The 72,089-nt window shown below is 36.4% G+C and overlaps 3 protein-coding genes and 1 long non-coding RNA gene across 4 annotated transcripts; 2 read left to right on the top strand and 2 right to left on the bottom strand.

The window, feature by feature from the left end:
- Positions 1-31,034: 31,034 nt before the first annotated feature.
- On the top strand, positions 31,035-35,063 carry LOC141667442 (serine/threonine-protein kinase SRK2E). Its single transcript, XM_074473941.1, has 9 exons — positions 31,035-31,545; positions 32,235-32,309; positions 32,408-32,509; positions 32,593-32,646; positions 32,736-32,828; positions 33,143-33,235; positions 33,716-33,820; positions 33,894-33,992; positions 34,400-35,063. Exons 1-9 carry the CDS (start codon positions 31,369-31,371, stop codon positions 34,688-34,690), a joined length of 1,089 nt encoding a protein of 362 aa, XP_074330042.1. The 5' UTR covers positions 31,035-31,368; the 3' UTR covers positions 34,691-35,063.
- Positions 35,064-36,068: 1,005 nt separating this feature from the next.
- LOC141667444 (uncharacterized) lies at positions 36,069-38,145 on the top strand. The gene is made up of 2 exons (XR_012552625.1): positions 36,069-36,523; positions 37,111-38,145. It is a non-coding gene; the product is annotated as an uncharacterized LOC141667444 (long non-coding RNA).
- Positions 36,624-37,926, bottom strand: LOC141667443 (protein LATERAL BRANCHING OXIDOREDUCTASE 1-like). Its single transcript, XM_074473942.1, has 3 exons — positions 37,484-37,926; positions 37,067-37,394; positions 36,624-36,926 (listed from the first exon to the last, which is right to left on the bottom strand). Exons 1-3 carry the CDS (start codon positions 37,924-37,926, stop codon positions 36,666-36,668), a joined length of 1,032 nt encoding a protein of 343 aa, XP_074330043.1. The 3' UTR covers positions 36,624-36,665.
- Positions 38,146-65,688: 27,543 nt separating the features above from the next.
- On the bottom strand, positions 65,689-67,539 carry LOC141663626 (protein DMR6-LIKE OXYGENASE 2-like). The gene is made up of 3 exons (XM_074469414.1): positions 66,997-67,539; positions 66,245-66,572; positions 65,689-66,132 (listed from the first exon to the last, which is right to left on the bottom strand). The coding sequence occupies exons 1-3, from the start codon at positions 67,437-67,439 to the stop codon at positions 65,863-65,865; spliced, it is 1,041 nt and encodes a 346-aa protein (XP_074325515.1). The 5' UTR covers positions 67,440-67,539; the 3' UTR covers positions 65,689-65,862.
- Between the last annotated feature and the right edge of the window lie 4,550 nt (positions 67,540-72,089).

Genomic DNA, 72,089 nt, shown 5'->3' with positions numbered 1-72,089 from the left:
AAATCACTTCACAAGAGGTACTGTTGACAAAACTTTATTCTTTAGAAATATTAATGGCTGTAGTATACTTGTTCAAATTTATGAATATGATATTATATTTGGCTCTACAGATGAAAAACTTTGCGAAAAGTTTGCCAAACTGATGTAAAGTAAGTATGAAATGAGCATGATTGAAGAACTAACTTACTTTCTTGGTTTACAAGTTAAGCGAGATAGTGATGGAATATTCATTAGTCAAACAAAATATATTTATGATCTTTTAAGAAGTTTGATCTAATGGATTGCACATCTGCAAAAACTCCCATGACCACTGCAACTAAGCTTGAATTAGACACTACTGAAAAGTCTGTGGATATTTCAAGCTATAGAGGCATGGTTGGCTCACTTTTGTACCTAACAGCTAGTAGGCCAGATATAATGTTTGCTACTTGTCTTTGTGCTAGATTTCAGGCTGATCCTAGAGAATCTCACTTAGCAGCTATTAAGAGAATTTTCAGATATCTCAAGGGAACACCAAAACTTGGCATTTGGTACCCTAGAGATTCTGGTTTTGATCTAACTGGTTATTCAGATGCAGATTATGCAGGTTGTAAAATGGATAGAAAAAGTACAACAGGAACCTGTCAATTTCTAGGAAACAAGCTTGTATTCTGGTTCAGTAAAAAGCAAAATTCAGTTTCTACTTCTACAGCTGGAGCTGAATATATTGCAGCTGGTAGTTGTTGTGCACATATTTTATGGACGAAAAACCAAGTATTGGACTATGGTCTACAAGTGGACAAAATTCCTATTTTTTGTGATAACACAAGTGCAATTGTCATCACTGAAAATCCAGTACAGCATTCAAGAACAAAGCACATAGACATCAAGTAACACTTTATTAGGGAACATGTGATGAATGTTACTGTGGAACTTCATTTTGTTCCAAATGAAAAGCAGCTTGCAGATATCTTTACCAAGCCACTTGATGAATCCACCTTCTCTAGGTTGGTAAGTGAGTTAGGTATGCTTAATTATTCTTAAATCTTTTCAGATATTTTTGCAAGTTAAAATACAACCAGAAACTTAATTGATTTTTCTGTTTTAGATGAAATTTTGGCTAATAATTTACATCTCGACGGATGATCATTATCCATTGTGTTTGATCATCCGTCGAAGTAGAATTTCTTAGTAAAAATCAATTGCTTTTCTGGATTATTTTATACCCGATGGATAAATGTTTTATCCTCATCCGTCGAATTGCCTTCATCCTAGCCTTTAAAAATACTGAACATTATCCATCGGATATACTTATAGTCTATAAGTATGTCACGACGGATAATTGACAGAATTTTGACAATTTATTTTATTTTAAACGGCTATTTTAGGCAATTTTGATTGGTTACTTTATTTTACTTTATAACTTTTGACAGTTTATTTATGAGATAATATAAATCTAAATTCATTTTCATTCTTTTCTTTTATCTTTCTCTACTGCAATTAACTACTCTCTTCTTCTTCAAAGCAAAACCCTCTCTCTTTCTGCAATATATCTTACTCTAACAATGGCACCGGTAGTAAAATCATGTCTCAGTTAGGATTTATCTATGGGAAGAACAATTTTGTGGCACTTGTGAACAAAGGGATTCCAGCATATGGAGATTATCACAAAATGATGGATTTTGTGAAGGGATGCAAGCTTAATTATGTTATGCTAGAATCACCCACAATCTACTACGAAGTTGTGGAGGAGATGTGGACAACTGCTGTCTATCAGGCCAATGACAAAACCATCACTCTCACCATCAAAGGTAAGGAACACTGCATTAATTGTGACATTGTTAAAGAATGCTTTAAAATTCCAGATAACACCACTACTAATCCACACACATATGCTGATATAGTTAATTTGCTTAGCTCCACGGGCTATGAACTTTCTACTACTAAATTAAGTGAGATTAAGAGGCTAGGTCTTAGGAAAAAATGGAGTTTCTTGTGTGATGTAGTTACCAAAGTATTTTCTGGTAAGATAAGTAACTTTGATTATGTCAATACTACTATGCTTAACATGCTTTACATGCTTCTTACTGATAAGTACTTCAATTTCAGTGATGCTGTTATGTTTGAGTTAAGATATAAGTTAGGAGAGGTTAATAAGAGATCTAAACATATTTATTATGCTAGATTCCTTATGATTATTTCTAACCATATCTGTGAAGATCTTGTAATTGAGAACCCAATCAACAAATTAGATTGTTGGGTTCAAGAAAGAAGGATAATTGCAGACTTGAATAGAGCTGATCACCACAAGGAGGTGCCCTTGGTTTATTTTCCAATCATAGAGGGCCCTCAGGTAAGTGAGGTAAGCATCACTGTCTCTACTATTCCAACCTCACAAATTTCTTTGCCTTTGAGTGTAGCTATGATATCTGTGTCAATGACCCAACAGATGCCTACCCAAGCTACCGAAACAAAAACTTTAAAATCCAAAATAAAGAAAACCCCCTCTGGTTTCTCTCAAAAGAAACCAGTTGTAAAGTCTACCAAAACTAAAGAGGGGAGTGTGAAAGGTAGTGAGATAGGTGAGGGATGGGGTGAACATCAAATAAACCCCAAGGATAAGGATGAAGAGACAAGTGTACCTAAACCTAGCCACACCACAGTTTCTCAACAAACTGTGGTAATTAATAAGGAAATCAGCTCACTTCAAGTTTCATCCTCCCAAAAGGATGTCACTATTGAAACAAGCTCCCAACCAGGAGCACATGCCAAGAGGGTAAGAGACACAAGCTCACCCTAAACTTATGCCAGAAAAAAGAGATCTAAAACCATTGGGGATGCATAGGGAACACACAAAGTGCAAACTGAAGCTAAAAACTCAGTCACTACACCATCTCAAAGTCAATTTGATGTGGCTCCAATAAATGTGGAGTCACAGCCAAAATCTTTAGTAATAGAAGCACCATAAACACCAAACTCTCCCATAAATTCTCTGGATGTGGATATGATCAACACATCAATTCCTGATGCCCCTTCTTTCACTCTGTTGGGGAAGCCAAAATCTAGTGCAAGTGAGCATCATCTTTTGGATGATTTGTTGGCTCACTTGCCAATTCTTTCAGGAACTATTGAGACATCTGTGCCCAAATTTTCATCAATCTGCACAGAGTCTACAATAGTATCCACTCCAAACTCATTCATTTCTTCTATTCTGATGGATATTATTCATCCGTCAGTTAGTGATTGTATCCCGACGGATATGCCTAACAGTAGTCATCCGTCAGCTAGCCTAACTACTACCCCGATGGATGTTTCTCATCTGTCGGTACTCTCTACACACACTAAAATTTCGACAATTGTTACAAGTGTAGATAAGTTAGTAGTTGTACAATCACTCTTATGACTGAGGGAAGGGAGTGAAATGAGTGAGAGGTTGGGTTGCTCCCAGGAAAAAGGAGAGGAAATGAGTGAACTCATGCAGGCTATTTCTTCCAGCCTGGCAAAAGAGAGTGAGAGGAGTTCCACCTTAGAAGGTGAAGGTGAGGGTGTGAGGGTGGTGAGCCAAGGGGAGCCCTTGATGCAAGAACATAGAGAAAATGAGAGAAATGCAGGTATAGGAGAAATAAGGATGGACATCATTGTTAGTGAGTCAATGAATGTCAATGATGCAGACAAAGAGAAACTATTTTAGCATGATCAAGCTGTCATAGATTCTATCTCTTTGGATGCTGAGACATTTACTCATCCTGTTCCAGCATATTAACTTTTAGCTGGACAAGACAATGAAAATGCAGAAAAGATGCTTAACTTGGTGCATACAACTGAATCAATTCAAAGAGCAAAGGATGCCATCACAGCCATGCCACATAAAGCAGGTGATGATGTTGACTATGGTACTGGTGAGTCTGAACACTTTTTTGGAGATGAGGATGGTGATGGAGAATAGTTCATGGACATAAGGGGAGAAGCAGGCCCCAGCTCTAGATCAAACATTCCTCCTTGGGTGTTTTCTAAAGAGTGTGATGAGCAGCATTTCAAAACAACTCTTTTCCACATCATTCAACAGACACACAATGCTCTTCAAGCCACTACGAATGCTAGCAACAAATAGCTTCTACATGCACACCTCAATTCTCTGCAACTACATCAAATCCAAGCCCTTCAAGATAACCAAGATATCACTTCAATCAAAACTAAGATTGACCAAGTCAAGAAGGATGTCTCTGATAGATTGGATGCTAAATTTCCAGATACAACAGTGCTTGACATCAACAGACAGTTGAGGAATAATTATAATCTTGAAACTAAAGTGGACTCATTGGACACAAAACTGAGAGCAGTAGAAGCCTCTCTAACAGCTATTCATCTTCATCAAGCACAACAAACTCAGTTGCTACAAAAGCTGGTGGATGCACAAACTTCCACCTCCACTCTACTTGATGATAACAAAAAGGGGGAGAAAGATCCAAACATTCCAGTTAATCAAGGAGAGCCAACCAGTGAGGATGAACATGTGATAAATGTTCAAATCAGTCAAGTAATAGTTCCAGGAATTACTTTCCCAAAGCCACCAGTATTGGACAACATTGATCTGATTCAAATAGGAGCTGCTAAACTTGATTCAAAGACAAATCCCAAGATGCTTGATGTTGCAGCTGTTGAGAAGGAACTAGATGAAAAATGGAAGAAGATTGATGCAGATATTTAGAAGAAATTTGGTCAGCTACAGAAACCAGACAAGACTTTTCATCGCCATTCTCAAGTCAAACAAATCTCAGTGAATGAAATGAGTCTAGGTAGCTTGGAAAAAGGGCAAACTTCATGCATCAAATCTCCAAAGGCCAATCTGATTTTGAAGCCAAAAAGGAACTATCCAAAGTCATCAAATAAGAATCCCTTGGATCTCATGTTTAAGACTCCAAAACCAGAAGAAAAGAAGCTGTTGACAAGGTCCATAACATTTGACAAAGATCCATCTGATTAAGTGCAAAAGAAACGAATTTCCAAGATTTACAGGAATGGTAAGGAAATCTGTGTGGTGGATGGACACCTTCAGTTTGTAGAAGCTAAGAAGGAAGAAAAAGAAAGGATAAAGCAAGAAAAGAAGAAGGCTGCTTTAGATGCTAAAAAGCTCAAACAAAAGAAGAATCAAGCTTCTATCTTGTCCAAACTTCAAGCTGTCAAATCTACAACTGAAATCTGTGAAAAACCACCTGTGATTACTGAAGCTCGGGATCAGAAAATACAAAATGAACCTCCATAAAAAAGAAAATTTCTTCATTCTAAAAGGAAATTGAACTTCAGTGATGAGGAAATGGAAGACTACATTCCCAAACAGTCTACAACTTCAACTCAAACATCCAAGCCCTTAGTGGTACATGAGGAATTCAAGTTAGATCCAACAAAGAATTTTCATGGTGAACCTATAATTCCTAAGGATGAGCCATTAGACTGGGAAAGTTTGCCAATTCCTGAGTTCAATTTACCTATCTTCAACAAGCCAAAGAAAACAAAGATAAGAGCAACCAAGAAGGTCAAGCCTGTGACTCTCAGAACCAAGACTGTAATATCCGGGATATATCGTGTAATTATTTTGCTATTAAATAATTATTATGTGAGTTCAGTATCTATTCTGTGAGTTAATTGTTAAATGTTATCTGTACTTGGATATTCAAAAATAATATTAATTGAGTATTTTAATTTTTATATGTCCAAAATAAAATATAGATAATTGTCATATCTTCCTAATTATTTTTATGTTGATTTATGGATTTATAAGGATCATATAAAATTTATAAAATCTTTTTCCGAGTATTTAAAATCTATTTTATAAAAACGGGAACCAACCGACGTCAACCTTTGTTACGTTTTTCGAACCCGAAACTCTTCCGAGAACTCCTCCCTAACCTAATTGTAATATTCCGAGCATATTCCATGTTTCGACTTTTTCGATCCGGCGTACGGTTTGTCCTGCGCGGGTCCCGGCGCAACATTTTCGATACAATATTCATTTCGGTAAATCAATAAAACCAGTATTTTCGATAAACGGGAGCTTTTTATTAAACTATCACAATTATCACTTCGTAATACGTGTAACCAGGCGCTGAGACCAAGACCGCAGTACAAATTGTACCGATATTGGATAATTATCCCGAAAATGAATACCGTTTGGATCAATTTTTACAAATAAACGTACTGTTTTATATCCGGAATGATCCAACGGGATACTAATATTCCGTAAATATAAATAGCCTTTTTCCGTATTTTATTTCGTATCAAAATCATTTGCAGATAGTTAATTCTATAATTTTCAGAGAAAAACCCTAATTACATAAACTGTTCTAAGAATCAAACAGCAAAACGAAGGCGTTACCGATCTATGTTTTCAAAGCTTGAGTAACTAAAACGAAGGATTTGAAGTGTTCTATCAGATTCTGAGCTTTGTTTTACTGCAGAATCAAAGGTTTATTTTCTGGAAATTTATTTATTTTCGAATTAAATTTATTAAAAATATGAATTTTTGTTCGGATGATTGTTTTTATGATTTGATGATTGCATGTTGTAGAGCTTGTTTTCCTGATGATTTTGATATATTATACGTCTGATTTGGAGTTCAATAACATGTTCAAATTTGAGTTTAATTTTCGAATTTTAAAATTAGGGTTTATAACCCGTATGAATGTTCTTAATTGAAATTTGGGGGTTTCTTATTCTGAAATAGATTGATGTTGTGGTATAGTGTATTGTATTCTCTGTGAAATTTGCAATCTAGTCGTACAAGTTTCATGAATCAACGAGGTCTGTAGAGAAGGGAGTTGTGTTTTGAAGTTTACGTCGAACCCGCCGGAAACCGGCGAGTTTCTTTATCAAATTCCGGCCAAGTCTGGAGTTATTGATGAATTTTGATTGCAGATATAGGTTCCTGGTGTTGTGTAGTTTAATTCTGGAGGTGATGGTGGTGGGAGGATGCCGGAGGTGAGTTCTCCGGCCACCCCCGATTTTCCGGCGACTGAAACTGCAAAATTGCAGTTTAGTCCCTGTATTTTTGAAGATGGTGAATTTAATCCATGTAGTTTGCAAAGTTTTCAAAAATAGGATTCCTATTTATAAAATATTTAAAAATTATATTTTCTATTTATTTTTATTATAAAAATTCATTTTTAATTTCTGAAAATTCTGAAAATTATTATTTTAATTCCGAAAATTATTTTTAATTCAAAAATAAATCTAAATTAATTAGTTAATTAATTTCAGTTAATTTTTAATTAATTAATTGGTCAATTAATTCGAAAATTAATTGATTAATTGATTTAATTAATTATTAATTGATTTTAATCATTTATTTAATTAGATTTAATTATTTAAAAATGATTTAAAAATTCCGAAAAATAGTTTCGAGCTTTAAAATATTATTCTAAATTATTTTCAAAGCTCGATAATTAGTATAAAATTGTTTCGGAGCCAGAATTGGCCTACCGAACCCTGTTTATTAACCCGAAATTGATCCAACGACCCGTTTTAATTCCGAAAATTATTTTAAATATCAGAAAGCCTATTTATGACCCGAGTCTTCTTTATAAATAATATATCATTGATTACGTGATGTATTATGTGCTATATGTGACTTGTTGATTGACTATCAGTCTATATATTCGGTGTTTACTTGATTATTGCATAACTTACAATCCATTAATCGGATTTGGGTAAAACGAAGGGTAGATAGAAGTATGTGTTGAATAGAACTCTATGAGTCGATTATTGATAGATGTTTATGATATGTGAGTAGAAGAGGCAAGGCGTAGGAAAGGGAAACAGGTAGTTGAGGAGTAAGACGATTGTGATTGGAAGCGAGTGCAGTGTAGTAAGCTAATGTCAGGCAAGTGTTCTGAACTTTCTCGAGATATTGTAGTACTTGATAGTCTTGTTGATATTGCAAGTGCTTTGAAGCACTGTACCCTAAACCTTGATTCCAGTTATTGATCTTGAGCCGTAACCTGATTCTTTCTAGACCATTGATTGTTGTATACCCAAACACGAACCTCAAGTATACGATCCTACTCCACAAATACATACAAACTAAATATTAAACACTGAACCAGATTGCTTACACAATCAAATCTTTGTATTTTATGCTTTGAAAGACTAAATCCTTGAAACCCTGAAACATTGATTCCTTTGTTATCCAATTCTTTCATTACCCAGCATCCAAGCTTTGAAATTACCTTATTGATCCTTACAATGATTGAAACCCTTTCATTGTTAAACACTCATTATTGTTAATGATTTTGGTTATTAATTATTATTGCTTATTCTGTTATTATGTTATAATTGGATTGTTTTTATAAAATTGTGGATCAGATTCGTGGTCAGACCATATAATGGTCAAGTTAGGCCAATGTGTGCCTTGGATCCAGTAGTTAGAGCAGTGATGTGTGCTTTGCTCGGGGTTAGTGCATGACTGATCAGCAGCCTAACCTTGGTTTTTAACCTGAAAATATAATATCCAATTCTAAATCATAATCCATTGTTCACTTGATATCATAAACATATTCACTTGATGATCATTATTCTCTGTTTTGTCATTATGACTTGCTGAGCTAGTTAGCTCATTTGTGCGATATTGTTTCTCTTCTTTTCCATTTAAGAAGGAACCAGTTGGTACCGCGGATCCCCAGTCTAGCGCGAGAGCTAGGGGTTCAGGTTGATCGAGCTAAGCTAGTAGGTTTCTTTTGGGATAATTTAAGTCTGTAAAAGTTTGTAATAATGTTTAATATTCAGTTTTGAGTTTGGAATAGTTAGGATTTGAACAGTATGTAATATAAGTAGATGTGTGGCTTGTGTGCATACTTTAACCTGTTGCGGTCCATGGTAGTTGGTAAATAGGGTCACTGCATATATTATTGTTATCTTTATTATTGCTATAAGCAGATTATAAATAAGGCGTATGTGTGTATGGACCCCAAACTTCTGACCCGGGTTTGGAGGGCGCCACAGGTTTGGTATCAGAGTTACAGGTTATAAGTCATTGACACAAGCCTAGGTTGACGGGAATGGGTAGAGGGTTAGGATCAGAAGTAAGGAATAGAAAGATAGAACGTCGAGAGGTTGAGTGCTTCGGTATATCAGGTATTAGTGTAATTCGCGTTATGGTTCGAGATTCTTATATTGCGATATGATTTCTGATTGCAGCGATGGCCGACTCTTTTATTCCCGTATCAGCTGATCACTCAGAGCCTTCAGTTGGAGTGCCGTCTTCAGATCCACGTCCTGTTGTTCCACCAGTGTTGGCTATACTACCTCCACCTGTGTTGTAGCCCGTACCATTGCAGGCTATTCCACCTCCAGGCATGAGGCCACTTGTCAGAGGACCCCCACCTGCTGATTCAGGCTTTACTAGTCATTCAGTCACAGGAGTAGCTTTCCAGTTCTCTTCCTATCCTATCCCATATCATCAGTTTGAGGCTTGCCTTATGGAGCAGCGATTCCTACAGGGTCAGATCCAGGAGTTATTGCATATCATGCGTACCAGAGAGATGGGGAGTGGTGAGAGGCGACTTAGGGAGAGGCTCCAGGCATTTCGTAGAGCAACTGCTGAGGCTACACATGAGGACATCACACCTGATTTCCTAGTGGAGTGGGCTAAGTGGGTTCTAGAGGAGCTTGAGGAGATAGGAGGTCCAGATTTGCCATGAGCCAGAGATTCAGAGATGGAGACGTTGAGCAGTGTTGTTATGGTTATGTAGTATGTACAGTAGTGCATAGTGTGTATCAGTAGACTTTTGAGTTGTATTTATAGACTAGCTATGCTGACTAGTGAGTAGGTTGTTGTACCCTTTTGCTTTTACTTCCGAAGCATCCTTACGCTTGTACTACCTAAAACTTTTGATCTATATATATCAGTACCTTTTTCCTTTCCAGCACTGTCATTTATTTTATTGCACCTGTTTTACCTTACCTTATCCATTGCACCAGTTATACCCCTGTGATACCATGTACCCTGTTTTCCATAACTGTTTATATATTCTGTAAAGAAGCATGCAATTTACTTAGTTACAACTATTTTCAAAAAGAGATATTTTTGTTTTGCAAAACTGTTCTTTTATGCAAAAGATTGATTCAAAAGCTAAATAAGTTGATTGATTCTTTACAGAAAATGCCTCCCAGAAGAAATACCCGCACCAACACCCAGAATGAAGAAACCAACAACAACAACCAAGATGATACAAACCCAAATGTGAACCCAGGACCCATAGACCCAACAATAGCCCAGATTCTTCAAATCTTGGCCCAACAAACTGTGCACCTGGGACAACAACAAAAAAGACAGACCAACCCCCAGGTAACTTTTAAAACTTTTCAAGCAGTAAACCCACCAGAATTCAAGGGTTCCTTAGAGCCAATTGAAGCAAATGTTTGGTTAAAGGAAATAGAGAAGGCATTTGCCTTAGTGAAAGTAAAGGAGGAACAGAAGGTTGAGTTTGCAAGTTATTATCTGAAGAATGAAGCCACCTATTGGTGGGAGATGGTGAAGACATTGAAAGGTACAGATGTTATTACTTGGGAAAGGTTTAAGGAATTGTTTTTAGAAAAGTATTTTCCTCAGTTTGTTCAGGATCAAATGGAGCTGAAGTTTTTAGAATTTAAGCAAGGGAACATGTCGGTAACAGATTATGAGGATAAGTTTGAGGAATGTCAAGGTATGTACCGTCGTATGTGGATATTGACAGGAAGAAGGCTAAAAGATTCCAGCAAGGTTTGAAACCCTGGATCAGAGGGAAGGTAGCCATTTTTGAATTAGATACCTATGCAGGAGTAGTACAAAAGGCTATGATCGCAGAGACAGAGAGTGAGATGTTCCAGAAGGAGAAAGAAAGCAAGAAAAGGAAAGTTGAGGAAAGTGAGGGTCAGTCACAACCAGGGAAGTTTCCAAATTTTAAGAAGGGAAAGTTTCAGCCAGGGAGAAATTTTAATTTCAGGAAACCATTTGCAGGAGACGGAGGCCAGAGCAACCGTCCAGTTAATACAAATCAGCCAAATCAATTGAGACTAACTTTTCCAGATTGTCAAGTATGTGGAAAGAAGCATGGAGGAGTTTGTAATAAGTTGAATGTGGTATGTTTCAAATGCATCCGGAATCCAGTAGTAAAGGTTCCAGCCATTGGATTTATGTGCTTTAAATATGGAAAGCCAGGACATATGGCCAGGGATTGCAAGACATCAGCCCCAGTCAGTAATGCATTAAGGATTATGGGATCTACCCCAGCAGTGAATGAGACTCCAAGGGCTAGAGTTTTTGACATGTCGGTAAAGAATGCGATCCAAGATACGGATGTTGTGGCAGGTACACTTAATGTGAATTCTTTATGTGCCACAGTGTTAATAGATTCGGGAGCAACTCGATCGTTTATTTCACAAGATTTTGTTAGTAAGTTAAATTGTCCAGTTGAGTGTTTAAATGAAATAATGACTGTGGAATTAGAAAATCAAGAACGCGTATCTGTTAATCAAGTTTGTGAGAATTGTGAGATTGAGATTTCTGGTAGTAAGTTTTGTGTAGATTTGATACCATTTAAGTTAAGAGAATTTGACGTTATATTAGAGATGGATTGGTTATCTAGGCACGATGCCCAGATAGATTGTCGAAATAAGAAGGTAATGGTGAAAACGCCAGACGAAAGGATAGTAACGTTCAAGGGCCAAAAACAAATAAAGAAGTTCTTAACGATGATTCAAGCCAAGAAGTTACTATGACAAGGATGTGAGCATTTCATGGCATATGTGATTGACAGAAGTCAAGAACTAACAAAACTTGAAGATATTCCAGTTGTGAATGAATTTCCAGACGTATTTCCCGACGAGTTACCAGGACTTCCTCCAGATAGAGAAATTGAATTTGCGATCGACTTAGCACCTGGAACAGAACCCGTATCCAAGGCCCCGTATAGAATGGCGCCCGTCGAGATGAAAGAGCTAGCGAAGCAATTGCAGGAGTTGTTAGAGAAAGGAGTAATCAGACCCAGTGTATCCCCGTGGGGAGCCCCGGTATTATTTGTCCAGAAGAAAGATGGAAGCATGAGACTGTGTATTGACTATAGGGAGCTCAACAAGCTGACAATCAAGAACAAGTAATACTGTTACCCAGAATTGACGATCTGTTCGACCAGTTGAAGGGAGCCAATATTTCTCCAAAATTGATTTAAGATCAGGATATCATCAACTAAAGATCAAGCTAGAAGATATACCAAAGACAGCTTTCAGAACAAGGTATGGACATTACGAGTTTTTAGTGATGTCTTTTGGGTTGACCAATGCCCCGGCAGCGTTTATGGACCTGATGAACAGAATTTTCAAGGAGTATTTGGATAAGTTTGTTATTGTGTTTATTGACGATATTTTAATCTATTCAAAGACGGAAGAGGAACATGCGCAACATGTGAGAACGAATTTGGAAATTTTAAGAAAAAAGAAGTTATATGCTAAATTCTCGAAGTGTGAGTTTTGGCGACAGGAAGTTCAGTTCTTAGGGCACATAGTTAGTAATGAAGGGATCAAAGTGGACCTGGCAAAGATCGAGGCAATTATGAATTGGGAGAGACCGAAAACACCCACCAAGGTAAGAAGTTTCTTAGGATTGGCGGGATATTATCGTCGATTTGTTCAAAATTTCTCGAGGATTGCCACACCATTAACAAAGCTTACACGAAAGAATGAGAAGTTTATATGGAACGACAAATGCGAGGAAAGTTTTCAGGAGTTGAAGCGATGATTAATCACGGCACCTATTTTGTCACTTCCAGATGATCAAGGGAATTTCATAATTTATAATGATGCTTCTCACAAAGGATTAGGATGTTTTCTAATGCAGTACGAAAAGGTGATTGCGTATGCGTCAAGGCAATTGAAACCACACGAACAGAAGTATCCTACTCATGATTTGGAGCTAGCAGCCATAGTTTTCGCTTTGAAGATTTGGAGACATTATTTGTATGGAGAAAAGTGCGAGATTTTCATGGATCACAAAAGCTTAAAGTACATATTCACACAGAAGGAACTTAATATGAGACAAAGGAGATGGTTAGAGTTGATCAAAGACTATGATTGCTCGATTAATTATCATCCCGGTAAAGTGAACGTGGTAGCAGACGCATTGAGTCGGAAGGTAAGGTTGAATATGAAAGGAATATGTCCTAAGTCCAATCAGGTATTAGGATTTAGGAATAACTTTTATGTAATCTATTTTGATTTTATTGATATTAATAAAAGACTTGTTTTGTTTTTATTACGGGCTCTATCTATTTAAGTGTTTAAATAAGATATACCATAGTTTAGAGTAAAGCTTTTATGGATTATGATGAGATCATAATAGTGAGACCTAAAAGATGATAACTCTAAACTTAAATAGTTCCTGGTCATAGGATTACTAACTGGTAATTAATAATCCGCAAAGATCGGTACATACTATGCTTGCTTCATTTTGAAGGATGTCTGTTCTCATAGATATTTGTGTGGTGACACTATAGCTAGTATATAGGTGCTTATTATAGAATAAGTTCACTGAACATGACTCGCACAGCTGAAAAACTGATGGAGTTCACTCACGTGTCAGCAGTTGTTCACATAGTGATAGTTGTACAAGTATCCTTAGACTTGAGGTCATCATAGTCATCTTGTGTACACTGAACTATGCTTTGGTTTATTTCTTAGTCTCCAGGGATAATTATTAGGGCTCTACTGGGTATAGGAATTTGTACATGAAGATAGTGTATGATCAATAAAGGATCTACCCCTTCCAATGAAGGAAGCGAATGTTCAAGGCTGATCCACTTATGCTAGTTCAGGAATCTCTGGCCAGAGTGAATGAAATTAGAAAGGAGTTTCTAATTTGCATAGAACTAAGCATAGTAAATGGTAAGCAAGTGATTAAATTAGATAGGCTTGACACGAGATTCATGCCTTGTATTTAATCAGGACATTGTAGGGTAGAAGGAGTTTATTGTACGGTAACTATTCACTGAATAGGTTCTTGGTATTCTAAGCAGTGAATTCGTATTATCCGGATAGTCGCGATATGCTGAGAAGTATCCCTCACGATGTAGAATAAATATGATTAATTAATTAATCATATTTAATAAATTAGAGAATTTATATAAATAATGATAAAATAGTTTTATTATTATTTATTTCTGCTACCGGCTTAATATTGAACGTACAGGGTCACACCATAAAAAGAGAATGATTTAATGGTGGAGGAATTAATTAATAATGGCTGATAATTATTTATTTATGAAATAAATAATTAATTGGCAAATTTAATAATTGATTAAATTAGATTTAATTGATTATAAATTAATTAAGAAAAGTTCTTAATATTATTAATTAAGAATTTAATTTTTGGAAATTAAATCAAGAGAGAGAATTATTTCTAAAGTGTTTAGAAAAAGGATTAATAATTAAAAGGTGTTTTAATTATTAATGAGAATAATAAATGGGTTAATAATAATAATATTTTATGGGAAAATTTCAGTTGAAAATTTTGCCTATAAATATACTATTATAAACTCTATTTTTATTCTAACCCAAAAATTTTAGAAAAACCTAATTCTCTCCACCTCCTCCTCCTCCTTAACGTCGTTTTCTTGGTGGATACCGGTGGAGTGCTTCACGTTTGAGGAGCAGCTGCTAAGGATCTCTGATCGTTGCTTTTGGATCGTTATTAAAGGTTAGTAATCGATTCATATGTTTTAATCACGATTTATATGCTTTTATTTGGATTTTGTATTTGTAAAAGTGTTTTACCATGCCTCCGCTGCGATTAAAATCCAACATTGGTATCAGAGCATAGGTTGTATGCATATAGATCTGTGGTAAAAATTTCAAAATTTTATGTGCTTGTATGAATTAATTATGATTTTTACAAGTTATATTATGGATTAATTTTGTCTGATGAGAAATCGTTTCTCAGAATACTTTTGAATGTTGATCTGGGTTCTACAAGTGTTGTAGATCGTCTGGGTATTTGTTTCATAATTTTATGATGTACAGATTTTTTATTATGAATTTTTGAAGATCTTGCAATTAAATTCGTAATTAAATAATCATATATATATATAAATTGTTAGTATATATGTATATCTGTTGTCTGTTGCATAATCTGTGCTGCACGGATAAAGATGAGTTGACAGGGACGACGGCACGGAAATCCGTGCGAGAAAAGACGGCGACTGCTGAAAAGGGGCGAATGACCGCGCGTCTGCAGTGCGCGCGTGGGGTACACGCGCCCGTGTACCACGCGCGGCGCGTGGCAGACACGCGCTGGTCAACGTGCTGACGTCATGTTGACGTCATCAGATGACGTCATGCTGACGTCAGCGTAGGGTCGTAGGCGCGTGAAGCGCGTGGGGCGCGTGGCGCGCGTGTGCGCGCGGCCGCGCGTGGGGGACATTGTTTCGGTGCGTGAGGGCGCGTGCCAGTTCAGAATTGGGTGTTTTCGGTGCCATTGGATTCGTCTTACGCTTCTAATGGTATATTATATGATATTTTATGAAATTGTTTCGAACTGTTTATAGCTAACAGAAGTGTTTTAAAGCTGTGTTTGACTGTTTTAATAGCTTTTAAATGCTTCATGTGATACATAGAGATGTATAATGCTTAGACCAATATGCTAGATGATGTAACATGCCTACCTTGACGTTTATTCATGTTTATATATGTGATATATGCTTAGTTTATCATGCGATGATAGATTTAGGTGAACTTAAATGAACATAAGGCGTTTGTTAGACAACTTAGTATAGTGAAATTGTTTCATAACCTTAATAATAATATTATGAATACAATCATGAGATTCTTGTGTTTATGAAACACGTAATTGAATATGAATTTTCGATATGAGAGAAAGGATGATTCTGTCAACAACAGATTTCTATCTGTAAGAAAGGGTTATTAAGTGACGCCTCTTGACAATGCTCCACCCGATCTGGGAATCACCTGATTATTGATTATTGATTTGAAATATTTAATTTAAAAGGAAGAATCTCTTTATAATATGATTATGATTGTAACTTAATATAATCCCTCTAAAATTAAATAATATCAAGTAGTAATTGGCCAATGATACAACGGGCTTGTGTCGGTCATAGCCTTCCAACATGATAGAAAAGTAGTTCTTATTTTTGAATCATTGTCGGTTCGTGCTACAGCCGAGGGCTTTGATTTCGAAATAAGAAATACTTGTCTATTACATAGAGATGTGTACATTGAATAAGAATCTGAAGGTCGGTACGTGCCACAGCCGTGGGCCTTTGGGGACTGATTCAATTGTACGGAATGTTGGGTTAGACTTGACTTATAATATTGAGTTTGTCGTGCCACAGCCGTGACTCAAGTATTCAAGAGGCTAAAGTTTGATTAGGGAATAACATAAGATGTAATTGACAAGAGTTGTCTACCTATTGAACATTACATGGTGGTTCGTGCTACAGCCGAGGTTGTGTAATGGAATGTAGGATCCCTATTCCCACTAGCATTATGAATGCTTAATTTTTTCATGTAGGGGGTTGAATAAATTAGGTAAACTAGTGGGAGCCACTTATGAATAAAGACCCGATTCATATAGTGTTTTAAAATGAAATCGAATATTTGCTAAGTGTTGTTATGTGTTTATCATTTACAGATTTACAATATACATTATGTCTTCTGCACTATCACTCAGGAGCATACTGGATGCTCACAAGTTGACTGGTCCTAATTATGCTGACTGGCTTCGAAACTTGAATTGTTCTCAGGATTGAGAAGCTGGAATACGTGATTGACTCACCTAAGCCTACTGAACCTGCTAGCGATGCACATAATGATGAACATGTTGTGTATCGTAAGTGGGTAGATGATGCAAATGTTGCTCAATGTATCATGCTAGCTTCCATGAACATTGAGCTACAGAAGCAACATGAGCATATGGATGCTCACACTATCCTCATGCATCTACAAGAGTTGTATGATGTGGCAGGGAGGACAGCTCAATATGAGATATCGAAGGAGCTGTTCGGTTGTAGGATGTCTGAGGGATCATCTGTGAATGACCATGTACTTAAGATGATCAATTTGATTGAACGTCTTGGACAACTTGGTTTTGCCATGGATGGGGAGCTGATCCAAGACTTGGTCTTGCAATCGCTTCCGAGTTCGTTCTCACAGTTTGTTGTGAACTTTCACATGAATAAGTTGGATGTCAGCCTGCTTGAACTCCACAACATGTTGAAGACTGCGGAATCGAATTTTCCCCCTAAGAAGAGTTCTGTTCTTTTAATTGATGAAGGTTCCAATCCCAAGAAAAGGAAGAGGAACCCTTCCAAGAAGAAGAAATTAATGAGAAAATGCCGGTTCCATCAAAAGCTGAAGACCCCAAGAGCAAAGTTGTTAGCTTTCACTGTAACAAGGTGGGGCACTGAAAGAGGAACTGCAAGGTTTACCTTGAAGAATTGAAGAAGAAGAAGGGTAGTGAGACTACCGCTTCTGATTCAGGTATGTTCATGATAGAAGTGAATATGTCATTAAATCAAATTTCTACTTGGGTATTAGATACCGCATGTGGTTCTCATATCTGCAATTTGTTGCAGGGACTAAGGAGAAGTAGGACTCTTGAGGAAGTGGAGGTGATTCTACTGATGGGAAATGGAGCAAGAGTTGCTGCTGAAGATGTAGAATCATTTCATTTACATATGCCTACGGGCAAGACTATTATTTCAAATAATTGTTATTTTGTTCCCTCGATTGTGAGGAAATTATTTCTATTCTCATGTTAGACTTGGCTGGATTTTCATTTATTATTGAGAATAATGAATGTTCTATTCTTAGAGATAATATTCTTTATGGACGTGGTACTTTAAATAATGGTCTGTATAAATGTGACATAATTTACTTCAGATTGAACAAACTAATAAAAGAAAAGGGATGATGAAAATCTCATTTCATTGTGGCACCGCAGTCTCCATCTAGTTGACATGGAGAGAGGGCTGCAAATTTGCTAGGAATGGTACACACAGATGTATGTGGACCAATGTCTACGCAAGCCATAAGTGTATTTTTCGTACTTCATTACTTTCATAGATGATAGATCTAGATTCGGATATGTGTTTGATGAAACACAAGTCTGAAGCCTTTGAAAAGTTCAAAGAGTATAAGTATGAAGTGGAGAAACAAACCAAATATAGTATTATAATTCTTCGATTAGATCGAGATGGTGAATACTTGAATGGAGAGTTTCTGGATTATCTCAAAGTAAATGGTATAGTCTCCCAGTGGACGCCTCCAGATTGGTATCTGAAAGGAGAAATCGAACTTTGTTAGACATAGTTCGGTCCATGATGAGCTATGCAAATCTTCCAGTATTCCTATGGGGTTATGCATTGGAAACCTCAGCATATTTACTGAATAAGGTGCCTTCCAAATTTGTTCCTCAAACTCCGTATGAGATATGGAAAGAAAGGAAACCGAGTCTTAAACACGTTAAGATTTGGGGATGTCCAGCTTATGTCAAATAAGTTGACCCAGATAAGCTGGAATATCGATCCATAAAATGTAGTTTTGTGGGATATCCTAAAGAGACTTTAGGGTATTACTTTTACACCGATCATCGGGTGTTTGTCTCTAGACATGCTACCTTCTTGGAAAAGGAGTTTATCCTTGAAGGAAACAGTGGGAGCAAAATTGAACTTGATGAAGTTCAAGAAGCACAAACTACTACGGATCAAGTGGAAACACATGTTCTGACTGAACAACCTTCTGTGGAACAGCCCATTCGTAGGTCAGGGAGAGTGTCTCGCCAACCTGGGAGGTAATATGGCCTTGTCATTGAGAATGACAATGAGTTGTCGATCACTGATGATGACGACCGTGTGACCTATAATGAGGCTATGAGTAGTGTTGACTCAGAGAAATGGCATAGTGCCACAAAATCCGGAATGAAATCTATATATACGGGACACAAAAGAATGATTAGAGCAGATGGCCAGGTGGAGACCTTTAAGGCCAGGCTTGTGGCAAAAGAATTCAAACAAAGGCTATGGATTGACTTTGATGAAACCTTTTACCTGTAGCCCTGTTATAATCAGTTCGGATTTTGCTTGCGAATGCTGCTTACTATGACTATGAGATCTGGCAAATATCCAGATGGTTTTCTTTCCAAGAGAAATGAAAACCTAGTGTGTAAGCTCCTGCGAACCATATATGGTTTAAAGCAAGCTTCTCGTAGATGGAACATCCGTTTTGATGAGACAATCAAAGAGTTTGGTTTTATGAAAAACGTAGATGAACCATGTGTCTACAAAAGGGTTAGTGGGAGCGCGATAACATTTCTTGTGTTATATAGAAATAGAGTTGACACACATAACAACATAGCAGACCCACTCACAAAGCTACTTTATGAAAGTCACTTTGATCGTCATTAAGACTAGATGGGTATTAGATACCAGAGTGATTGGCTTTAGTACAAGTGGGAGATTGAAAGGAATATGTCCTAAGTCCAATCAGGTATTAGGATTTAGGAATAACTTTTATGTAATCTGTTTTGATTTCATTGATATTAATAAAAGACTTGTTTTGTTTTTATTACGGGCTCTATCTATTTAAGTGTTTAAATAAGATATACCATAGTTTAGAGTAAAGCTTTTATGGATTATGATGAGATCATAATAGTGAGACCTAAAAGATGATAACTCTAAACTTAAATAGTTCCTGGTCATAGGATTACTAACTGGTAATTAATAATCCGCAAAGATCGGTACATACTATGCTTGCTTCATTTTGAAGGATGTCTGTTCTCATAGATATTTGTGTGGTGACACTATAGCTAGTATGTAGGTGCTTATTATAGAATAAGTTCACTGAACATGACTCGCACAGCTGAACAACTGATGGAGTTCACCCACGTGTCAGCAGTTGTTCACATAGTGATAGTTGTACAAGTATCCTTAGACTTGAGGTCATCATAGTCATCTTGTGTACACTGAACTATGCTTTGGTTTAGTTCTTAGTCTCCAGGGACAATTATTAGGGCTCTACTGGGTATAGGAATTTGTACACGAAAATAGTGTATGATCAATAAATGATCTACCCCTTCCAGTGAAGAAATTGAATGTTCAAGGCTGATCCACTTATGCTAGTTCAGGAATATCTGGCCAGAGTGAATGAAATTAGAAAGGAGTTTCTAATTTGCATAGAACTAAGCATAGTAAATGGTAAGCAATTGATTAAATTAGATAGGCTTGACACGAGATCCATGCCTTGTATTTAATCAGGACATTGTAGGGTAGAAGAAGTTTATTGTACGGTAACTATTCACTGAATAGGTTCTAGGTATTCTAAGCAGTGAATTCGTATTATCCGGATAGTCGCGATATGCTAAGAAGTATCCCTCACGATGTAGAATAAATATGATTAATTAATTAATCATATTTAATAAATTAGAGAATTTATATAAATAATGATAAAATAGTTTTATTATTATTTATTTCTGCTACCGGCTTAATATTGAACATACAGGGTCACACCATAAAAAGAGAATGATTTAATGGTGGAGGAATTAATTAATAATGGTTGATAATTATTTATTTATGAAATAAATAATTAATTGGCAAATTTAATAATTAATTAAATTAGATTTAATTGATTATAAATTAATTAAGAAAAGTTCTTAATATTATTAATTAAGAATTTAATTTTTGGAAATTAAATCAAGAGAGAGAATTATTTCTAAAGTGTTTAGAAAAAGGATTAATAATTAAAAGGTGTTTTAATTATTAATGAGAATAATAAATGGGTTAATAATAATAATATTTTATGGGAAAATTTCAGCTGAAAATTTTGCATATAAATATACTATTATAAACCCTATTTTTATTCTAACCCAAAAATTTTAGAAAACCCTAATTCTCTCCACCTCCTCCTCCTCCTTAACGTCATTTTCTTGGTGGATACCGGTGGAGTGCTTCACGTTTGAGGAGCAGCTGCTAAGGATCTCCGATCGTTGCTTTTGGATCGCTATTAAAGGTTTGTAATCGATTCATATGTTTTAATCACGATTTATATGCTTTTATTTGGATTTTGTATGTGTAAAAGTGTTTTACCATGCCTCCGCTGTGATTAAAATCTAACAAAATATATTATCAGTACCTGAAGATATATATAAGGAATTTCAGAAATTGGAATTGGAAATTAGAGTTTGCAAGCCTAAGGAAGCGAAAGTATACAGTATGACTTTTCAACCAGAGTTATTGGAGAAAATAAAGAAATGTCAGGAAGATGTAATGGATCAAGATATAAATCGTTTGGTAGGTGAAAAGTTATGCACGCAAAAGGATGATCAAGGTATTCTGAGGTTTTCATCTAGAATTTGGATTCCACCGGTGACGGAGTTAAAGAATGAAATTTTACAAGAGGCACATAGTTCAAGATATTCCATCCACCCAGGGAGTACCAAGATGTATAGAGATTTAAAAAAGAATTACTGGTGGCCAGACATGAAGAGGGAAATTACAGAATGGGTTAGCAAATGTTATACCTGTCAGAGAGTTAAAGCAGAGCATCAGAGACCAAGCGGATTGCTACATCCATTGGAGATTCCAGAGTGGAAGTGGGAACATATTGCCATGGATTTCATAGTTGGATTACCAAGGACAAGGGCTAATCATGATGCCATTTGGGTTATAGTGGATAGACTTACCAAGTCAGCTCATTTTCTGCCTATAAATGAAAGATTTTTGCTCGACAAGTTGGTCCATATGTACCTGAAGGAAATTGTAGTTCGTCATGGAGTTCCTGTGTCTATTGTATCTGATCGAGATCCAAGGTTTAATTCAAGATTTTGGAAGAGTTTTCAAGAATGTTTGGGAATAAGACTGAATATGAGTACGGCCTATCACCCCCAGACGGATGGCCAAAGTGAAAGAACGATCCAGACAATCGAGGACATGTTACGTGTTTGTGTTATTGATTTCAAAGGAAGTTGGGACGAACATTTACCTCTGGTAGAGTTTGCTTACAACAACAATTATCATGCCAGCATTGGGATGCCACCCTATGAAGCCCTTTATGGATGCAAATGTAGATCTCCAATATATTGGGACGAAGTAGGAGAACGCAAGATACTTGGACCTGAACTGGTACAGCAGACAAAGGAAATTATTGAAATTATCCAGAAGAGATTGATAGCCGCACAAGATCGTCAGAGGAAATATGCAGATCAGTCAAGGAAAGACATGGAATTTGAAGAAGGAAGCTTGGTATTACTGAAAGTATCACCGTGGAAAGGACTAACGAGGTTTGGAAAGAAAGAAAAGCTGAGTCCAAGATATGTCGGATCTTTTGAGATCCTAAAGCGCGTTGGCAAAGTAGCTTACGAGTTGGCGTTACCACCGCACATGGAGCACATTCACAATGTTTTTCACGTATCGATGCTCAAGAAATATAATCCAGACTCCAGGCATGTAATAGAATATGAGCCAATAGAGCTTCAGGCAGATTTGTCATATATAGAGAGTCTGATAGAGATTCTAGAGGAGAGGGAAAAAGTATTGAGAAATAAAGTGGTAAAGTTAGTAAGAGTATTGTGGAGAAACCCAAAGGTTGAAGAGTCAACCTGGGAGTTAGAAAGTGATATGAGAGAAAAGTACCCTCATTCGTTTTCTTAGGAAATTCTGAGGACAGAATCCTTTTAAGGGGGGAAGGATGTAATATCCGGGATATATCGTGTAATTATTTTTCTATTAAATAATTATTATGTGAGTCCAGTATCTATTCTGTGAGTTAATTGTTAAATGTTATCTGTACTTGGATATTCAAAAATAATATTAATTGAGTATTTTAATTTTTATATGTCCAAAATAAAATATAGATAATTGTCATATCTTCCTAATTATTTTTATGTTGATTTATGGATTTATAAGGATCATATGAAATTTATAAAAAAAAATTCCGAGTATTTAAAATCTATTTTATAAAAACGGGAACCAACCGACGTCAACCGTTGTTACGTTTTTGGAACCCGAAACTCTTCCGAGAACTCCTTCCTAACCTAATTGTAATATTCCAAGCATATTCCATGTTTCGACTTTTTCGATCCGGCGTACGGTTTGTCCTACGCGGGTCCCGGCGCAACATTTTCGATACAATATTCGTTTCGGTAAATCAATAAAACCAGTATTTTCGATAAACGGGAGCTTTTTATTAAACTATCACAATTATCACTTCGTAATACGTGTAACCAGGCGCTGAGACCAAGACCGCAGTACAAATTGTACTGATATTGGATAATTATCCCGAAAACCGATACCGTTTGGATCAGTTTTTACAAATAAACATACCGTTTTATATCCGGAATGATCCAACGGGATACTAATATTCCGTAAATATAAATATCCTTTTTCCGTATTTTATTTCGTATCAAAATCATTTGCAGATAGTTAATTCTATAATTTTCAGAGAAAAACCCTAATTACATAAACTGTTCTAAGAATCAAACAGCAAAACGAAGGCGTTACCGATCTCTGTTTTCAAAGCTTGAGTAACCAAAACAAAGGATTTGAAGTGTTTTATCAGATTCTGAGCTTTGTTTCACTGCAGAATCAAAGGTTTATTTTCTGGAAATTTATTTATTTTCGAATTAAATTTATTAAAAATATAAATTTTTGTTCGGATGATTGTTTGTATGATTTGATGATTGCATGTTGTAGAGCTTGTTTTCCTGATGATTTTGATATATTATACGTCTGAATTGGAGTGCAATAACATGTTCAAATTTGAGTTTGATTTTCGAATTTTAAAATTAGGGTTTATAACCCATATGAATGTTCTTAATTGAAATTTGGGGGTTTCTTATTCTGAAATAGATTGATGTTGTGGTATAGTGTATTGTATTCTCTGTGAAATTTGCAATCTAGTCGTACAAGTTTCATGAATCAACGAGGTCTGTAGAGAAGGAAGTTGTGTTTTGAAGTTTACGTCGAACCCGCCGGAAACCGGCGAGTTTCTTGATCAAATTCCGGCCAAGTCTGGGGTTATTGATGAATTTTGATTGCAGATATAGGTTCCTGGTGTTGTGTAGTTTAATTCTGGAGGTGATGGTGGTGGGAGGATGCCGGAGGTGAGTTCTCCGGCCACCCCCGATTTTCCGGTGACTGAAACTGCAAAATTGCAGTTTAGTCCCTGTATTTTTGAAGTTGGTGAAGTTTAGTCCCTGTAGTTTGCAAAGTTTTCAAAAATAGGATTCATGTTTATAAAATGTTTAAAAATCATATTTTCTATTTATTTTTATTATAAAAATTTATTTTTAATTTCTGAAAATTCTGAAAATTATTATTTTAATTCCGAAAATTATTTTTAATTCAAAAATAAATCTAAATAAATTAGTTAATTAATTTCAGTTAATTTTTAATTAATTAATTGGTCAATTAATTCGAAAATTAATTGATTAATTATTTAATTAATTATTAATTGATTTTAATCAATTATTTAATTAGATTTAATTATTTAAAAATGATTTAAAAATTTCGAAAAATAATTTCGAGCTTTAAAATATTATTCTAAATTATTTCCAAAGCTCGATAATTAGTATAAAATTGTTTCGGAGCCAGAATTGGCCTACCGAACCCTGTTTATTAACCCAAAATTGATCCAACGACCCGTTTTAATTCCGAAAAATGTTTTAAAAATCATTTTAAATATCAGAAAGCCTATTTATGACCCGAGACTTCTTTATAAATAATATATCATTGATTACGTGATGTATTATGTGCTATATGTGACTTGTTGATTGACTATCAGTCTATATATTCGGTGTTTACTTGATTATTGCATAATTTTCAATCCGTTAATCGAATTTGGGTAAAACGAAGGGTAGATAGAAGTATGTGTTGAATAGAACTCTATGAGTCGATTATTGATAGATGTTTATGATATGTGAGCAGAAGAGGCAAGGCGTAGGAAAGGGAAACAGGTAGTTGAGGAGTAAGACGATTGTGATTGGAAGCGAGTGCAGTGTAGTAAGCTAATACCAGGCAAGTGTTCTGAACTTTCTCGAGATATTGTAGTACTTGATAGTCTTGTTGATATTGCAAGTGCTTTGAAGCACTGTACCCTAAACCTTGATTCCAGTTATTGATCTTGAGCCGTAACCTGATTCTTTCTAGACCATTGATTGTTGTATACCCAAACACGAACCTCAAGTATACGATCCTACTCCACAAATACATACAAACTAAATATTAAACACTGAACCAGATTGCTTACACAATCAAATCTTTGTATTTTATGCTTTGAAAGACCAAATCCTTGAAACCCTGAAAACTGATTCCTTTGTTATCCAATTCTTTCATTACCCAGCATCCAAGCTTTGAAATTACCTTATTGATCCTTACAAGGATTGAAACCCTTTCATTGTTAAACACTCATTGTTGTTAATGATTCTGGTTATTAATTATTATTTCTTATTCTGTTATTATGTTAGAATTAAATTGTTTTTATAAAATTGTGGACCAGATTCGTGGTCAGACCATATAATGGTCAAGTTAGGCCAATGTGTGCCTTGGATCCAGTAGTTAGAGCAGTGCTGTGTGCTTTGCTTGGGGTTAGTGCGTGACTGATCAGCAGCCTAACCTTGGTTTTTAACCTGAAAATATAATATCCAATTCTAAATCATAATCCATTGTTCACTTGATATCATAAACATGTTCACTTGATGATCATTATTCTCAGTTTTATCATTGTGACTTGCTGAGCTAGTTAGCTCATTTGTGCGATATTGTTTCTGTTCTTTTCCAGTTAAGAAGGAACCAGTTGGTACCGCGGATCCCCAGTCCAGCGCGAGAGCTAGGGGTTCAGGTTGATCGAGCTAAGCTAGTAGGTTTCTTTTGGGATAATTTAAGTCTGTAAAAGTTTGTAATAATGTTTAATACTCAGTTTTGAGTTTGGAATAGTTGGGATTTGAACAGTATGTAATATAAGTAGATGTGTGGCTTGTGTGCATACTTTAACCTGTTGCGGTCCGTGGTAGTTGGTAAATAGGGTCACTGCATATATTATTGTTATCTTTATTATTGCTATAAGCAGGTTATAAATAAGGCATGTATGTGTGTAGACCCCAAACTTCTGACCCGGGTTTGGAGGGCGCCACAAAGACCCTAACCAAATCTCAACCTACAGTCAACAAGGGAGATCTTTTATATATCTGTGACATCAAGGAGTTTTCAGATGTAAACCTCTACTTGGATGAATTGGAAGAAGTAAGAGGGATTGTTGCTTATAGACATCTTCCTGAAAGACTGATGTTTAAGTACAATGGAGGGAAAGAAATCACATGGCCACTTCACAGGATTCTTCAAGAAAGTCAATCTGTACTAATAAAGGTCTTCTCATCCTTCAAGTAAAACTTTGGTTTCAATGTAACTGCAAGTAAATTGGTCCTAAAGAAGATAGAAGATCTAAGGAGTGATAAAGCCAAAAATGCACTTCCAAGAACTCTAACAATTCCCTTCACAGGAAGAAGAGTGCATTTGAGGCCTTATTGGTTGATGGAATTCATGGAAAACAATGGTGTTATAAGATTCTTCAGACTGGATGACCAATTGAGTATCTCTAGAAATGAGGCTCTATTGGAAATGTAAGAAAAGCTAGATCGATCTGAAGCTGATGAACTTGAATTCCACAAACAACTTCAGGATCAAATAGAAGAGAATGACAAGAAGCTCTAGAAGAAGTCCAGACAATCAAGGAAGTAGAAATCATCTGCTCAGACTAGAGGAACACCTTGATCATGGTTATGAGAACTCTTTGTACACTTTACTTTGTTCAATTTTCAATAAACTTGTAGCACTTTTTGGTTTTATCTACTATCTTTTAATCAGTATATTTAGGGTGTTTTGTTATCATCAAGTTTCTCTTAATTTGTGGCTACAATTCCAGTAGACATAAATTGGGGGAGATTGTTAGAAATATGTTGTGAACTTGATGATAAGTTAAACAAAACACCTTAGTAGATTTGACTTAGTGAATTTTGTAGCTCTCGACGGATGAACTAATATAGTCCCGACGGATGAACTTTATAGTCCCGACGGATGACAATTTGACATCCATCGAGAGTGTAGCTTATGTAATAATAAGTACTGTAGCACATTTCTGCAAACAACATGTTTTAGTCTAGTAGATTGTGTAGGGTTCTCTAAGTCATGTTGACTACTAGATTGATATGCAGAATAGGTTGACTAATTATAAATATGAGATGTCTTGTAATTCTGTATAAGTGAAATAGAGTCAAGTGGCAGATAGAATCCCGACGGATGATCTACCAGGCTCCCGACGGATGATCAACATATTCTCGACGGATGTTCAACTTACTCCCGACGGATGATCATATTCAAGATAACTGTTTATAGTGACAACACAGTCACATGCGTCGGGTGTTTGCAAAAGAAATGTGGCAGCCTCTTAAGCAGGATTTTGAGAACAAAGAAGCATTACCATTTCCATGCTAATGTGAAGATATTCAAAGATGCTAGAATAGAGTAATGAAGCAGTATGAAGTTATACTAGATATAGTTTTGTTTTATTATCTTGTCAAACTGTCATGTTACTTGGTGATATATAAACCAAGTGTAGTAAGTAGAACATTTAAAAAAAACAAAGCAAACTTATTTTTCAGATAAACATATCAAGCTATATTCTGTAAGAATTTCTCTGTAGTTTTGTTTGTTTAACTTGTAAAGCAGCTGTGAGCTATTCAAAACTTCACAGAGTTCTCAATTTGATATATATATCTGGTGGATACTTTTAAATTCACTAGAAAGTTTTAAAGCCTGTGTTTTATTACTTAGTATTTTGATTTCTATTACGATTTCATTCCGCACTATTGCAAATCAAACACTGATATATATATTTAGTTAGAACAATTTTAAAATCTCAAAAAGTAGTCAGAATTACATTCAACCCCCCTTCTGTAATTCTTGTAGTATTGTTAGGGAATAAAAATAATAATTAACATTCAACATTTAATAATTAATATATAGTAGTAGTATACAAATAGGTAGTAATTTTGTAATTATCAAGTATTGACTAGTGAGTATATTGAGGAGTCCCTAGCATAAATCACTTAAATATTAGTTATGAACTAGTATTGGTGATTTTTTTTTTTGTAAATCTTACCATTTAAATATCAGTATTGAATTAATGATATGTGTTTTTTTTAAATTTTATAGAAGGTTAGTAACATTTAAATAAAATTATTTATTATTATTTATTAAATAAATTATTTCCGATTAATCACCGATTATCCAATTAATCACGGAAAGGTCCCTCCAACAAATAATCCCGATTTCCACTTTTCACAACACTGCGAACACGACACCTCTAAAATCCTACAAATTGTGACAAGTGGGTTTTTTATTACCGGGTGAGACTAGACACTTTTTTCACAAAACCATATGATTCGAGGTGGCAAGTAACGGGGCCAAAGAGAAGGGGAAGTATGTTAAACTATTCTGGATATGGATCTAAACATGCTATTCTGGATGCCCTTCTTGGGTTGTCAAATTGATAATTCGGATATAGATCTGCCTATATCCATATCTGAATCCAGATTCGAATCGGAAAATTCATATCCGTATCTGAATCCGGAAATATTTAAAGAATAATATCCGAATTCGGATTCGACGGATACTATCCGGATATAGATAATATCCAGATTCGAATCCGATTTTTAATCAGATTTTTTATTTTTATATTAAAAATTCAAAAAAAAATGAAAAAAATACTAAAAAAAATTAAAATTTCATTATAAAAATTAAAATAAGGGTAAAACAATTTAATTTTATTTTAATTTATTCAAAAATTAATTTTTATTTATCTTTTCAATATATTTGTTATCTTTAAATTGTTGAACTCAAACGCTTTTTTTAATATATGTCAATACTGTTTTTACAATTATATAAAATTTGTATAAACATAATATTTATATATATGTGTGTGTATTTATACATATACACACACTATAAATTTAATATAATAAATTTTTAATTATATAAATATTTAAATATAATAAATTTATTCGGATTCAAATATTAAAATACGAATATGCCTATATCCGTATCTATATCTGTAATCGTCGAATTCGAATACGGATAATATTCGTTTTATTTTGAATATGTATAATATCCGCTTTATTTCGAATACATATAATATCCATTTTATTTCAAATACGAATACGAAATTTTCGTACGAATATCAGAATTTTCTAATTTTTTTGATAGGCCTATGCACTTGTACCGGAGGGAATTGTATCTGGACATAAGTTTCGAGGCATATCCTGTCGCATTCTTTTTCCCATTAAAACATTTCTACAGCTGTGTGGCGTAGATTTTCATAGAACTGCCCATAACAATAACCTTAGTTAAACAAATCACCCGGTACTTGTTTTGCTACGAGGATTGACACCGCACCATACATCTATTCCTCTCGGTTTCATACTAACTTTTAAGCGATTGATTACTAATTTACATCTAATCTATAAGGTCAAATATATTCATGAGTAATTTTGTTGGATTCGTATTTATAAATATTTTAATATAATGAAATTTTTATATTTAATATTAATACGGTATTAAAAATATTAACAATAAAAAATGTGCATTGGCAAACGTGTCCAACACAAAGAGGAAAACGTTTTTAGGGACGGAGGGAGTAATAGATAATAATAATAATAATAATTTTAACTTATTTGAAATGAAAGATTCAATTTTTAAATAAATTTAAATTATTTAAAAAATACGGTTTTTTTAACTTTAATTTGTTAAAATATGATTTTTACTTTTTATAAAAAGACGATTTTGTAATTAGATACAATTTCAAATGTAAATCAATGCAACTCCAATAGTTGAAAGGTATAAAAAGTTGTATATGTGAATATTTTAAATTGAAAACCGTATTCTTGTAACTATTTTCAAAATTTATATTTTATTAATTGTTTTAAAAAAATTCGTCAAACCCTTCATTAGCTTAATCATAAAAACCTATAAAGTTTTAGCGTATAATCTAAGAAAACAAAATCAAGATTAGTTCTAAAATACCATCAAAATAAAAAGGAAATTTCCAACAAGTAAAAAGTGAGAGAGATCAGTAGGGATGGCAAAATAATCCGATTCGACGAATACCCGATCTGAAACCCAAAATTTTGGATTTACCGAACCCGATTTTTTGGATTTGGATATTGATTTAATTTATAAACCCGGAAATTTTTGGATTTGGATTTGGATATTAGGTATACCCATCCGAAACCCGATCCGAAATCCGAAACTCTATCCGAACCCGATCCGAACCCGAAATCCGAAAAAAAAACCTGAATTATTATATATATATTATTAGAATTATATATATAACATATTATAATATTTTATTTATATATATATATATATTATTTTATGTAATATACATTATACATATTATTATATAATTTTTAGAACATATGTTTTTATATTTATATTAAAAAATAACTAATTATAAAGTTTTTTTTGGCAGTAATTATAAAGTTTAATGAAATATAATTATTCAAACATTTAAATGGGTGATAAGGTTTATAAGGTTAACAAAACATCTTTTAGTGATAAATATAAAATATTGGGTATCAATTAAGTTGATTTTTTAAATATTAGCTATACATATAATAACGCAATTAATAATGTGATGGAGTGGTTGAACATGACACGCTAAAAACTCTTTATTTACAAGTTTCTTGTTCAATCCCAACCACTTGTAATATCAATAATTATACAAATTTTCAGATTTCGGGTTTAGATTCGGGTTTCGGGTATAAATATCCAATTTAAAAAAAATCGGGTTTCGGGTATACCCGAATCCGATCCGAAATTCGGTGAATCGGGTTCGGATATTCATTTTCGGGTATTTTTCGGGTTCGGATATAAATAAAATTTTTGGGTTTGGAGATGGATTGTGCAATTCCACCCGATCCGACCCGATTGTCATCCTAGAGATCGGGAGAGAGAGTGATAAATAGAGAGAGAGAAGGAATAAAGCAGCAGCAGAGAGAGAGAGTTTCACGAGCTCCATCATCCTTTTCCTTCCTTTCTATCTTTCCCCTATCTCTATATTTGCTTGCGTGTATACTATATCTCTAAATAAACATTGTTCAAGTGTCCACCTATATATAAAAAGCTTCACGAGCTCAACTTCATCATCCTTTCAACCAACCTCTTGTGATCACCTTCCCGCCACGTTTCGGGTCGGGTCGGTCAAATAATTGACTAAAGCCTATACTATTATTATGATGATATCATGATTGTATGAAAACACTGCTGAAAACAAGGCTCTTTGTTACATACAAATATACTATATATGGATCGTCCAGCTATAATTGTTGGAGCTGGTATGGACATGCCGATAATGCATGATAGTGATCGGTATGAGCTGGTCCGAGATATCGGGTCGGGTAATTTTGGGGTGGCCCGGTTGATGAGAGATAAGCAGAGTAATGAGCTTGTTGCTGTTAAGTATATTGAGAGAGGTGATAAGGTTGGTTTTGCTTCATTCTTTCCATTTTAGTGTCATTAGTTTTCGAGTTTTTGAGATATGATTGTTTGTGATTAAAGTTGCAATCCTTGGGTTTGTGATTTGATTACTTATGTGGGTTTGTGATTTTAAATTTGTTTGTGCTTAAAGTTGGAATCTTTTTTGATTTTGTAATGTGTGTGGGGGAGAATCTACTTTTGGAGTTTTTTTGTTGTTTCTGGAAAAAAGAATTTAGGGGGTTAGAATCTGATGAAATTGAATCATTACTGCATAGCTTGCCTTATCTTGACATACTATGTTTATTTTAGAGAGGTTTTGGTTATCATTTCTTAAGGCATTAAGTAATTATAATCAATTTTTGGAGTCAAATCCAGTTGTAAAACGGACGCGATGACAGGATCATGTATGTATACTGCATACAAGTCAAGCTTAGATATAAGTTATAACAAGTGATAACTGGAATTTTGGTGACTGAAAGATCATATTTCACTTATTTGTACTTCCTGTTAAGATAAAGATTGGAATATAGTAAAGATTGGAGTACAGAACGACACTGATAGACATCATTCATACTTGAAAAGTTCGCACACCTTAGTCCTTTATTCATTAAACTTCATGTTTTTTTATGTGATGTCGTGGTTGATGACTGTTGGAGCTGCACAATCAATCAATTTCAATTTTTATGCATACAGATAGATGAAAATGTTTCACGTGAAATAATCAACCACAGATCGCTGAGGCATCCCAATATCGTAAGATTTAAAGAGGTATTAAATATTTTGGACACCACATAAGCTCATGTTTTTTTTGTATTCTAAAGTTTCGAGTATGAAGCTTTTCTTAGTGCAAAATAATCTTTTTCTAGGTCATTTTAACACCAACACACTTGGCTATTGTAATGGAATATGCATCCGGAGGAGAGCTGTTTGAACGTATATGCAATGCAGGACGATTTAGCGAAGATGAGGTTTATTTCAAGCACTAGTTTTTATTGTCAATATAGACTCCTATTTATTTCTGGTGATTTCAGTGGTAGCTTGTGTGCTACAGGCACGTTTCTTCTTCCAACAACTTATATCAGGAGTCAGCTACTGTCATGCTATGGTATGTGACGAAGTTCTATGCATTCCTGGAATATTTATATATGTCAAGGCAATTATACTCAGTTTTTTTTTATTAATTTTAACATGAAGCAAGTATGTCACCGTGACTTGAAACTGGAGAATACATTACTGGATGGTAGCCCAGCACCTCGGTTGAAAATTTGTGATTTTGGATATTCTAAGGTATCACTTTTTTATTTTTCTTTTTTCTAGATTTCTGTTTCACTACATTTCAGTTACTCCTTTGCTTGGTTGTTATGTACCTGAATGTTCCATTCATGTCACTAAATATAAAAGAAAAAGGAAAAGAAAGAAAACAATACTCGAAGTTATCTTACCTTTCACATGGTCCGAGTCTTTATTCCATTTCCGTTGAATTTTTAAATTGAATACTGATGACTATATATAGGTCTGATTAAAGCTTGTATTATACTTACATTAGTTCTCTCTGTTCCAGCATTGTTGTCTACAGTTCAATTTTTCTTTTGTTTTCTCAGTCTTCGGTGCTGCATTCACAACCAAAGTCAACTGTTGGAACACCTGCATATATCGCTCCTGAAGTGTTACTAAAGAAAGAATATGATGGCAAGGTAAATTAGGTTATTAAATTCTAATTTTTATGTTTTAATGAATTGCTGATATCTGTTTCTACAAGAATTGTATAAGGTTGAATATTTAATATTAAATTTTAAATTTTAAAAATTCGTACCTGGTATACAAGGCCCCTGCATGAGCAGTTTAAACCATTTTTAGAAATATATTATAGTCACATTCTTTTTCCTCCTATCATCTCGGTGTTACCTTTATCGCAAGTTACAATTCCTTGAGAAAAAACCCCTTAATTATCTGGGCCTTTTTATAAGCTTCGCCATGTGAACATATGCTTAATCATGCTGTTCTTGGACATGTCTCCTAATTCAGGTTCAGTAGTTCCGTGCTTGACGTTGGCATTGACATAATCTCATTTTTTTTGTTTCTGCAACAATATACCTCTAGTCACCACTGTGCTCTTGTCTGCAATATTATGTCAAATCCTAATTTTTTTGGTCATTTTGTAATTGCAACATCAGACTGCAGATGTATGGTCATGCGGAGTTACATTATATGTCATGCTGGTGGGAGCATATCCTTTTGAGGACCCTGAGGAACCTAAGAACTTCCGCAAGACAATACATGTAACCATCCACCCTATCATATATACTGCACTCTGTATGGCTGTATTCCTACTCATATTTTTTTTTCATGCAGCGAATCTTGAACGTCCAGTATTCAATTCCAGATTATGTTCATATATCTGCTGAGTGTCGTCATCTAATCTCGAGGATCTTTGTAGCTGAACCTGCGAAGGTAGCCACTTTTCTGAATGGGAACTTCTTTTCGTGTTCTGAGTGGGAACTTCTTTTTGTGTTTTGCTTCCTCTCATGTTTGGACAAATTAATTATACTCACTAATTTACCTTTTTTTTCTCTTATTTTTATTTTCTTTCATCTTGTGAGAATTTTTGCTGGGTAGACTTTATGCAAGCTTCTGTGTTGTGTTTGTTGTGTAAGCAGTATCTTTAAGAAGGGGTGGGGAAAGAGCAGATGCTGTCATTCTTTATATAGCTGCTGCTTTGGAAAACAAAATGTGTTTAAGCTATTTTCTAAATCAGATTCTGAATAGATGATGCCACTATAATGCTTATTACCTTAACATAATAACTAGAGGCAGAGATAGACTTAATGATATTGTTTCTTATTTCCCAATTGAGACAGAGGATAAGCATGGACGAGATTAAAAACCATGACTGGTTTCTGAAAAATCTCCCGGCAGACCTAATTGATGAAAACAAATTGAACCAGTATAACGAGCCTGAACAACCCATGCAGAGCGTTGATGAAATAATGCAGATAATTGCAGAGGCAACCCTACCTGCCAATGGAGGAAACAATCTCAACCAGTATCTGACAGGTAGCCTTGACATTGATGATGACATGGAGGAGGATCTAGAGAGTGATCCAGATCTTGATCTCGATAGTAGTGGAGAAATAGTTTATGCTATGTGATTTTATGATCAGTTCTGACATATGCTAGGAGGTTAAGGCATGCAGTTTCTGTTTTCAATATAGTCTCTGAATTTGTTAAAAAATCAGGCAAAAGCGCCATCCCCAAGCACAAAAGGTTCGATCGCCTAAATTTTCTGGAGGATAGGGCAAATGTGTTTTCTTCACTGTTGTTTCTCACTCTGTGTTTCTTCCTGCATTCCACTTTCTATAATGAACAAGCTCTTGAATTTCTGTTGTTTCCGCCTTGGCATATACTTACTCAAGATGTAATGTAACATTATGGAACCTAATAAACATGGCATGTCTATAATTCCTGTTCTCCGTTTCCTGTACAAAATCTTTGATTAGAATAAGGTATGGTTTACTTCTTTTATCTTACGGAGCTTTCAGCATATCGTTATTTAGTTTTCTCATCTGTTCTTGGCTAGTGCTGCTAGGCATCTTATGTTATCACAGAAGTAAAAGTAGACAAATTCATTACTGTGTTTATATTGTTGTTATTTGGCACGAAAGCACAGAAACGAATAGTTATCACTCTGCAGCACAGAAATCTGCTGATTATAATATGTTCTCCAAGCTGACAAGTATGATTATTACTAGTATGATATAATTAAAATTTGTTTAGCTGAAGATATCTCTACTAAATATATAGTATAATGCTAAGCAGATATACTAGCAAGTCCTTGAGAAGTTGATGGATTTGATTATTATAAATCAACTAAACGGCCTAGATTTTTTATGATCTACTAGTATGATTCTATTAAATTGTTTACTTGAAGATTTCTCAACTGTATAATATTAAATATATTATTTTGTCTTTCAAATTACCTTAGTGTCTGATATACTATTGAACTTGCAAGTAAAGCAAATTTTAGATTAATTGCTTACATAATATGCTACAGCCTACAGAGTTCGTCCATTTAGGATAAGACATTCTCAATATTCTCATTATTTGTCCCGAACACGAAAAGATAAATTATAGTCCATATTTCATTATCTATATTCTCATAATTTAGTATGAAAATAAAAAATAAATTATCGTTCACACTCAATATTCTCATAATTTAATATGAATACGACATGCAAACTATTATCCGAAAGATGTACTATTTTCAATCCAAAAATTACTGGTCACTGACAGTAATTGATGTAAAAAATAATTGATTTTAAGGGGGAATATGTCGACATATTCTCTTCTTGCAGTTCTTAATTTATTACCAACCAATTATACAGGTTTACATATACTAATACTGAATAATATTAAATTAAAAACAATCAAATTCGTACCAGTTGGTAGGTGTTTCCAATGTCCAAATGGATAAGATAAGTGTTACTACTTGAAGTCTGTATCATAATTAACACAAGGGTGAACATTAATTCCAGATATTATTATTGCTCCATATGATTGAGATAGAATTCATGTTATATATATTTTTATTTGTCCCTTGGAGAACCCAGAAGCCAATTTAAGCCCTGCCCTCAGCTCTGCAGTACTAAGAATGTGCATTTTTAGTGTATATTAACATGTGTATAAATATTTGGAGACGCGGAGATTTGAAGAATGTAACAAACGCACACGTTCGAAAGCATATAAAGATAGCATGATATATCAGAGATGGAAGTTGTGCATGGAAATGTTCAAGTTTGCAGTAATGTTTGTTCTGGCATTTTGTGAAGCTGTTAGTATAGTCATGGAGCAGCAGTCGTCGTCGTCGTCGTCACTGATTTCGATCAATGCACAAAGCTTATATGTCGGTATTCTTCCTTGATATATGCAACCTGCATTCGGTGATCAGTGTCTGTATATGATTTGTTTTGTCGGAATTTATACCTGTAAGTTGTCACATTTGTAAAGTAAAGCTCTAGGCTGATCGATTTATTGATTTGTTAATTTGTTCTTTGTCTTGAATTAGTGAATCTGCATTTTTTTTGTAATGACATGATTAACAACAGTTCACAGGGTTGAACATACTTGCTATGTTGATACCTTAAAGTCGTAGATCTGAATATTTTCTACTGCAAGTTTTTTAAAATTACTACGTCTTCGATTCATGTTAAACTTTCCCCAATTATATGCTCTGTATTTGGGAGGATTTTCATCATCTGTCAAGTCATTTAGAGGTTCCACCATAGTTGAGTGCTCAGGATTGAAGAAAAATGGGATCGAAAATCTTTCCTTCTCCGAATTCACCATTGCCCTATGCTCCACACTTTCGTACTTATCATTACTCCATACCTGTAAAATTCCTTTCTGTTAATTTTGTAGTACCATGAAGTTATTTGTTTCATGTCAACAATGCAATAACTAGAACAAGTGACATTTAGACTTGAACCCTTAACTATGCTGATATAGTATACATAAGCAAAGAATTGTACCTGAACTATGTCACCAACATTGATGATATATGCATTACGAGTAGGTTTGACACGAGTCCACTCTCCATCAGTCTTTCGCTTCACTTCCAGTCCTCCAACTTCATCCTGATACAGGACAGTTAAGGCACCGCCATCCTTGTGTCGACCAACCCCAAGGGCTAAGTCAGGAACAGGGCAGGGCGGATAGTGATTGAGCCTGATTCGGCTGGTGGAGTTGGTAAAGAATTTGTCAAACCTATTTCTTGGCAACCCTAAGCTCAAGGCTATGAGTTCCATCAATTTGTAACAAAGCTTTTTCACTTCTTGAGCATATTCTTCAAATGATTCCCTGTTTAAGTATAAGATTCGTTGGTAGCTAAGTAGCTTTTACTAATCAATTAGAACATGTACATGTTAAGCTAATATGTGAATTTGTACCTCATATATTTAGGATTATCAGGCCACTGATTAACCAGCATGATCAGCTCTTTGTCATCAGGATCAGGAGAAGCAGGCAATATTGTCGGATTCTCCACCGCAAAATCGAAAACTTCTTTCCAGTCTCTAACATTTTTGGTATTTTCGGTGTCATAATAACCGAATGGATTCTCTTCATCTCTTCTCACCTTAAGCTTCTCTTCCCTGGGCTGAGCAAAGAAACTCTTGGATGCATGTTCAAGCTTTTCGCGTAATTCTAAGAGAACCCCGTGATTGATCACTTGAAAAAAACCCCAGTTCTTGCAAGCATCACCTATCCGGGAAACAAGAAGTTGTGTGTCTGATAAAGAAAGATCAATTAAAGGGATGCCTTGAGCTTCAGTAATAGTGAGTTTAGGCCTGTGTTCAATGGCTTGGATAAAGCTTGGATCAACTTCTCCCATGGCTGACTAATGATGATCAAACACTTGAGCTTAAAAAAAATTGAAAATTTTGTACAGGGTTCACAAGGAGTGATTAAAATTTATCAACTATGACGCTGATTTATTCAGGACAAGGAACTATCAGAACTATAAAAGTATATTAAGTTTATTGTAGTGTAGTACATTGAACCTGGACAACTTTATCCTGTTAGTATGTATTTTAGGAGATACAAAGAATAGTACTGTAATTGTTTTGATTTACTTCAATTTTTCAAATTCGGAATCCAAATCAAACTTTGTTGGGATGAGCGAAGGGGCTTTCAAGGAAGGCATGAAAAAACTTCGAATTGGGAGTATATATTTTAGGAGATACAAAAAATAGTACTGTAATTATTTTGATTTACTTCAATTCTACATTTAAATTTTATTGAATACCAAATTTTGACATGGAAAAATTCGTGTATATTACAAACTATTGTACATTTTAAAACTGCTTTTAAAATTGGGAAAACCCATGTTGAATCAATATTCAACTAGCTAGTAACAAAACAGAAAAAGTATTTGATAGCGTGTTTAGGGGTTCTGGGTGTGCTCCGTAGGGTGTGTTAGTTTTCTTTTTAGTTGTCTTGTTTTCTTTCTTTCCTTTGATTCCCCTTTTTTTTCCCTCTGACTAGCCAGCTGTCCTCTAGTTTGGTAGGGGAGGTGACTATCATAGGCTACTTGGACACGTGGAGGATAGAGAGAAGGAGGGGATATGACATGGTACTTTGGGGAATGACACGTGTGAAAGTTTAGAGGATAAGGTTGAGTAGTGGGGCCTACGGCTTACGGACATTCGACTTTCGGTGATAACTTCTTATCATTCGTGATATGTAGATATTATACCTTACGGACTCCAAAGGCGTGTCATGCCTACGAGGTCGTAGGCTTTTTATTATTAATAGGCTTCTTAGATCCATAGGGAAAATGAAATGGGTGAAACCACATTTTAACTTCAGGGTCCTTACGGCTATAACCGTAGGGAGACTACAAATTTGATGTCATCATATGCCCCCTCATAAGTGTAGCTTTCTTTAGGAAGCTTTCTTCAAGAAGCTATGGTCTTTAATTAGGGGTCGGATACGATACCTTAAAGGGATTTTAATTGATCAATAATGTCAATAATAATTTTCCCCTCCTTTTTTTCTTTTCTTTTTCAAAAAGCGGTTATGTTGTTCACTAAGGACTATTAGGTGGAAGTGACGTGTCTTATTGAGAGGCCCGAGTTTTGAGGGGGGAGTGGGTTTCACGCGCTCCCTTTTTTTCCTTTTTGTGGGGCCCTTGAATCATTAGCTTTCAAGGTTTCGACGGTTCACCTCCTTGGAAAACGAGGGAAGTTATTAATTTCAAATATATTCATTTGTTCAAATTTATTCTTTCTGGTTGTCCACTTTTGATTAAGTTAGAACTGAAGGAGGCGTCCGAAGGGATAAGAGCAAGGTTGTTTGACTTATTCTACACAGTTGCAGTATCTACAAACATGTATTCATCTTAACTTTACTTTGATTTTGCGTTTGTCTTTTATCACCTGGGGTATGAACTAGTAATGTTTATGAGGGGTAAAGGTGCGAATTTGGGGTTTCGTAACTAAAGAATGTTTTAAGCAAGCGGTTTCTGAAAAGGTAGAGGGGTTCTTGGAGGATGCATGGCGGGAGAAAGTAACATTTGATTGTTAAGAGAGTTGGGTTTAATTGGGTCTGAGGAGGAGGATTGGGTTAGTAGGGGAGTGATCTTGGTATGGGTAAGGGGAAAGCTATTGTGTAATTAAGTAGTGCATTCTTCGTTGTTTTTTTTTCTGTTTTTATTTATACCTGGGCGGATTATTGACAAGGCCTTTCCTTTTTGTTTGTAGATAATCTAGGGATGGGGAAGCGAGGGAGGTTTGTGGTGAAAGAGAGTGATAGCGAAAGTACGCCTGCATCTGAGAACAAGGCTTTGTCTGCATCGCTAATCGGAAAAGAAGATACCGACAGCGACGAAACTTCTAGGAGCGATTATTCCGGAAGGGGGGTCTGGAGATGAGGATGATCTCCCCCTTCAGGAGGTGGTGTCTAAGGGTCAAGACCCAGGGCCATCTCCTGGAGGATCACACTCCCGTAAGGGTGTCCCTTCCATATCTCATGGCCGGGGAAAGGAGAAGGCAGGAGAATCCTTTTTTCCTGGTATTGGTCGAGGGAGAGGGAAAGAAGTTGCTGACTTGGCTAGGGCGCAGAGGCAAGAAAATATGCAGGGGAAAGGTAGAGTGCGTATAGCGATGGGAAGTTTAGTTGGGGACCAGGGGTGGATGGATGTAGAGCAAAAATTTGTAAAAACTCCTTCGGATGTTCAGAGAGAGAATTATTTTAAAACTTTTGGAGAGGTCAGTTATTATAAAGATAAGCAGTATGGGATTATCCCGGACAAGGCGTTGGAAAAGCTTCTGGGAATTTGGAATATATTAATAAGCCCCCGAATTTTGATGCTAGTTATTTTGCTTAAGTAAGGCACGCCTTCTAGATTCCGGAGGAGTTTCAAATAAGGCTACCTGCTGAAGGGGAAAGGTTGTGGCACAGAGGAGGGGAAGGATGGGTTGGCATCCCATTTGAGGCATTCAGGACTGGGTTGAGATTGCCTATGTATCATTTTATGCATACGCTCTTATGTGAGATGAGGATAAAATTTGGTCAGTAAGGTCCTAATTCGGTGAGGAAAATTACTGCCTTTATAGCTAGGTGTACTGAATGGGGCCTGGAACCTACCTTAGGCCTTTTCTGGTCTTTGCATAAAATGCAAGGGTCTCGAGGTTATTATCCTTTGCAAGAAATCCAGTGGAGGGGGCCACGACCTTAGGGGGAATTCTGGTGCAAGGCCCAGAATTTCTGTCATTTCAGTTTTGTTGAGAGAACTGCCTATTCCCGCTCATATGGATCGCCCAAGAATCTTGAAACTGGCTCATGAGAGACAGTTGAAGGCGAGGGTGGCTCTGGAGAAAGGTGGGGATGTGTCTTCGGGAACTGCTGCTAGTCAAGCCGGGGCCGAAGGAAGTGTTTCAGTATCTGTTGGAGGGAAGAGGCCTACGGAATCTCATCTGGGCGAGGAAGAGGTTGCTACAAAAAGGGCGAGGGTGGAAGAAAGGAAAACAAAGAAAACTTTGGATCATTCGGTGATTAGTGAGAAAGAAACGGACTTAGTTGATCTGGAGCCAGCTCCGACTTCTTCTTTTGAGGGGAGAAACGATCCGAAAGCAACGGTCCCTGCGAAGAGCTTGGTTCTAAGTGTTAGGAAGCTTCAATCTGAGGAGATTTCGGAAAAATGCACTATCCTTTGTTTCACTACAGGTAGATTTGTATTTTATGTTATTTCCCTCATTCTTTTTCCTTATGTTCTTATGGTGGTTTTGTTTGTTACCCTCTATTTTATTCTTTTTTTTAGGGGAGGGTTGGTTGGCTGAAGAAAGGGGAGTTAATGCTCCCCTAGGATGATTGGGTGTGTTTTCTCTTGTTAGGTCACACACACTGTAGAGGGGGTGAATACAGTGTAAAGTACAATCAAATCGAACTTTAATATCTCAAGTAACAGAAAGATTAACTTTATTGAAACAATAAATTCTGTTACAGTATGGAACTGTTACCTCTCAGTGATGAACAAATATCACGCGAGCTGCTAGGGTTACAATGAATAATCTTCTCGAATATGATAACACTTATAGTGTAAACCCTATGTCTGTGTTTATATACTACACAGTTACAAGATAATCTCTAATTGATATGGAATATAATTCTGCTTCCTAAAATATATCAATCAGATATCTTTTCTTCCAAGTATTCTATTCTTCATAAAATTCCTTTTCATGCATATCTCTTCTTATGTTTATCTCGATCTTCTTTCCTTTAATCATCTACTGTCCTTATCTGAACGTCCTTCAGCACTTAAGTTCTGATATCCATCTTCTGATGATTATCTCCTGATAATATAAGTACTGATATCCTTAAGTCCTGACTTCCAGTAAGTACTGATTTATCCTGTTTAAGTAAGATCTGAAAACTAAACATAAATCATATTAGCCATGCCATTATCAAATATATCTAACAATCTCCCCCAACTTGTAAATTAGCATAATATACAAGTTTAACAGATATATGATGATGTCAAAAACATTAAGTACAAATGCATGAGAATTAGACTAGATAACTACAACTTACAGTCCTTAAAAATTTACCAATATTTAACTTATGATAACAGCTTCAGTCTGTACAAATATCAGAATTTAAGCAGTTGTAGATCTTGACTTGGCTTCATCTTCTGATCTCTCTGATGTCAGGAGTTGTTCTGAGATAGTTCTTCAACAAACATCTCTCAGCATATCTAAGTTCATCAATCATCCTCCTTTTAGCATCTTTAAGCTCTGCAGTATCTTCACCAATTTGAAAGATTGCAGCCCTGAGATCATTAATTTTTGCTTTTCTTATATCCTGATCCAGTCTGATCAAATAAGCTTTATCAGACTCAAGATTGAATTCCACAGCCCTGTAACCCAGAAAGGTAGTTATAATTTTAGCAGTGTTGGGCTTCATTTCAACTATATCACCCTTGTGATCTCTGTACTTCGGAACATATGTGCTGTCAGACTTAACAGAATAAAGCCTTTTCTGTCTCAGAATCTGATCCTTCAAATAGTTTGCAGCACTTCCTGTCAATCTGTCATCCACTTGAAGTAAGAATAGTACATGCTCCAATTCTTCAAAATACATCAAAGGAATGGCATTTTGCCTTATATGATAAACCCTACCATCTGTCATGAAGTACAACAAGATGTGTTCTTTCAAGTAGGTATGGTAAACCATTTGTACAGATTCCAGTTGATTCAATCTCTCAGGAGTTGCTCCAATACCTGGTTCACTCAAGGAAGTTGGATCATTGGTAGTGGTCTGTATTCTTCTTTCATCAGCACTTCCCAATCCAGTTTTATCTCTTGCTTCCTTTCCAGTAACTACTCTTACTTCAAAACCACTTGCAGCAGTCTTCAAAGGTTGAGTCTGTTTTGCTTTAGTGAATCCTGGTAGGAGTGTCTTTGGTCTATCTTCTGATATCAAGTTAACTTGAGCTATGTCAGAGGTTACTTGCTTCTTCGAAATATCAGAACTTACTGTCTCTTGACTCTGAACAACTTGAGCCATGTCAGAGGTTGTTTTAAGAACTTTTCTTGAAGTCAGAGCAAGATCATCCTTTTCATCAGTGATTTCTTCATTCTCAAGAGGCACATAAACCTTGATAGGTTCACCAACCTTTTCTTTACCCTTGGATCTTGGATCTATCTGTGGTTGTGATTTACCCAATGTTGCTTCAGTATTTGTCCTTTCTTTTATCACAATGCCTTTGAGTTTTGGAAGTGTCTTTTTACCAGAAGCTTCAGATTTAGATGTGACTTTTTCTGATTTAAGTCTGACTTCTTCTTCCAATAAAATCTCCAAGTCCATTCCTGGATTTTCCTGAAGAAATAACTGTCTTGACATTTCTTCATCAAGATCTAAAAGTTCATCAGAACTTATCCTTTTACCAGTAGCAGAACTAATTCCTTTCCCAGTATCAGAACTTGTCCCGTGACTTGTGATTTCAGCTTTTCTTGATGATAAACCTCTACCTTGACTATGACCTCTACCCGTTCCTGAGTTTCCTTGATCATCCTTCTTATCATCCTTCCCTTTCAGTGTCTTGTCAGTCTTGCATTTGGACTTAATTACTTTCTCCCCCTTTTTGACATCAGCAGGTAATAGAAGAGAGACAAGCAATTCCACTGAGGCTTGGATTTCATTAAGTCGTGATTGATGAGAAGTTTGATTTGTCAGAATATCATCAATCTGAGCTTGTTGTTTCTCTTGAGTCTTCTCAATATAAGCGATCCTGTCAAAGGTAGGTTTGAAGAACTGTTTCTTATCAATCTTGTGAACTTGATCTTGTTTGATAAATTCTTCCCGAATCTTGTGAAGCTCTGCATGAGTAGTTGAATGAAGACCTTGTAGATGTTTAGTACTCAATGCAGTGACTCTAAGCTGGGTTTTGAAATCATCAGAATTTAACATGTCATCAGCTTTTGTCAAGTGCTCAGCAAGATGCTTTGCAGTTGGAACCCAGGAAACTGAGTTCCATTCCTTAGTCCACTCCTGTCCTGCAGGAGTTTCACTCCAAGGCACTGGTGCTTCTCCGGTAACAAACTTCTTAACAAGTTCAGATTTAAGAACAGTTTGTTGAGGGGCATGTCCTGAAGGACCTGCTTCATCAGCATTTGCATTTAGAGCAGCATCACCAGTATCTCCAGCATTTGCAGCATCAGAACTTACAGAGTCAGTATTTGCTGATAAAACAACAGTGTGAGTAGCAATGGAGGCTTCAGCATCCTCTAATCGCTGATCTGGTTCTAAGTTCTGATCAACAGCCATATCCTGATGCTCACCTATATTCTAATCATCAGCATCTAGATGCAGAGAAGGTGTAGTAGATAATTCTGGAGTTTGAGCAGCATTAGTAACAGGTGTTGTTGGTGGATTAGTTTATGTTGGAGCTTTTAAGAGAATTACTTCAGGCACAACCAAGGTCTGGATATCAATATCAGCACTTGTGCCTGTATTAACAGGAGATACAGATTTTTGAACAGGAGACACAGATGATGTGTTGGCCTTTTCAGTAACAGCTTCCTGAGTTGGAGGTGATGGAGAAGTAGGGATTGGAGCAGATTCCCTTTCTAGTGAGATCAGAGATTCCTGATCCCCTTCCTTAGCTGCTGCTTCTTCATCATCTGAAACTGGCCTGTTTGCCCTCTGTTTCTTGTATCTCTTTGTAGATATGGATTCCTTGGGAGTGTCAGGAACAGTCATTCTTCTAAGCCTCTTGAGAAGCCTAGAGCCCCCAATTCCAGAATCCTTCTGAGAAGTCACTTTCTCAGCTTCTTCAACAACAGGTTCTGAAGAAAAAACCTGTTCCTCAGTATCAGATTCATCTCTCAAAGCAATCTTCCTTCTCTTTTGAGGTGTTTGAGGAACAGTCTTTGTCCTCTTTGGCTTGGAAGAGGAAGGCTTCACAGTAGGTGCGGAGGATGAGGGTTGAGCTGTTGGTGAAGTGGCGAGATAGGATTTGATATATTTCCTGAGGGTTGGTTGAGTAGAATGAGTGGTATGTTCTGATGGTTGTTGTGATGTTGGGGAGGTGGTGGTTGGTTGGACATCAGGATAAACAGATCTATAGGAATCAGGATCAGCATTTACTAAGATCTGTTTTACAGACTGAGGAATCTGTAAAGGTCTAACCACTGGTATCTTAGTGTCAGCATTTACCAGGTCATTAAAGTATCGTTTTGCAACCTTAAAAGGTGGAGTTAAGGAACTGACTAAGTGAGGTTCATCAGTACAAAAAGTATATATAAGTTAACAGAATCTAGCAAAGTAGACAACATTCCTATCCTCTGTCATCCTATCCCTAATAAAACCTATTATAGCCGTTGTAAAATCAAAATGAGTTTGGTTTATAATGGCATACCCGATGCGCTGACTCATGATGGGGATGGCAACAAAATTCGAATACTTGTTCCCAAAAGCTTTAGTGATGCAGTCGAAGAAGAAGCTCCATTCCTTTCTGATATGAGCCCGTTTCAACTGCCCAAGCTTTGCCAAACTCTGTTCATACCCCAAACTGGCCATTAACTCCTGAAGAGCTGATTCTTCTGGAATTGAAAAAGTATATCCTTCTGGGAGATGTAGAGCCTTGCGTATTGTACCAGGAGTGACGGCATATGAAGAATCACCCACTTCGAAAACAATACTAAGAGTACCATTTGGACCACCATTATCAAAGTTTCCAGTCCTCCAAAGTGTCAGAACTTGTTGACTTGAGAATACTGAAGGTTGGGTCAATGCATACCCGATTTCACTGTGTGCAAGAAGGTCTTGCACAAAATGCAATTCAGACGGAGCTTCAGCATCATCAAGAATTGCAGCATAGTTGTTTGGAACAAATTTTGCTCCATCAATGATTAAATCCTTAGGTGCCATGAAATGAATCGAGATGTATAAGTGCCTGTTAGGTGTTTGATAGAATGTCTATATGAAAAACCAACGTTAGAAGAGAAAAGAGAGTAAAAGCAAATAGAGAGAAAAAGTATGAAAGGAAATGAAAGATTAAAGAATCCTCTCTCTATCTTACTTGTACTTTTTTGTTTAAACAAATGTAACCGTTGGACACCTGTCAGACATGCAGTAAAAACGAATAGTTAATGAGCACGAGAAAACAGTAATCATTACTTACCCACTTGCAGTTTTTCAAGGAGAAACCGTTCCACTTACCCAGTTATTCCATTAATCAAGGTAAAATAGTGTTAATTCAAAATTTAAACCGTTCCCTCTTAGTTAATTATTTTTTGTTTTAACTGCAACATCAATATTCTGAAAAAAAAATTGAGTGAAAATGACCATAATAAATCAGATGAGCAAGTACTGATAAAATAAAATCAGAACTTAAGATTAAATAGAATTTATATGGTTATCAGAATATGAATATGTATCAGGATTTATCAATACATTACAAAATATCTCAGAGACAAGATCTTGAAACAAAAACAAATTTCATTAATATATCAAGAGAATACATTCATGAAATTTTAAATTACATCAGAACTTGTACAAGATTTCTCTAAGCTGCTAAACCTAACGTCAACAGCCTTAGTCCTAGCTCAAGAAGCAGGGCAAGGCTGATGATGAAGAAAAACAGGAAGAAGAAAAGAAATCATTTCTTCTTCCTACTCTCGACAAACAGAATAACGAGTCGAATGATTCGCTCTTGCTGGCGGAGAGCTTCCAGCCTTTCCTCCTCCAATCGCTCCAGATGGCGATGGTAGTCCATGTAGAAGAACATGAGGTGGGTGAGTACCTCCTGGGGAACTGAGTCCCATATCTCATCAGGAATGGCAGTGACGTGCTATTCCTGCTGCCAATCGGCACAGCTCAGCTCCATATTGAATGTTTCGTAGTTCAAAAACATATTGTATCTGACCATGGTATTTTTGATATAAGTATTATGAAGATAAGTTTGTGATAAAAGATTTGATGGGAAGGCTGATGTGAAGTGGTTGCTTATATAGGCAAGAGAATGCCAGGAGATGCAAAGAAATTTAATGCTGACAGGTGGAATTAATTCTACCTCGTCTCCCCAGACTTGGAAAAAGAAAAACATTCATTGGAAAGAGAAAACATGGTTTAATGCGCACAAGAAGCAAGTAAAAGTTGACTGTTCATGTACGAGTACCACTATCCCTAACTATAGTGACTGTTAGTCTTCCACTCCAACATATTCAGGTTTGAACCAAGACTGTTTCCAAATTTTATCCACAAATAAGTCAAGTAAAGAATCATACGTTAATATCAGAACCTAGACTTATATCAGAACTTAACAGTCATCAGAACATAACTTCTTAACTCGAAAAGAAATGCCTATTTTAGTAAGTCCTCACACAAATTCTGATTTATATTTTTCAGAACTCAATCATCAGAACATGCAATCAGAACTTGCCCTCAGAATTTGTGCAATGTGACACATGAACTGTTCATCTAAAACAACATAGATCACCACAGTAATTTTCATCATTCATATGGAGTGTTTAATATGTGCATTAAGCTAAATATCAGACAAAGAGTAGAGTCTGATTCACTTCAGTACATCTTAGAAATAAGGCATAACTAAAACTTTACTAAAAACCTGTCATTATTCTGAAACCTACTATTGAATGAGTTCATGCTTGAGTTCACCTCAACTATTTTGTGCTAATTTTATGCATCTTTTTAAATTCCATTGTACAGTGGCTTCTCAGTGTAAGTGAGTCACAACTGCTTATCAGAATTTATGCTATTATCAGAGTATTTCTCTAGTAATCATAGAGTGTAAAAAGTCACCAAGAAAATATTTTGCTTTTGCGATGCATATTTACTTAATACCAGCAATGCACTTGGGTCGTCCCTTCCACATTTTTACTCTAGACCTCAAAGGAGTACCTGACTTTTATTCCTTGATTCTCTTTCTTTTCCTTTTGATAAGTGAGGTTTATCAACACTTAGTACATTCAACAGATTTACTAGCATCAGAACTTAACAGATGAGTAGCATTATTCTAGTTTGTGACTTAGTAATAAGATAGACTTAGTAATAAGATAGACAAAGTAAACTCAACTAAGCTCAATTATCAGAATTTGCTGGTATCAATAGATTTCCACAGAAATAATTACTTCTTACATGGGATCCCTTGTTTATTAAAGACTACTAGGTCAGCATCTAGCATAGTTATCCTCATAGGATTGAATAGTTACCTAAACAGACATATCACTATCAGAGTTTAGAAACTTATATCAGACAACAGTCAGTGCTTAAGCAAATTTTCAGTTAAGCACAGAATACATAAAGAGAGTAATTTCTGTAAATACTGATCATAAAGTCTGATGCATCAGAACAAAACTAGGCAGATTTAGAGAAATAACCTGAAACCATTCCAAGTTCATTTACCAATCTTGTAAAAGTAGCTTCACACAGTGGTTTTGTGAAGATATCTGCCAGTTGTTGATCTGTTGGAACAAAGTGCAATTCCACTCTACCTTCATCTACATGTTCCCTGATGAAGTGGTACCTGATGCTGATGTGCTTTGTCATAGAGTGTTGAACTGGATTACCTGTCATAGCAATAACACTTTGATTATCAGAGTAAATAGGGATTTTGAAATAAGTTAACCCATAATCCAGTAACTGATTCTTCATCCAAAGAATCTGTGCACAACAGCTTCCTGCAGCAATATATTCTGCTTCTGCAGTTGATGTGGAAATTGACTTGTTTCTTGCTAAACCAAGAAACTAATCTGCCTCTAAGAAATTGGCAGCTTCCACTGGTGCTTTTCCTGTCAATTTTGCAACCTGCAAAATCTGCATCTGAGTAACCTATTAGTTTAAAATCTGATTCTCTGGGATACCACAATCCCAGATCAGCTGTTCCCTTAAGATACTTGAAAATTCTTTTCACAACTGTTAAGTGAGGTTCTCTTGGATCTGCTTGAAATCTTGCACAAAGACAGGTAGCATACATGATATCAGGTCTACTAGCAGTTAGATAGAGTAGAGAGCCAATCATACCTCTGTAATCAGTAATATCTACTGATTTACCAGTGTCCTTATCCAGTTTTGTTGCAGTGGCCATGAGGGTGGATGTACTTGAACAATCTTGCATTCCAAATTTCTTCAGCAAGTTTCTGGTGTACTTAGTTTGACAGATAAAAGTGCCTTCTTCATTCTGCTTGACATGAAGGCCCAGAAAATAGCTAAGTTCCCCCATCATACTCATCTGATACCTTGACTGCATCAGTTTGGCAAACATCTTGCAAAGTCTGTCATTTGTAGACCCAAAAATGATATCATCAACATAAATCTGGACCAAAAGTAAGTCCTTTCCATGGTTGAGGTAGAATAGTATTTTTCTATAGTTCCTCTGTTAAATCCACTTTCCACAAGAAACTGAGCTAACGTCTCATACCATGCTCTGAGAGCTTGCTTAAGTCCATAAAGTGCTTTATCAAGCCTGTAGACATAATCTGGATGTTTGGAATCTATAAAGCCTGGAGGTTGTTCAACATATACTTCCTCCTCCAATTCTCCATTGAGAAAAGCACTTTTCACATCCATTTGAAAGACAGTAAACTTTTTGTGAGCAGCATAAGCCAAAAATATCCTTATGGCTTCTAACCTAGCAACTGGTGCAAATATTTCATCATAATCAATTCCCTCTTGTTAAGAATATCCTTTTGCAACCAGCCTTGCCTTATTCCTTGTAATTATGCCATCACTGTCAGTTTTGTTTATGAATACCCACTTTGTACCAACAACAGATCTATTCTTTGGTCTTGGCACTAGGGTCCAGACTTTGTTTCTTTCAAATTCATTTAACTCTTCCTGCATTGCTTGCACCCAATCAGCATTTTGAAGAGATTCTTCCACTTTCTTTGGCTCAGTATGAGAAAGAAAAGAATTGTAAAGACATTCATTTGAAGTACCTGTTCTAGTTCTGACACCTGCATCAGGATTTCCAATTATCAAATCAGGTGTATATGATTTAGTCCACTTCCTTGCAGATGGAAGATTTTCTCTAGAACTGGATGCTCCCCATGATCCATGCTGTCTTCATTTTCATTTTCTGATGCTCCCTCTGAAACTATGCTCTCTGAGTTGAATTCTTCAGAATTTAGATTTTCAGTACTACCAGAACTTGGCTTATCAGAACTTGACGAATCAGAACTTGAAGAGCCAGATTTATGTTCTGATGCTTCTTGAGATGTAGTAGGATCTTGAGTATGCTCCCCCTGCATAGGTGCATCTTCCTTTGGCGTAGTCACCACAGTTTCAATAACATCAGAGTTTAATCCATCAGAGTTTACAGTATCAGGACTTAGACTGTCAGGATTTTCAGTATCAGAATTTGAGTCTTCATTTTCAATTCTCAGCTGATCATGATCAATAAAATCTTCAAGACCAGTAATCTTCTTGTCATCAAAAGAGACATTGATAGATTCCATGACCACTCTTGTTCTCAAATTATAGACTCTGAAGGTTTTTGTGGAAAGTGGATATCCAATAAAGATTCCTTCATCAGCTTTTAGATCAAATTTGGATAGCTGTTCAGGATGAGTCTTGAGAACAAAACACTTACATCCAAATACATGAAAGTACTTCAGATTTAGCTTCTTTTTCTTCACCATCTCATATGGTGTTTTTCCTTGCTTGTTAATGAGTGTTGCATTTTGAGTAAAACAAGCAGTCTGCACAGCTTCAGCCCAGAACTAGGTTGGAAGCTTTGCTTCTTCAAGCATTGTACGTGCAGCTTCAATGAGAGTTCTATTCTTCCTTTTAACAACTCCATTTTGCTGTGGAGTTCCAGGAGCAGAAAATTCCTGCTTAATTCCATGGTTTTTGCAGAACTCTTCCATTATCAAATTTTTGAACTCAGTGCCATTATCACTCCTTATGATTTTCACAGAATCTTTGACCAATTTATCCAGATGTTTGACATGATCAATCAAGATAGATGCAGTTTCACTTTTTTTGTGCAAGAAATACACCCATGTGTATCTGGTGAACTCATCCACTATGACCAACGCATATTTCTTCTTTGCAATAGACATGACATTCACTGGACCAAATAGATCAACATGTAGTAGTTGATAAGGCTCAAGAATTGATGATTCAGTCTTGCTCTTGAATGAAGATTTTCTTTGTTTGGCCTTCTGACAAGAATCACAAAGGCCATCAGGAGCAAATACTGACTTTGGCAGTCCTCTCACAAGATCTTTCTTGACTAGTTCATTTATATTGTTAAAATTTAAATGAGAGAGTTTCTTGTGCCAATTCCAGCTTTCTTCAATTGATGCTCTACTCATCAGACATATTGTAGAACCATCAGTACTTGTTGAAAGCTTAACTTCATAAATGTTACCACGCCTGTATCCTTTCAGAACAACTTTTCCTTTAGATTTACTCACAACTTCACAGTGTTCTTCAAAGAAATTAACATTATAACCTCTGTCACAGATTTGACTTATACTCAGCAGATTGTGTTTAAGTCCTGAGACCAGAGCTACTTCTTTAATAATGACATTCCCAAGAATGATATTGCCATATCCCAATGTTTTTCCAATGTTGCCATCTCCATAAGAAACACTTGGGCCAGCTTTCTCCATAAAGTCTGATAGCAGGGCCTTATTTCCAGTCATATGTCCTGAACATCCACTGTCCAAAACTAGAATATTTTTCCTGTTGCCCTGCAATCACAAAGACCACTAATGATTAGTTTTAAGGACCCAGACTTGCTTGGATCCTTTGGCCTTATCAAGTTTGTTAACATTTGCAGCGGGTTTAGCATCAGAGTTTATGTTAACAATTTTCTTATCATAACTTACACTATCAGACTTTGAATTAGAATTTACACTAGAAGGAACAATGGAAACTTTCTTCAAAGAAGGTTTTATTTCATAATAATCATAGTACAAACTATGATATTCCTTACAAGTATAAATGGAATGCCATAAACTACCACAATGAAAACAAGGATTTTGTGGTTTGTATCTAACAGACTGACTCTTAACTCCTGACTTTGAAGGTAAGGAGTTTATGTTCTTATTCTTCCTGCAATAAGAAGCCAGATGGTTAGAACTTCCACAGTTATGACATGTTTTCCTAGGAGCTTTAGGAACAGGCTTATAATCATTGCTTTTATTCACACCTTCCTTTCCATTCCTATTTTTCATAGGTGATTTTACCTTGTTTGCATTCTTAACATCTTTCAGCTTATGCTTAAGCTGCTTCTTAGTCATTAAACCTATGTTTACTTCAGCTGTCTTTTCCTTTTTAGTTTGTCAGAAGTTAATTCCACTTTAACTTCTGATTTCTCATTATCAGACTTTACAGTTACAAACTTAACAGGTTTTAACTTTGGCTTTTGCTTAACAACAACAGACTTAATTTCTACAGTTCCTTTATCATTCTTATCCTCTCCATAACCTAAGCCCTCTTTCCAATTTTCACTACTTAGCAAATTTTGAGTTGTTCTGCCAGAGTTAGTCCAAGTCCTGATAATCTCTCTTTCCTTTTCTAACTCAGTTTTTAGAGATTCATTCATTTTAAGCACTTCATCCCTAACATAAAAAGCATCATCTCTATCCTTCTAAGTTTGATGGAACATAACTAACTCTTTTTCTAAGAAATCATTTCTTTTCTTAAAATCAAGATTTTCAGAAGTTAATCTTTCACATGTTAAAGTTTGATCTCTATAACTAACAAACATGGTTTTAAGATATCTTCTCAACTCATTAATATCATCAGTATGAAAAGCATAAGTAGTCTGAGGTACCTTTGTTTCAGCAGCTTCAGAACTGCTCTCAGCACTTTCTTTATCAACATTTGCCATCAAAGCATAATTCTCCTCACTTTCAGAGTCTGAGGTGTCTGTCCAGCTTTTCTTCTTTGTGACAAGAGCCTTGCCTTTGTCACCCTTTACTTTCTTGCAATCAGGAGATATGTGGCCTTTCTCACCACAGTTATAGCATTTGACATTGGTATAATCTCCTCTATCAGACTTTCCTCCTCTGCCCTCAGATCTTCTGAAATTCTTCTTATCAGAACTTGTGCCTTTCCTGGAAAACTTCTTTCCCTTCCTGAACTTTCTGTATGCAATCTTTGTGATCCCTTTCACCATAAGAGCACACAGCTTCATCATCTCCTCATCAGCATCAGTCTCAGGCAAGCTTTCAGAATCTGAGTCATCATCACTTTCAGAAATTGATGACTCAGTATCAGACTTTGTGACAAGAGCTTTGCCCTTGTCTTTCTTTGAGGTAGCTGCTTTGGGGGATTCTTCTTCAGCCTTAAGAGCAACTGTCCTTGACTTTCCTCTTGCTTATTTATTCCATCTCAAGTTCATGAGTCTTGAGCATTCCATAAATTTCATCAAGAGTTGTTTCATCAAGATTGTAGTTGTCTCTTATTGTTGTTGCCTTCAAATTCCAACATTCAGGAAGAGCTAACAGAAATTTAAGGTTTGAATCTTCAAGATCATACTCCTTATCAACCAATGACAAATCATTCAAGAGTTTGATAAATCTATCATATAAATCAGTCAATGACTCATTAGACTTTGAGTCAAAGTGTTCATACTCTTGAGTGAGTATTGTCTTCCTGTTCTTCTTAATTGTATTAGTTCCCTGACACCTTATTTCCAGAGCATCCCATATCTTCTTAGCAGTCTTGCAGTTAATTACCTTGTTTGACATTACATTATCAATGGCACTATGCAGTAAGTGTCGTACCTTAGCATCCTTAGCAATTGATGCGATATCTTCAGCAGTATAATCACTCTTCTCCTTTGGTACGGTCTTTGCTGCTTCACCTGCAACTGCAACAGCGAGCTTGGTTGGTTTGTGAGGCCCTTCCTTGATTCTATCAAGATATTCTGGATCTGTTGCTTCCAGGAACATGGTCATCCTCACCTTCCATATGGGATATTCAGATGGTCTCAGTATGGGAACTCTGATGGTCTCATACCGACTTTGAATTTGTGTCTTTGGTGGTTCTTCAGTTTTGGTAGGCTTAGTTGGAGTTTCTGTGTCAGATATGATTGTGTTTGGATCTTAAACTGTATGTGCGTTAACATATAGGCTCTGATACCACTTATTAGGTCACACACACTGTAGAGGGGGTGAATACAGTGTAAAGTACAATCAAATCGAACTTTAATATCTCAAGTAACAGAAAGATTAACTTTATTGAAATAATAAATTCTGTTACAGTATGGAACTGTTACCTCTCAGTGATGAACAAATATCACGAGAGCTGCTAGGGTTACAATGAATAATCTTCTCGAATAAGATAACACTTATAGTGTAAACCCTATGTCTGTGTTTATATACTACACAGTTACAAGATAATCTCTAATTGATATGGAATATAATTCTGCTTCCTAAAATATATCAATCAGATATCTTTTCTTCCAAGTATTCTATTCTTCATAGAATTCCTTCTTCATGCATATCTCTTCTTATGTTTATCTCGATCTTCTTTCCTTTAATCAGCTACTGTCCTTATCTGAACGTCTTTCAGCACTTAAGTTCTGATATCCATCTTCTGATGATTATCTCCTGATAATATAAGTACTGATATCCTTAAGTCCTGACTTCCAGTAAGTACTGATTTATCCTGTTTAAGTAAGATCTGAAAACTAAACATAAATCATATTAGCCATGACATTATCAAATATATCTAACATCTCTATCTCCTGACTGTAAGAAGGTTATGAATGAAGATGATGAGGATGCCATAATTCAAACAAAAACTCTACTGGGAAATGTATGGTTAGAAAAATATATGACAGTGTTATACCCTTAGAATTATATTCATGTATATTTTTCATTAAACTCTTGGTTGTCTTGAACTATGTGTGTCTTTTCTCGTTTTCAGTTGGGGACCCGAGTGGTAGATCTGGCCGGTCAAGTGGAGAAAGGGAAAGGGAAGGTGAAAGCGGAGCAGGAGAAGGTGAAAATCGAAAGGAAGGCTAACGATGGCGCCCTCGAACAACTAGGGGAATTGAAGAAGAAACACGATGAGTTGCAGGAGGTCCTTAAGTCTGATAGAGAAAAGATAGAGCGCTTAAAAAGGACAACAGATAAAATCTCGAGAAACTGCAGTCGGAGCAAGGGGTGTCCGCAAGCCTTCGTTCGGAGATGGATAGGTTGCAAAAAGAGTTGGATGCCAAGTCGGAAGAAGTCCTGAAGGTAACTGAGACTTTGGAGAAGGTGGAGCAGGAGGCTCTCATCATTTATAAGGATAATATGGATAGATTCTTGGCTTCGGCCGAATATGAGACCTCGCTATATGAGAAGGCAGGATCGATGCATGAACTGGGTTTCAATGATTGTCTGTCGTTCGTAGGCGAAGGGAATGTTGTGGATCTGACTAAGCATAGCGTAGACCATTTTCGAGCTTGAGAATTGAAGATGATGGATGAGCATGAGGCATCTGGGGCTGCTAAACCGAAGGTGGTTGATGAAGGTGAAGGTCCGAATGCGGAGGGCGAAGCGATTGTCCCTAGGGTTGAAGACATAGCTGCAGACCCCACGGTCACAGGGAATCTTTCAGGTTCTGTCATGGAGGTGGCGGCTACGGAAGAAGGGGAAAAGGCTATCAGAGCTCAGGACCCTTCGGTTGTGCAGACTGAGTTTCCCAATAATTAGCTTCACATGTTTGACTTCGGGCTTTGTTGTTTTCCATTTTTAAGGGATTTCGTTTGTTACTGTTTATTGTGCGCTTTCCTTAAATGTTTTGGACGATGTTAGTACCTTAGCACTGTTTGGTGTCGTCTGTGGTGTTTATTTGGATATTTTAGTAGTTGGAACTTGATATGTGTTTTAAGATTTTTATGACCTTAAGTATTTTGTCATTGTTGGTTGTGATAATTAATTTTAATCTTGGGAAGAGGTCCTGTTTTTATTTTATATGTTGTTGCTTTGGATTTAAAGATTTTGAATTTACCCTCTCTGGATTTGAATTCAAGGGTTTTGAATTTAAGTTTTTTAATTTGTGAATTTACATTTAAGGTTTTTAATTCGCATAGGGGGTTGCCTCCTCGGAAAAGGGCATTTTCTCTAGGAAATGTAAAGTTTTTTGGGAGTTGAATAGTTGTGGTTTCATTTATGATGGGCAGTAAATGGTTGTGGGAAACCAAGGAGTTATTTGTTGATTGAAATGGTTGGGGGGTTCGTAGAGGGGCTATATAAGGAATGTGGTTAAGGCAGATGTGATCCATTTTTCACCTTTTCTTATATATTCTATCTCTATATCCGAAGGCAAAATAAGGAGATGTCTTCAAGTGGTGGAAAGTCCGCAAGGGAGATCCAGTTTGAGGAGTATCTGAAGGATTCGAGAGACAACATCTGGTCCATGTGGGAGACTATAGTGGCGCAGGAGGAGCAAGTGCAGGTGTTGAGCGAGGCCCTTTGTAGGCTTCAGAATGAGAATAATGATTTAAGGATTTCGTTGGGCCGTAGGCCATGTTATCCTTGATGTAATTTTGTTTTTAATTATGTAATATGTTATTGGGGAATGCTAAAATAAATTTCCGTGTTGACTATTGGATTTAATTTCATGTTTTTATTTTTGTGTTGTTCCGATTATTTTAAATAATTGGTTAAAAAGAGACTCGGGAAATTGAAAGGTTTGGTAAGTTGTGCTAATTAATGAAACGTATTAGTTTGAGGAGGAATTTCAAAAGATTTAAGGAGAGTTATTTAATATAATTAATACTGCTGGGTTAAATACAAAGAGTGAAGAGTCTCCTTGTCCTATATAAAGAGTAGCCTTTTCCAGATAAACTCACTTCATAAACGAGCCATTTCTTCTTTTCTTTTCCCGGAAGCGAAAACTTTGAAGTTTTCAATGGAGTCCCAAGGTAGTTGCTCAAATAACAAAGGAAAGAAGGTTCTGAAGAAGGAGGAGGAGCTGCTGGCTACCATTTCCAAAATGTAGGAGGGGATTCGTCATCAGGATGGCAAAATCTTGAAGTTGGAGTTGAAGGTCGAAGAGCTGCAAGAGATCTTGGCTTTGGTGAAGGAAGAAAACTATCGCTTAAGTATCTTAGTGGGGGATGCTTTTTAAGTTCTTTCTGGGTTGTTGTTTTTTGTTTTGGGGATGTTTTGAAATATTTTCATTTGGTGATTTGTATCCCATAGGGGATTAATGTTTAAGTTTCTCAATAAAATGTCGTGTTTTGATATCTCACATATGCTTATTGTGGAAAAACTGATTTTAGGCTTGTGTAAATCATAAGCAAGTAATAGTATAGATTTATAGCAAAAGGTGAATAAATATGTCATAAACATGCCTGTTCGTGTGATAAGCATTTTAGTAAATGTATCATGTACAATAAGCGTTTTTAAAAGAGAACACGTTATAAAGATGTTTGTATAACTGGATTTAGGGAAATGAATTATTTGGACCGCAGGCGATAAGCTGCTTGTGTTGGTTCTCGTAACAAATAGTTATTCAAGAAACTTATTTGTGCCGCAGGCAGTGGGCTGCATATAGTGGCGTTGTAATAAATAGTTATCTAGACGAACTATTCGAGCTGCAAGTAGTGATCTGCATATAACGGCATTGTAACGAATAGTTATTTAGGTGAACTATTCGGGCCGCAGGCAGTGAGCTGCATATAATGGCGTTGTAATAAATAGTTATTTAGGTGAACTATTCGGGCCACATGCAGTGAGCTGCATATAATGGCGTTGTAACAAATAGTTATTTAGGTGAACTATTCGGGCCGCAGGCAGTGAGCTGCATATAATGGCGTTGTAACGAACAGTTGTGAGGCGGCCTTACCTATGCCGCAGGCTGTAGGCTGCATATGTAGGCTTTTTAATAGGTAAGCTTTGGTAGAGGGTTAATCCTGGGCCGATTAAGGCTTTAGCAGTAAACACAGAAGATAACATTGGTCTCATATTCATAGCAAATGTACTAATAAACGTAGGCTTCTATTTACAACATTCATAACATGTTAAACCAGTTAAAAGGCTTACTGATAGAAATGTCTGAGATGGGTGGCGTGCCAGGTATTGGGAAGGGGCTCTCCGGTCAATTACGTGAGGTGATATATCCCTGGCCGTGTAGCCTGAGTTATGACATAGGGGCCTTCCCAAGTGGGGTCCAGTTTTTTATTTTTGTAAGGAGTAGAAACTGAGGTGGCTCTAAGCACTTGGTCTCCAATTTGAAATTATCGGGGAAGTATTTTTCCAAAGTGAAGAGTTGTCTTCTGTTTATAGTTAGCCATCCCTATAAGAGCATTTTCTCTTCTCTCTTCAAGAAAATTCAGATTTGTTCGTAGACCTTGTTGATTCAACTGAGGGTTATAATTCTGGACTCGAGAGGAGGATTATCCTATTTCCACTGGAATGAGCTTCGGTGCCATTAGTGAGCCGGAAGGGACTTTCTCCGGTAGGCTTGCGGGTGTCAGTTCGGTAGGCCCATAGTATATTTGGCAATTCTTCTACCCAGAGAGCCTTCAAATCCTAAACATTTTTCTTCAGACTCTGCAAAAGGGTTCAATTAGTGACTTTAACTTGGCTGTTAGATTGGGGGTAGGCCATAGAGGATCTACGGTGTTGTATCCCGTAGGTTGTTAGATATTCTTCAAATTCAGATTCGATGAACTGTCTTCCATTTTCAGTAATCAAAATATGAGGAATTCTGAATCGGGTGACGATGTGTTCATGAAAGAACTTTCGACATGTTGCTGACGTCGTGTGAGCCACAGCTCTGGCTTTGACCCATTTTGTCATATAATCAACAGCTACTAGTAAGAACCGAATATTTCCTTTGGCTGGGAGAAAAGGTCCCATAATATCCATGCCCCAAACATCGAAAGGAATGGGGGATAAAATAGTTGTGGGAAAAACCGGAGGCAACCTGGGAACTGAAGCATGAAACTGGCATTTGACACAGGTTTTTACGTAGTTTAGACAATCTTTCCTTAGGGTAGGCCAGTAGTACCCTTTCCTGATGACTTTGTGAGCTAAGGCCTCTCCAGACGAGTGGCTTCCATATATCCCTTCATGGACTTCAAGCATGCAATATTCAGCTTTTGAGCAATCAACACATTTAAGAAAAGGGGCCAAAAAAGATCTTCGATAAAGAGTGTCATCCATGATAGTGTAATGAGCAGCTTTGGAGCGTAACAATTGAGCAGCCTTCTTAGATTGAGGGAGAATTCCTTCTTGTAGATAAAGATAGATCAGAGTCATCCAATTAGGGATGTAAGAGAGCATTAGTATTTCTGAAGCTGGCTCGGTCAGGGGATTTACCGAAGGGGATGTCAGCAAGATTTTGTAAAGACCCATAGAAGGGGAGTGGTCTTCGTCTGTGGCTATCTTTGCCAAGGTATTAGCTCTTTAATTTTCTTCTTGCATGATCCCTTCAAGGGAATTGATGCGTAATTCTAGGAGTCGGGCTCTAGCTTCTTCAAGATATTTCTATTAAGGGGGATTTGGCGGTAAATCCTCCAAGAACCTGGTTGACTATGAGTTGAGAGTCGCTGTAGGCCTTTACGTGTTGTACTTGAAGGGCTTTGGCTAGTCTTAAGCCCGCTAGAAGTGCTTCATACTCTGAGCAGTTATTGGTAGCAGGGAAACTGAACCTTATAGATTGCTGGATTTTGAATCCTTCGGGGATTATCAACAAGACTCCAGCTCCACTACTATCTGAGGTGGAGGACCCGTCAATGAATAACAACTATGGAGGAGGTAGATGTTCCCGCAGGGGAGAATTTTCCGTGAGAGTTTCAACTTCTGAAGGTGCGGAGCATTCAATTAGAAAATCAGCCAAAGCTTGACCTTTAATGGAAGGGCGAGGCAGGTAGGTGATGTTGAATTGGCTGAGCTTTACGGCCCAATTTACCAATCTTCCAGAGAGGTCGGGTCTGTGAAGGATCTTCCGAAGGGGCTGATTGGTGTAAACTCTGATATCGTGTCCCTAAAAATAGGGGCGGAGTTTTCTACTAGCAAGGAGAAGGAAATATGCCATTTTTTCAATAGTGGGATATCTAGTTTCTGCATCTCGTAGAACATGACTAATATAGTACACAGGGAACTGTCTGCCTTCTTCTTCACAAACCGAACATGAGCTTACGGCTGATGGGGCTACAACCAGATACAAATACAAGGGTTCTCCTGAGAGGGGTTTGGAGAGAACTGGTGGAGATGACAAGTAGCTTTTTAAGGAATCGAAAGCTTCCTGGCATGAAGGCGTCCATTACACGTCTCTAGATTTGTTCACTCCTTTCAGGGCATCGAAAAAAGGGATGCTTCTCTCAGCCAACTTGGAAACAAATCTTCGGAGGGAAGTCAAACACCCATTCAACGACTGGATTTGCTTAGGTGTTGTTGGGGGGGGTGCATTTCTAGTATGGCCCTAACCTTTTCTAGGTTAAATTCTATCCCACGTCCACTAATCATATGGCCTAAGAACTTCCCGCTTGCCACTCCAAAGGTGCATTTGGAGGGATTCAATCGAAGACCGTGATTTCGAATGGTTAAAAAAGTTTCTCTCAGATAATGCAGATGTCCTTTTTCAGATTTGGATTTGACAATCATGTCGTCTACATATACTTCCAAATTTCTCCCCATTTGGCCGAAAAATATCTTGTTTATGGTTCGCTGATATGTAGCCCCGACATTCATTAACCCCATAGGAAGAATACGGTAAGCATATACCGCGTGATGAGTAATAAATGCTGTTTTAGCTTGGTCTTCGGGAGCTAGTTTGATTTCATTATACCCTGAGAAGGAATCTAAGAAGCTAAAGAGAACATTTCCGGCAGTGGCATCCACCAACTGGTCAATAGTGGGAAGGGGATAATAGTCTTTGGGAATGGCTTTATTTAGGTCTGTGAAGTCAATGCAAACTCGCCATTTTCTACTGGACTTTTTGACTAACATAACATTCGATATCCACTCAGGAAATTGTATCTCGTAGATAAATTTTACTTTCAGTAACTTGCTGATCTCTTCATCTGTGGCTTGCTGTCTTTCAGGTGCAAAATTTCTCCTTTTCTGTTTGACTAAGGTTTTATTGGGATCAACATGGAGTCTATAAATATCAACGGGCTCATCAAGGCCTGGCATATCTTCGGGTCTCCAGGCAAAAATGTATGGGAATTCCCGTAGAAGTTGAATAAGCTCTTGCTTCAGGACGGGCTGCAGGCTCAATCCGATGAAAATGCATCGAGTGGAATCCCCTTCTACTAGTTCAACATTTTCCACAGGTTCCCCTGGCTCAACTTTAGGTGTGCGATGGAGTTCGGCTTTTGTCAGAGAAGTTTCAGAATAGGAAAATGAACTCTCAATCAAGAATACCTGCGAAGTATTATCTTGGGAAGTTCTAGGGTTTTAGGGGAGCTTCCTTCTTTCTGTTCTTCGTAGGGTTTCCTTTTTTTAGTTTGAGCCAAGCTCAAAGTAGTGGAAAAGCAATACTGAGAGGCTACGGGATCAGTAATCAACTCACCCGGTCCCATGGGAGTTGGGAATTTAACTTTCATGTGAGGAGAAGATATAATAGCTCCTAGGAAGAACAAAGTAGGCTGCCCGATGATAGCATTGTAAGGAGACGCCATATCAATGACATAATATTTAACCATGGCGGTGATCTCTTGCGGAGAAGTGCCGAAAGTAGTGGGGATGTCAATGGCTCCCTAAACAGGTACAACATGATTCTCAAAGCCGTAGACAGGCCCCTGTACTTCTTCAAGCTTCATATCTTCTAGTGGAGTATTCAAGATCATTCTTCTAAGGGCGTGTTTGAAAAATATATCCACAGAGGAGCCATTATCAATCAACACCTTCTTGACATCTTGGTTAGCCATATCAAGAGTAACCGTAAGTGGGCCATTCCGACACATATTTCCCCTGGGGTAGTCAGCATCTGAAAAGGAAATGGAGGTGCCTGTGAGGTGAAAGGCTTGAAGTGGTGGATCTATTTGCATGATATCGCAGGACGTCACGTTCCCTCCTACTATCATATCGACCACATGCCGTGGGGGTGCGGCTCTTGCGGCACCTTCTAACCGTTGAGGGTCCTGTCGATCCCGAGGAGGAAGGTAATCATTCAGGAGTCCCCTCTTCACTAGCCTTTCCAAGAAGTATTTTAGTGAGGTGCACTAATCCGTGTTATGCCCGATCCCTACATGATAATCACAGAAGCGGGTTCAATCTCTCTTTTCTGTGGGTGTTGTCATAGGATTAGGCAGTTGGAAAAAATCCTTGGTTCTTATTTGTTGAAGTATATAAGATGGAGTTTGAGTTAAAGAGGTGAAGTTGGGTTCTTCTCGGATTTGTCTTGGGACAGCCCTTTGATCTGCTGGAAAATTCCTTTGGCCTCTCCCCCTAAAGTCCTCCATCCCATCTACTTGCATGGCTCTTCGGCTGGATGAGGCAGTTTCTCCCCGAGCCGAAGGATAATACGCACGAATCCTCTCATCAGTGGCAATATAAGCTGAAGCTATGGTGTAGGCCTCAAAAAGGTCTGCAGGATCTCAATTGCATAGCTCTTTACAGCAATCTCTGCATTTCTGGTAGTTCATGTTACGGATGAAGGAGTCTACAGCACTTGTCTGTTTCAATTCTCTAACTTTGGAGGCCGCATTCTTGAATTTCTCAATGTAATCTCGTTGGGTCTCGCCCTGTTCTTGCTTTACATTTCTAGGGATATTGTATGGACAACATGAGGGGTATTAACACGGAATTTTGATAGGAATAATACCTTGAACTCTTCCCAAGAGCTGATAGACCTGGGAGCTAAGCTTGAGAACCATGTTCTAGCATAGGCTTTGAAAGTTGAGATGAACAGTCGACACTTGGTGATGTCGTTGTATCTATGACATATCATCAAATTTTCATAATAACTTAAATGATCATTCGGGTCAGAAGTACCGTTAAATGATTCTAAACCGGTGATCTTTACCCCGAGATTGACAAGCGTAGCTTCCAATGTTTCAGTGAAGGGCGACCCTCCTGTAGCTGCATCAGCAGCAGCTCCGGGGTATAGACCTTCTAACCTGGCTAGACGAGTCATCATATCTTCCTGTCTTTCTATGGGGGTAGCCGTTCGATGAACTCTCCTTGGCTGATACGGAGATCTCCTGATTCTTCGGGCTGGGGTTGGCAGTCTGTACCGGGATCCTCCTTCATCATGTGAAGTACCGTTTCCTGACGATTCAGAGGAAGGAGTCCTTCGGGCCCTATGGGGAGGGCCTTCCCCAGATCGAAGGGTGTTGTAGCTTGGATAAGAGCCTTGGGAATATTCATCCTGTAAACTTGGTTGAGGATATTTAGGTGAGGAAGACCTAGAACGTCTCCCCAGATAAGAACTAGAAACAACTTCTGGGTAATATTGAGGGTGATGGGCTTCTTGTTGATTGGCTGCCATCTGCGCTGTCAAATGGTCCATCTGCTGTTGCATATAATTCTGTTGAGCCCTTAAATTAGATAACATGATATGTATGGGAGAATTATTGGGCATTTTAGAAGAACTGCCGTAGGTATGGGATTCATTATCTGATCCGTTACTCATCTTTTTATGGGGGGTTTACTAGACAAAAGAAGAAGGGGAGTCGTCGTGGTATGGTGATTAGTATTCTTCGTTGGTTCCCCGACGGCGGCGCCAATTTGATAGCGTGTTTAGTGGTTCTGGGTGTGGTCCGTAGGGTGTGTGTGTTAGTTTTCTTTTTAGTTGTCTTGTTGCCTTTCTTTCCTTTGATTCCCCTTTTCATTCCCTTTGACTAGCCAGCTGTCCTTTAGTTTGGTAGGGGAGATGACTATCATAGGTTACTTGGACACGTGGAGGGTAGAGAGAAGGAGGGGATATGACATGGTACTTTGAGGAATGACATGTGTGAAAGTTTAGAGGATAAGGTTGAGTAGTGGGGCTTACGGCTTACGGACATTCGACTTTCGGTGATAACTTCTTATCATTCGTGATCTGTAGATACTATATCTTACGGACTCCGAAGGCGCGTCATGCCTACGGGGCCGTCGACTTTTTATTATTAATAAATTTCTTAGATCCACAGGGAAATGGAATGGGTGAAGCCACATTTTAAATTTTTTGGTCCTTACGGTTACAACCGTAGGGAGACTACAAATCTGATGCCATCAATATTCATGTCATAATTTTGACAATTTCTCAAAACTTAGCAGAAGAATATCATCAACAGTAGCGGGGCTACAAACTACCATAATACATAGTACCAGTACCCGAATATAATCATCATTTGAGTGGCAGATCTAGCTCCGAAATTAGAGGGGTCGGAAATAATATTAAAAAATCATTTATTATTAATGTTTATAAATTAAGTTATCAACTTAATTACCTAAAATCAGGTCAAAAATCATTTTTTAGAGCAAGTCAAGAACCTGTCACAATATCCTTAAAATGTTATGGTCGATTAATTCATGTTATAATAGTCAGACTAAATTCCTTAAAATGTGGTCCGATTAATATGTTTCAGATATCCATATCCTTCCCTAATAAACCATTGTTCACTTCCTCGATGATTACACGGTTTGATGTGAAACTCATAATACACAAGGTACTTTCTAAGGGGACGTATGGATGCACCGTGGAAATCAGGAATGATAATGAAGGATATGTGAATGAGGTTAATAGGAATGAGAATGAAATGGAAATTAAAGGGATATGGTGGGTTTAATTTACCCATCAAGAGGGAATGAGGTTCCCATTCCCCATCACTGAACTGGTAATCCAAACACTATCACTCAGATTTAAGGTTCCGATTCCCGTTAACCGGACACATTAACCATCAATCAAACACACCTAATTCTTTACATTCCCGGAGCATAAAATGTACATCATGTACAATATTAATAGTGTGAGATATTTGCCCAAAATCTAATAAAAAAGACTCTTCTTTATCATAAAACTAGTGCATCACAGATCATTTTTGCCTCAAATTATTCTATTTTTCCTCAATTTGATATTTGTTACGGGTTCATTTTAAGGGTATACATTGTTTAATATATACAGAAATTAAAAAAAAAAATTGAGGGGGTCGTGTGACCCCTCTTGCCCCTATTTCGATGCCGAGCTTGGAAATCATCCGAGCAAACTCACTCGTGTAAACAATTGATGCTCATAACATTTTCTTGATAATTTGCATGTTTAAATTTTGAATTACAAGTTACTCAGATCTCAGATGCTTCTTAGTATGTATCTTTAACAAAACCAAGTTGAGATCTTAATATGTTGATGTCAAAACTATGGGGGCAGTTAACAGCTTTCACATGTGAATGACATTGATAGTTACGGAATTAATCTGTTACCAGAAAAGTATCAACGATGCATGATCTTATTTTCTTGATAGGTAGCAAGATGCTTTTGTTAAGTTATGAAAGGGTTGATAAATGTTTGTTAACTGTTTAAATAAATGTCGTCACTCATTTGTTATAGGGATTAAAGAAAAAATTGCAGGCTCAGCTTTTGTTTTGAGAGTGTGCGTATCTCAAGTTGCACCCAACACCTCCTAGTGTATCGGTATCTCCCTTTACCATATATCGAAGGTTCGAACTTTGTCAAGAACAAGGTGGTTGTGTCATGTGTTAGTATGTTTAACTAGCAAAAAGAATCTTGAGTTGCCAGGCCGAAAGAAGAAAAGAAGAACCATTTATTTGGTACAATACTAAACTTCATTTCATCTCATAATTCTGCAAATGCATGTCAGCATGTGCATTGCATTAATAAACTGAACGTTAAAACCGAACAACTTATTGACCTCCGTACAGCATCACAACAATAACATCTATTGAAGTTTAACATCTGATTACTCTTCAGCTATGCAGACCTTATAATGATTGATCTGAATATTTTCAACAGCAAGTTTTTTGAAGTTACTGAGTTTTCGGGTTGCAAAAAACTTTCCCCAGTTATATTCCTTGTAGTTGGCAGGGTTTTCATCATTTGTTAGTTCTACCAGAGGCTTCACCATTGTCGAGTGCGAAGGATTGAAGAAAAATGGAATGGAAAATCTTTCCCTCTCAGAATTGACCATTACCCTGTGCTCCACACTTTCATACCTGTCATTGCTCCATACCTGTTTAATAGAAACCTCAATATGGTCAGACAAGTAGCTTGAACACTTTGCTGTCCATATAAATTGCAACTAAACTCATCAATGCAATAGTTTACAAAGCTAGGAATAGTACCTGAATTATGTCACCGACATTAATGATATATGCATTAGGAGTCGGCTTGACCCTGATCCACTCTCCATCAGTTTTGCGCTTCACTTCAAGTCCTCCAACGTCGTCCTGATATAGAACAGTGAGGGCACCAGCATCCTTGTGGCGACCAACGCCAAGGGCCAGGTCAGGGATTGGGCAGGGAGGATAGTAATTGAGCCTAATAAAGCTGGTTGAGTCTTTGAAGAATTCATCGAACCTGTTTGCTGATAAACCTAAGCTCAAGGCTATAAGCCCCATTATTTTGAAAGAGAGCTTTTCTACTTCCTTGGCATATTCTTCACAAAGCTCCCTGGTAATAAAAGTGTTATTCACAAATTTTAACGGTACATTTGGGGTGCTTTAATTATATTTTCTCAATTGTCTATCTAAAATCGTGCTTACATCCAGCGAAATTACAAGAACATGACCGTAAATATACAGCTAGCAAATAACATCAGTGACAACCGAATCTTAGACGTGAAAGGCTATATGTGGTTAAATAGATAAAGAACAGTGCTACGTTTCCCAAAAGATATCCCAAATATATATTCCTAAATAACATGTGACTTCCGTGGGAGTCATATGTAAGCACGAGGGCTCCATATTATTTAATATTTATGAGAGAATAGTCATAATATTCTGACAATGCAGCAATTGAGAATGGTTTTGGGACTCTAACATCTCACAAATATATTACTGTACAGATACAAAATAGTTATCACATGATAAATTACCTTAAATAATTAGGATTCCTAGGCCACTGATTTATGAACTTCTCAACATCCTTGTCCTGAGGATCAGGAGAAGCAGGCATAACCATAGGATTCTCGACCGTAAAATCAAAAACTTCTTTCCAATCTCTGACATTTTTGGTATGCTCAGTGTCATAATATCCAAGAGGATTAAACTCATCTCTCCTGATCCTCTGCTTCTCCTCTTTCGACTGCGAAAAGAAGCTCTTAGATGCTAAAAACACTTTCTCTTGCAGCTGTAACGGTACCCCATGATTGATCACTTGGAAAAAACCCCAGTTCTTGCAAGCCTCAGCAATTTGCGAAACCACAAGTTGTGTGTCTGATATGGAAAGATCAATCAAAGGAATGCCTTGAGCTTCAGTAACAGTGAGTTTAGGCCTGTGTTCAATGGCTTGAATGAAGCTTGGATCAACTTCTCCCATGTTTGATTTATGTATGTCTGTTTTAAAATTATGTTGGTGTTGGCAAAGGAGATATAGAGCTTGTGACACCTTTTATAATGTGTGTTTATAGAGTTGATAAAATGATACCCGGGGTTACATTGAACCTGGACACTCACTTGTCTGGTTCGTCAGCAAATTCGCATTTTTCAAATTTACGGGATATATGTCTAAAATTTGTCTTTGGCTTCCGGGAAAAAAGCTAAAGTTTTTAATAAGATTTGTTGCGGCAATAAATTGATATTCAAAATTATCTCTGTCCCAATCGGTTTGACCTTGTTGGAGACGTGAGTTCGGGTACATATTTTAATAATTTTCTAAAATATAGTTATATAAATTATTTTTGTTTTTTTAAATAAAAATTTAATATTTAAAATTTATTACAAAAAAAAAAGAAATTTTTAAAACTAAATTGCGAAAATTTACTATATATTTATCTTGAAATACGTGTCAAGTGTTGAAAAATAACATATAATTAATTGGATGAGACACGTAGTACAAGTTTTTGCTAACATTATTTTGTCATATGCTAGTCTATAGTTATTCATATGCAGTAGGTGTATTATAAATATTAAAATTTTGTTTAGCAAAAAAAAATTCAAGATAAATTCAAAAATATTTGAGCGTGGCTCATACTTCACAAAATTTTGTTTCGGGTTCAAAATCCTAAAGTTTCAAATTCAAGCGCGGATTTCAAAATTCTAAATTTCATACTTTTAAAGTGTAAATTAATATACAAGTTCTTTATTGAAACATATAAAATAATACATTTTATTACCTTTTTTTATAAAAGTTTAGTCTACCACACCATATAGTTAGTCAATCAGATATTTTCCCGTAATTTTCAGCCAATCAGGAGCCACCATTTCAATTTCGACCAATTAGAATTCACAAAATTATTTCCTTTTTCGGAGACTTAATCATAACGTTAACCAACTTGGGTTAGCCATTAATCACTCTAATTAATATATATATACATTTATCATTAATTCAAATTCAGATTCAAAAATATTTCCCTTTTTGACTTTTAAACATTACTAACAAATTTAATAAAATTATTTCCTTTTTGAATTTCTTCCCATTACTAACAAATCTTTATTTTACAAATATACAATTTTAGATTTTCTCATTACTAACAAATTTATAATTTATAAATATATAATTTCGGATTTCACCAATTTGTTTTAAATATCTATAATTTACAAATCAAATCCCTATATTTTATTATGTAGATTAAAATCATATCTCCGGTATAAACATATTTTTTTAGTTTATAAGAATATAAAATGTGACATTCGAAATATCGTCTTATGTTTTGTTAAAGTTTTGTGACATATTAATCAATTCTTTTTATAATATTAATTGTTTCTTTACTATTCGAACAAATCTGGATTCAGGTAATGTAATAATGTGATATTCGACTGATTTCCAACCAAACACAAACAAAATTCAAATTTAACCAATCATAAATCACGCGCATAATTTACCTAATTTCCATATTTAACTGCATCTTTTTGTATAATTAATGTGTTAGCTTTAGCCCGCAAAGGTTGGTTCAGTTAGTTAAATAGGGGATAACTATCCTCTTGGTCACAGGTTCGAATCCCACGGAAGGAGAATTTATGATATGCCTCATGAGCTAGAGTCTGTCGCTTAAATGCGGTTTACCTTGGTTCACGTGGTTTGCAGGCTATTGCGTGAGCCCGTAGGATTTACCTACAATAAAAAAATGTGTTAGCTTTGATTATGGCATTATGTGCATTAACTTATATCTTGCATGTAATTAATGACAATTATATGTTTTGATTTCCAACCAATCACAAACAAAAAATCAAATTTAATCAATCATAAATCACACACATGATTTATTTTATCTTCGGATTTGACTGTAGCTTTTCGTTTAATTAATGTGTTAGCTATCATTTCTGACAACTATACAATTAAGATAAATCACGTGCATGATGTACTTAATCTTCATATATAATTGTATCGTTTCATATAATTAATGTGTTAACTTTGATTATGGCATAATGCGCACTAACAAATATTGCATGTAATTCCTGACAATTATGTTTTAATTTCCAACCAATCACATTAACTAATCAAAAATCAAGCACTTCATTTATTCAATCTTTATGTTTGACTGTATCTTTTCGTTTAATTAATGTGTTAGCTCTCATTTCTGACAACTATACGATTAACATAAATCTCGCGTGTAATTAATATTGACAACTATTATTTGTAAGAAATATAAATAATTCTACAACATAATCAACTCATATTAATATGATATTTGAGTGACTTATGAGTTCTGACAACTCACAATCGATTTATGTAACCTTATGATATTTGACATAAAATAAATTTAACCAATCAGAAATAAAGAGCATCTTCAAAAATGCAATTATTGCTTCATCTAATCAACATAAATTATGCTGACAACTATATTTATCCTATATAAACAACTCTACATATATTTATAACTCATATTCAAAAAATTCTCCGAACAACAAACACTTTCGCTCATCATCTGCATAATGTAAGGTCCTCGCTTCAGTCGTATTTTTTCTTTGAAACCCGATAAGACTATCATCAAAGTACGTTTGACTAGGATGTGGCATGGATTCAACAGCATAACGGGTGAGTTTAAAGGTCTGAATCTCATCTTCCACGAAGATGTTTTGATTCAAACACATCATGCACATATTTCATCATAATTTATTATAGAGTAAAGTGCACTTTGTGTATGTGTACTATATGTGTCAGACCACTTTATGTACTATACTTTAAAAACTAACATTTTGTGTATATAAACTCTGAACTGTTTTTTGGTTAGTGTACGTTCGTCAAATAAAGCTTACACCGTTAATTTTGGCAAGGGCATCTCAGTCTTTTCTGTCTAAATTTGCAGTATAAATCATATTTAATGATATAAAACAATAAAACTATATTTTATTAAAATAAATAAAGTTTACTAAAATTAAATAGTTTTTTAGCTTCATGATTATTTAAATTTTAATTCTGATCATCACCACGCTAGTCGGAAAACCTCCCCCAAGAGGGTCACGCCGGAATAGTAATTATAATTGCACAATCAATCCATCATCATCATCACATATTCATACTCATCTCTAATTTAAACACACAGATCTCAACTCTCAATCGTCACTTCAATTAGATATGTACATATTATTCAACCCTAATTTAACTTCTCCCCCTTTTCGCTCCTAAAGTTACCTAATCATCCACCACTTTGAACTTAGCCATTTTAATCAATTTCAAATTCATCAACATATCCCCCAAATTTAAAACCCTAGCTTTAATCAATGGCACCAAAAGCAGAGAAGAAGCCGGCTGAGAAGAAGCCAGCGGAGAAAACTCCGGCCGTCGAGAAAGCACCGGCGGAGAAGAACCCCAAGGCCGGAAAGAAGCTCCCAAAAAAAGCCGGCGGCGTCTCAGCAGACAAGAAGAAGAAGGGAGTGAAGAAGAGCGTGGAGACTTACAAGATAGACATCTTCAAGGTGCTCAAACAGGTTCATCCTGATATCGGGATCTCAAGCAAGGCGATGTGAATAATGAACAGTTTCATTAATGATATGGTTGTGATTAGACTGACGATTTGGAAGTTGCCTGTTGGCGGATTCGCTGTTGGGAAAGACTAGGATGATTTCGAGCTAGTGAAATTGTTGGTGGTTTTGTGAGGCAGTGGTTTTGTGAAGATATTATTGAGAGATCTGTTTGGTGATATTTTCACCAATTTTATTTGGGAGAGAGACCGAAGAGACAAACTCGAGTTAACCGGCCAGTGGTTTTGTGGGGTGATACTGGGCTTTCTGTAGGCTATCGGGCCGGGTTAATTGAAATAATTACAGTCGATTAGTGTGTATTAGTTTGTTTGGTTTGTTTGAAAATGGATAGACAAAAATACCCCTAAGCTTACTAACGGAGTTGACCATATTTAACGGACGTACATAATTTGCAAAAAAAGTGAAAGTCCGAGTACACAAAGTGAGAGTTTTTTACTTTAATATCTCAAATGGTCTGACACATATAGTGCGCGTACATGCAGTGCACTTTACTCTTTATTATATCCATGTGTCTTACTATAGTTAAATTATTTGGATGACCACTCAGTGTTCTTTGCCTCTGATGTTGCTGAATATGGTGAAGCAGCAAATACAGACTATTATGCTAAAATAATTGCAGAGAATATGCTTGATCTTAGTTACATGGATGTATGAATTTGTTTTTCTAATTACTGAAGTTTTGATATTTTTTAAATGTTGGTACGATGCATGTTGATTTATCTGTGAAAATTTAGGGATCCGGCTCCACAAAATATGAATAAACAGAGAAAGAGGGAACTTCTTCGACTGATACTGATCCAACAAAAATGACACCATATTTCGTCAAGTTCACAAATAAAAGAGTTAGACCATCAGCTAGTCTTGTGGTCCTTGACGGTGAAGTTGTTTTAGATGTGAAAGGTCACTCCAAAAAAATGCATAATGTTAATAAATTTCCTTAATTAATTTTAAGAACTTAGTGCAATTAGTATCTTGACAATTATGAATGTAATAATCTTTTCAAAAGTACTATAACTATAACAATTGTATGCTTAATTTTACAACT

This window comes from Apium graveolens, chromosome 6 (assembly GCF_009905375.1).
Source record: "Apium graveolens cultivar Ventura chromosome 6, ASM990537v1, whole genome shotgun sequence".
NCBI lineage: Eukaryota > Viridiplantae > Streptophyta > Magnoliopsida > Apiales > Apiaceae > Apium > Apium graveolens.
The sequence above is the reverse complement of the archived record's forward strand: the minus strand, read 5'-3'. Positions and strand labels throughout refer to the sequence as shown.

Bases quoted from the DNA above. Each gene is read 5' to 3' on its own strand.
- LOC141667442 (XM_074473941.1), top strand. From the start codon at position 31,369: ATGGATCGTCCAGCTATAATTGTTGGAGCTGGTATGGACATGCCGATA. The intron at 32,510-32,592 runs GTTTATTTCAAG...TGTGTGCTACAG, and splicing joins GACGATTTAGCGAAGATGAG to GCACGTTTCTTCTTCCAACA. The intron at 33,993-34,399 runs GTAGCCACTTTT...CAATTGAGACAG, and splicing joins TTGTAGCTGAACCTGCGAAG to AGGATAAGCATGGACGAGAT.
- LOC141667443 (XM_074473942.1), bottom strand. From the start codon at position 37,926: ATGGGAGAAGTTGATCCAAGCTTTATCCAAGCCATTGAACACAGGCCT. The intron at 37,395-37,483 runs GTACAAATTCAC...ATACTTAAACAG, and splicing joins GATAATCCTAAATATATGAG to GGAATCATTTGAAGAATATG. The intron at 36,927-37,066 runs GTACAATTCTTT...GGAATTTTACAG, and splicing joins ATGTTGGTGACATAGTTCAG to GTATGGAGTAATGATAAGTA.
- LOC141663626 (XM_074469414.1), bottom strand. From the start codon at position 67,439: ATGGGAGAAGTTGATCCAAGCTTCATTCAAGCCATTGAACACAGGCCT. The intron at 66,573-66,996 runs GTAATTTATCAT...TTTTATTACCAG, and splicing joins AGGAATCCTAATTATTTAAG to GGAGCTTTGTGAAGAATATG. The intron at 66,133-66,244 runs GTACTATTCCTA...TCTATTAAACAG, and splicing joins ATGTCGGTGACATAATTCAG to GTATGGAGCAATGACAGGTA.